The sequence below is a fragment of the Xyrauchen texanus genome, chromosome 44 (assembly GCF_025860055.1).
Source record: "Xyrauchen texanus isolate HMW12.3.18 chromosome 44, RBS_HiC_50CHRs, whole genome shotgun sequence".
NCBI classification, from domain to species: Eukaryota; Metazoa; Chordata; class Actinopteri; order Cypriniformes; family Catostomidae; genus Xyrauchen; species Xyrauchen texanus.
In genome coordinates, this window is record NC_068319.1 from 5,091,634 (window position 1) to 5,154,704 (window position 63,071).

The 63,071-nt window shown below is 37.4% G+C and overlaps 2 protein-coding genes across 5 annotated transcripts; both read right to left on the reverse strand.

Annotated features, from left to right (window-relative positions):
• Window positions 1-404: 404 nt before the first annotated feature.
• On the reverse strand, window positions 405-19,761 carry LOC127636756 (metal transporter CNNM3-like). 3 transcript variants are annotated; one of them, XM_052117466.1, is made up of 10 exons: window positions 18,365-19,761; window positions 17,815-17,958; window positions 17,569-17,727; window positions 15,659-15,828; window positions 13,643-13,739; window positions 12,847-12,977; window positions 9,626-9,752; window positions 9,265-9,329; window positions 9,033-9,051; window positions 5,330-5,362 (listed from the first exon to the last, which is right to left on the reverse strand). In XM_052117466.1, exons 1-8 carry the CDS (start codon window positions 19,746-19,748, stop codon window positions 9,280-9,282), a joined length of 2,262 nt encoding a protein of 753 aa, XP_051973426.1. In that variant the 5' UTR covers window positions 19,749-19,761; the 3' UTR covers window positions 5,330-5,362; window positions 9,033-9,051; window positions 9,265-9,279. The 3 variants fall into 3 exon arrangements, with proteins under 3 accessions (XP_051973428.1, XP_051973425.1, XP_051973426.1); XM_052117468.1 differs by lacking the exon at window positions 9,033-9,051 and having other exon boundaries at window positions 405-5,362; XM_052117465.1 differs by lacking the exons at window positions 9,033-9,051; window positions 9,265-9,329 and having other exon boundaries at window positions 405-5,362.
• Window positions 19,762-20,334: 573 nt separating this feature from the next.
• Window positions 20,335-55,602, reverse strand: LOC127637063 (metal transporter CNNM4-like). Of its 2 annotated transcripts, XM_052117920.1 has the most exons (8): window positions 54,106-55,602; window positions 48,523-48,666; window positions 47,379-47,513; window positions 47,068-47,237; window positions 38,014-38,110; window positions 35,937-36,026; window positions 27,202-27,377; window positions 20,335-25,947 (listed from the first exon to the last, which is right to left on the reverse strand). In XM_052117920.1, exons 1-8 carry the CDS (start codon window positions 55,541-55,543, stop codon window positions 25,540-25,542), a joined length of 2,658 nt encoding a protein of 885 aa, XP_051973880.1. In that variant the 5' UTR covers window positions 55,544-55,602; the 3' UTR covers window positions 20,335-25,539. The 2 variants fall into 2 exon arrangements, with proteins under 2 accessions (XP_051973880.1, XP_051973881.1); XM_052117921.1 differs by lacking the exon at window positions 35,937-36,026.
• Window positions 55,603-63,071: the final 7,469 nt, after the last annotated feature.

Below are 63,071 nucleotides of genomic sequence, written 5' to 3' on the forward strand. Positions count from 1 at the left end.
CCAACATCTTTTGGAGTTTTGTGTTCCTTGCCACAGTCACCTTCGGCTTGCTCACTGGGGTTATAAATACAATTATTATTTAATTACTAATTTTTAAACTCAATTCACATTCCTATTTGATCAAACTACACAATGATGACTCTTAAGACATTTTAGATATTACGGTTTCATTTTCTGTTAATGCCTGATCTTCTGAAAAGCTGCTGTAAAACAATGTGTGTTGTTAAAGGCGCTATACAAATAAAAATGAATTGACAAAAAATGTCTGTCATTGTACTACTATATAACATATTATGAAACCAAGTGAAGTGGCATTTACAAACAACTGATGCTAGAGCTTTTCTCATTACATTTAACCAACAAGCAGGGTAAATAACAAACAAAACAATCATTTTAGTACTGGTTTGTGTTTATTTCTTATGAAACAGTTGATATCTAGAGCGTTCAATGGCTCGTGTACAATACAGAGAAGATTTGAATCTTAACTATCACAAATGGCTGGTCAGAAGTAAAGTCTATATGAATCCCTGGTAACATCTATGTTTGTACCTGAAGAACTGAAATCTGCCAGCAACTGAGTTTATTCAGAAATTACATATTAATTTAGTGTAATCGCTAACCTATCCAAAAATGTCAATATTTTGTATGATAAATAGAGTAAAACAAGAAAAGGATTTTTTTTTTTAATATACATTGATTAATTTGTTCCATATAAATTGTCTTTTACAACAGAATAAACAGTACAACTTATTTCAACAACAGAAACATATATTTACACAGTGGAGGAGTACTCTTGGAGTAAATTTTAATGTAAGCTAATAGGTTATAATAACAGCAACAGAAATGAGAACTAACTTAAATGTATGCAACAGCTTAAAGGAATATTCTGGGTTAAACTCAATCGACAGTGTTTTTTTTGGCATAATGTGGATTACCCCAAAAGAAAAAAAAAGAAATATACTCGTCCCTCTTTTTAAAAAAGTAAAAAAAAAAAGGTTACAGTGAGACACTTACAATGGAAGTGAATGGGGCCAATTTTTGGAGGGAATAACCCTTTAAGCTCAGATGGGCCTGCTGACGAGAAAAAAAATATTAATATAAAATATTAACTGTCTTGACCAAAATAGGTATCGTTTGAAAGCTTAGAAGCTCCCAATGCATGCAGGCATTATGACCAAAACTGAAAAAGTGCTTTGAAATTTCAAGACAAATGAGAAGTGATACATTTTGATAATTTATTAAAACATTTACACTGTACATATTTTGCAGTCAGTAAAAATATTCAACTCATCTAATAGCCATGTGTCATATGTTGTTGGAAAGCTCTCAAAGAGTAGAATACAGCCAGCATATTTGTTCGCTAGACAAAAATCGAACGAGTAATAGCTAAGCATATCCCTTTGACATTTATGTTTCATGTGAGCAGTTGTTGCTTATATGCCACATTTTCGCTTTTAACTTCACGAAAAATAAACGGAACATAAAATATCACATATAATTTTATATAGGTGTTTATCTTTCACAAGAACACACACACACAATGTAATCAGATGCACAGATCATTAGATAATCCACATGAAGCACAAAATTACAAACGGCCACCAGGAGATGGCGCCACGACTCGATGCAGACTCGTTGAGTCAAAAGACACTGATTCTGTGAAATCTCATTACTAAACTCATGTGTGCATGCTATGCAAACCTTCAGTCATTGTTGTGTTTGCATGTGTAATTAGTTCTTATGTACAGTTATAATGTTTTATTTGTTTGGAGAGGCTTTTGGACACACCGAGACGTTTTTGGAGACTATGATAAATAAGTTTTGTAATGCTATAACTTTTGATTGCTTTGTATCATTCCATTTTTTTTTCTCAGTTAAAGTTGACATGATTGGGAACAAAATAAATATTTTTTGCAGCCAGATTATTTACACCCAGAGATATTTAATGTCAAATAAGAAAAATAAAAAGAGTACATTTTTGGCTCAAGTTTGTTTGTGAACTTTCAGCAGTTACTTAGAATGAGGGAATATTTAACTTTTCTTTACAATGATACAAGACACTTGACCTTTTTATAGATTTATAAGCCTTTAATTTTGGGTATGCCATTGAAACAGGAAATCTTTAAAAACACCTTCAGAGCTTAAAGGGTTTAAAAGCAGAAATGTGAAGCTTATCATTTTATAAAAGCACTTATATTAATTTGTCTGTTAAAATTTTGTTTAAATAATTGTTTTACTGTCATTTCAGCAGTTACACCTTCATTGATACTGGATCTTATGTAAATTAATAAAAAACAAAAATAAAATGTAAGCTGTTAACACGCACATCGTTTACATCTTGTTTGGCTATACTTTTCAAATGGTGAGTATTTTAATGTTAACGGATTGGCCACATTCACTTCCATTAAAAGTGCCTCAATGTAACCCAGATTTGTATATTTGATTAATTAAAAGGAGGGATGAGTCAATATTTATTTTTGCCACAAATGCTGTCAGTTGAGCTTAACTTGTATCGAGCCCATAACATTCATTTAAAAACAACTCAGGCAACGATCGAACAGAAAAGGGAATTTCTAGATTAGAAACAGTAACTTACAAATATCACACCTTTCTTCGCACCAAGAAACCCAAAGTAGGCTGGAATGTCATTTAAAAACTCAAATAAGCTACTAAGAATTTTTAAACTCAGAACTGCCAAGCATTCTTGCATCTCGGATAAGCAAATGGAACGGCTAGAGGATATGTTTTAACAAAATACCCAGTAATGGCAAAATAAAAGCTGTAGAGTCTCTTCTAGGCTCTTCAAGAAATAGGTTAGAGATTAATTACCCATCTAGGCAATCTTAAAAATATGATACAACCTTAAATAGAGGGATTTTCAATATTGCTCAAATGTATTTTCCAGTCTATATCAATGGTATGGAAAAAGTTTGCGATGTTTTTTACGCTTATACTGTTAGCTAGATTGCTACAGTCATGCAAGGTATCTAGTCACCTAATATTATTGACATGTTTCTCAAATAGTGAATCAAAATGCATGCATGCTGTAAATATTGTGACATGGAAGCATTGTTGTTTTGGACGTACCGCACGGCATAGAGAATTACGAATGGTGGTGTACATATCAAGTGTGCAAGTGTCTCGCAAAACTGGACGGGTTTGGGTTGCACTCAGAAATCTATAGAGTTTTAAATCAACAAAGCCTATGTCCCTACACTAATCCTGAAACCTAAACCTAACCGCTAATATCATAAAAGCAAATGTGAGATGAAAAAGAATTGCTGAAGCAACGTCGTGATTTGGTGCTGCTTCTATGACACTTTCGGCTCAAGTGCTCTAAGGGACTCGTACCTCTGTCCTTTACATTGCAAGTGCAATGCTCAATCAGTTAAGCTAACGTGCTGTTTTACTCGTAATCTGAGTGAAAGTGAACAGAAGTTGTTGTTTTAGTGCCTCGTGTTAACTTCACCAGAAGACTGGCACAATATACAACGAGCCACGGAAAAACTCCTTTTTGCAAAAATGTAGGTATAGTAAGATTTATATAGTAATGAAAGATTCTACGAGACCAGGTGGCAGCAATAAGCATGAAGTCACTTTCAAAATTATGCTTTTGGGAGTTTTGAGATTTGACGCAGGCACTAAACATTAAGGCATGGGTCTTTAAAAAGTAATGATTACCTATGGGACCATTGTAGACATTCCCAAAAGTAAGGGGGACATGTCCAATCCCGAGTAAATGAATGCTACGCCCCTGCATCTAAAACATATGTGATAACACTGCAAGACGTCCCTAGATTATATATATATATATATATATATATATATATATATATATATATAAAGAGGTTTCGATCAAAGACATTTACAATGGAAGTGAATGGGGCCAGTCCATAAACAGACTGATCTCCCTCCATAAATACTCTAAAATGCTAAAATACTCACCGTTTCTAAAGTAAAGCCACAAGACGTAAACATTATAAATGTTGACAGGATTTTAGTGGGATAAAATCTCTGTTCTACACTATTTATTGTGATGAAATCCCTTACAGGGTTTACCGGCATTATGTCATCATGGCAAAGAAGTTGTAATATTGGATATAACCTTACACTGATGAGGTTAGTGAGCGAATTATCATACTAAAATCATGTTAACATGCACAATGTTTACGTCTTGTTAATATACTTTTAATATAGTGTGTATTTTAGCGTTTATGGATTGGCCCCATTCACTCCATTGTTAAGGTAACAAAGATTTTTAATTTAATTTTAAATAAATGAGGGATGAGATGAAATTATTATTGCTGATAATCAACACTATGCCACAAATGCTGCCAATTGAGCTTAACTTGTATTGAACTTGTCATTATTTTAAGACATTTTGGTCTGTTCCTCACACAAATGCTGTCCTATGGCTTTAAGACTTGGAATACAGCGCATATATGTTGTTTGGACTCATTTTATGATACTTTAACTGTGTTTTTGACTTGGAATTGGACAACCGGAGTCCCAAAGAACTGCTGTTACATAAAAGCAAAATCAATAACAAAAGATAAAAAAAAATCATGTAAAAATTAAAATCATATTAACTATTTCTAGAAGTATTTTCAGGATGCTCTCTTCTCCTGCTATATCTCTTTCACTCTGAATTTTGGCACATTAGGGCTTTACAAATATGGACACATTGGAGACAATTCCAGCCTGTAACACTGGAAGCATTAAGACTGCCTCTATAATACAGCACGGATTGGCACACCATCATTACATTTAGAGGACAATTGCAAAGTACACAACTTAAAGAAATATCTGAATTTAAAAGAAATGCTTAGAGGAAGTGACATCTGAGGGAATTACTAATTAAGTACAATAGTAAGAAAAGTTCCCATGTGACCAGCATTACATGTTCTGAACATAATTTCCCCCCATCTGGCTCAATCACTGCAATACAGGAGTAAAATAATAATTTAAAGCGATTAGTTCACTCAAAAATAACAATTCTGTCATTATGTACTCAACATGCTGTTCCAAACCCATATGACTTTCTATCTTAAGTGGAACTCAAAAGGAGATGTTCTCAGTCACCATTCACTTTCATTGCATTTTTTTCTCTCTTTACAATAAAGTGAATGGTGACTAAAGCCCTAAAATGTCTTTCTGTGTCCCTGGACTGTAACAACACGAAGTGAGTAAATGATATAATTTTTATTTTTGGGTGAACTATCCCTTTAAGACGACAAAAACAAATTAGTTGTCATAATAAAATCCTTGTGAGTTCTGGAGAAAGTTCAGCTAGAAGGTCAAAAAGCTCCTCTCTGGCTGTGAGGCTCCTCGTCTGACCTAGATTCCTGGCTCTTGCTCGCACCTGCAGATCCCAAAAATGAAACGATCCATAAGAAATTAATTTAATTAAAATGAATACATTTTTCTGTGTTAACATATTCTGACATCATTCAGTGGACTATGCCCAAAAGTAATGGACAGTCTGAAGTGAAATATTTTTATGAATATTATGAATTTATATTGTAATGATTCACTATCAGTAGAGGCACAATCAAAAGTCACATAAAGTTTAGAAACACAAGTCAGAAGGGAGGGGGGTGTCACATAATGATTTAAAAAAAGTCTGATAAAAATAGGGATGCAGCAATTTTATTGTGGCTTATGTCGATAATTCTTTATTTTTAGTTTATGGACAATAATGCGTGAACAATATTTTACCTGCTTATTTGAGAACAATGCAAACAATCGTAACAGAATGTCCCAGGTTCAATATAAGATAAGCTTAACTGGCAGCATTTGTGGCATAATGTTGATCACTAAAAAAAATTATAATTTCAACTCGTCCCTTGTTTATTTAAAAAACAAAGCTACAATTACAGGAAGGCAATTACAATGGAAGTGAATGGGACCAGATCCTAAAAATTGAAATACACACTGTTTCAAAAGTATAGCCACAAGATGTAAATGTTATATGTGTTAACATGACTTTAGTGTGTTGAAATCAGGGATTTAATAGTTTTATTGCATTTACAAGATTAAAGGGTTTACTGCTGTTATGTCGTGATGGCAAAAAGTTATAATAACGGATATCACTTCACACAGAAATGTTAGTAAGCGATTTTATCAATACATATATGTTTACATCTTGTGGCAATACTTCGAAAACAGTGATATTTTAATGTTTATGGACTGGCCGCATTCACTTCCATTGTAAGTGCCTCACTGTGTTTTTTTCTTTTAATAAACTTAATAAAACTTCAATTTTTTGTATTAATCAACATCATGCCACAAATGCTGTCAATTGAGCTTAACTTGTATTGGGCCCAGAATATTCCTTTAACTGTCCAAAAAATATGCTTTATTTTGTAGGTGCAATATATACAGTAGACATACAGTGCATCTGTAAATTATTCACAGCGCTTCACTTTTTCCACATTTTGTTATGTTACAGCCTTATTACAAAATTGATTAAATTAATTATTTTCCTCTAAATTCTACAAACGATACCCCATAATGACAACGTGAAAGAAGTTTGTTTGAAATCTTTGCAAATTTATTAAAAATGAAAAATTCACATGTACATGAGTACTCACAGACTTTGCCATGACACTCAAAATTGAGCTCAGGTGCTTCCTGTTTCCACTGATCATCCTTGAGATGTTTCTAAAACTTCATTGGAGTCCACCTGTGGTAAATCCAGTTGATTGGACATGATTTGGAAAGACACACACCTCTCTATATAAGGTCCCACAGTTAACAGTGCATGTCAGAGTACAAACCAAGCCATGAAGTCCAATGAATTGTCTGTAGACCTCCAAGACAGGTTTGTATCGAGGCACAGATCTGGGGAACGGTACAGAAAAATGTCTGCAGCATTAAAGGTCCCAATGAGCACAGTGGCCTCCATCATCCATAAATGGAAGAAGTTTGGAACCACCAGGACTCTTCCAAGAGCTGCCCGCCCAGCCAAACTGAGCGATCGGGGGAGAAGGACCTTAGTCAGGGAGGTGACCAATAACCTGATGGTCACTCTGACAGAGCTCCAGCATTTCTCGGTGGAGAGAGGAGAACCTTCCAGAAGAACAACCATCTCTGCAGCACTCCACCAATCGGACCTGTATGGAAGAGTGGCCAGTCGGAAGCCACTCCTCAGTAAAGGGCACATGACAGCCCGCCTGGAGTTTGCCAAAAGGCACCTGAAGGACTCTCAGACCATGAGAAACTAAATTCTCTGGTCTGATGAAACAATGATTGAACTCTTTGGCCTGAATGGCAAGCGTCATGTCTGGAGGAAACCAGGCCGATACCATCCCTACAGTGAAGCATGGTGGTGGCAGCATCATGCTGTGGGGATGTTTTTCAGCGGCAGGAGCTGGGAGACTAGTCAGGATTGAGGGAAAGATGAATGCAGCAATGAGACATCCTTGATGAAAACCTGCTCCAGAGCACTCTGGACCTCAGACTGGGGTGAAGGTTCATCTTCCAACAGGACAACGACCCTAAGCACACAGCCAAGATAACAAAGGAGTGGCTACGGGACAACTCTGTGAATGTCCTTGAGTGGCCCAGCCAGATCCCAGACTTGAACCCGATTGAACATCTCTGGAGAGATCTGAAGCTTGAGAGGTCCTCCAAGAAGAATGGGAGAAACTGCCCAAAAATAGGTGTGCCAAGCTTTTAGCATCATACACAAAACCGACTTGAGGCTGTAATTGGTGCCAAAGGTGCTTCAACAAAGTATTGAGCCAAGGCTGTGAATACTTATGTGTATGTGATTTTTTAGTTTTTTTGGAATAAGGCTGTAACATAACAAAATGTGGAAAAAAATGAAGCGCTGTGAATACTTTCCGGATGCACTGTATATACACCTCTTAATGCTATTTGTATGTACAAAGCAAGACTTGTTACAGAAGGCAAGTACTTTGCAGCCTCTGTAAAGCACGCTTTAATTACAGAATGAAAAATCGCAGAATGAGACGTTGTCTGCAACGCTTTTCAAGTTGGCATTGACACCCTGACGTGAATCATAAATGCAGCTTTGACGATTGCTATAAAAATGTGAACAGCCACAGTCTACCGGCAGATTAATATTGTGGAGGATGAGATTTTAAGAGATATAATGCCCAATGCAATGAAAATGCCACCTGTGGGGAGACTAGTTCTTTCAATTAGTCAAACTCCCACTTAGAATTTTGGAAATGTTTAATGTTACTTGAATTGGTGCTATTTTAGTGAATTTCTATCTTTATTCTGTGGGAGGCTTTGTTTGGATAATGTTAATAAATGATTATATTGTCACAAATTTTGTTTTGTTTTGTTTTCTAAAAAGGGAAATAAATACGTTTTGATAAGAAGTGCATATAGACTGAAATTGCAGCACTTTCATAATCTGCGGTTAATCACGATTAACTATGAATAAATTATGCGATTAAATTGCAAATTTTTGTTTTAGGTTACATTTGACCCATACATGTTCTTGAAGGGTTTTGTGAGATTCACCCACATCCTGTTCGAATTGTGCCGAGTATTATTGTCTTAAAAAAAAAATCTTTTTTTATAAATACAAACATGGTCGTAAATATTGTGCATCTCTAAAGAAAATTGGGACCCACTTTATATTAGTTGTATTTAGCTACTATGTACATAAACATTTGATCAAATGTACTTATTATGTACATGTGTTGTCACATTATATTTACATTACATTAAAAAACCTGCATTTATAGTTACACTGTTTAACTTACCTCCAACCCATACACTAATATAAACCCTAAACCTACCGTACCTCAACCTCAGTAGCAGCAAATGTGAATTCTACAGAACAACATGTAGTTACACAATAAATACATTGTTTTGTATTGTATATAAAGACACCTATTATAAAGTGGGACCGAACATTTTACTCTATTAATATTAAAGGACATCCTAAAGTGTCTTTAGATTTACTGTTTATATATTGGCCATTTTATTAGTTACCAAACATTTTCTACCAGATTGGTACAGTAAAGTGTTTACTTAAGAAATGTACTTACCTGCACATTTAAATCCTGTCTGAGAGTTTAATGTGGAGGTGCCAAAAGATAGCATTAATACAGAACAGGGTTACTTTACAAAATGGTGGCAGTAAAAAGTAAATAACAAGCTGATGACAGTAATGCATTCGTAACCACTTTCCCATCCTGTGATGTCTCAACATGCCGGTGGAGTTTTTATGCATGTTATTCAAGCTTAACATATCATGCGCAGAACTGCTCTTGCATTTACCTCATGCAAAGAACACTAACAGTAGTTGTCAATTGCGTCAAAGAATGAAAAGTGTAGCTGAAACTCTAATGGAGATAAAAAGAGGGGGAAAATAAAGGGAGGGAGAGAAAAGACAAAGAGAAAACAGTCTTAGTTCAGCGTCAGACAGGGATGAATACAGAAGCCGGACACATTTCCTGCTCTCGCTTACGGAACACATAATTTCACAGATGTTCCCACTTGACCTGTTCTTGCATGTTTCGATTTCACAACATTCCATAGCTAGTCCATTAAATGAAAACATGAAAAGAAAAACATACAGACACACTTTATGTACTCGCTTACATGTGCATTTACTGGAACGTTCATGCTACGTTTGTACCTTGTGTAGTGTTTTTTTCGTTCAGGAGTTTTGTTTGACTGTTGGGTAGGATCTTTATTTCAGGGGGCTCGGGACTCTGTGCCACCCGGGAGGCCATCAAGGCATTTATGTACTGCAAACGGGTCACCTGAGGGACACGGTAAAGACATTTTAACAGAAAAGCAAAGACGAACTTTACTAAAGGTCACAAACTTAAGACTGTGTCCTGGCCAAGGTCAAGTGTTTTTTCTTAACTTAACTGAAATCGAAATGTTGCACTAAGTTAAATAAATCACAGCCAATCAAAACATATTAGATGTTTAATATACAACTGCATGGAGCAGGATTTTAGACCAATGGGATTTCACTGCCAGCTCTGTTTGTGGCTGTTTACGACTAGGTCTGCAATAAAAATCAATATTAAAAAGTCTAAACTTCATGGTCTATTATCTGGGTCTGTGCAAAATACAAAAAGTAACAATATACAATATTTTGTTTCCTTAAAAACTCCAAAATCTATGAGCAATTTATATTGCAACACTGAACATAATGTATAGGATACAACCCTACACACACACGTGTTTTTATGGCTTTCAATTTGCACACTGAAGGTGAGCATAGGGGTAATATGTGGAATATACAATAATATATATTATATAAAATTGCCATTTTGTATCAAATGAATCATAGAATGGAGAAATAATGGACAGATTACTTGATTATCACAATAGTTGTTGGTCTCAGCTGTAATTAGGACAAAAATATTAATTTTGTCAATATACAATAGTGCTAATGTAGAGGTGGCAAGAAAAAGTATGTGAACCCTTTGGAATTATCTGGTTTTCTGCAATAATTACTCATAAAATCTCATCTTCACTAAATTCACAAGTGTAGACAAACACAATGTGCTTAAGCTAACAACATACAAACAATTATAATCTTTCATGTCTTTATTGAACACATCCCATTAAACATTCTAGCATCTTTATTGTGTTAATGTCTGGGTCACTCACACAAAAGGTAGACTTTCTTTTTTGAAGCAGTTCAGTAGTGGATTAATTCAATGTTTAGGGTCATTGTCCTGCTGCATCATCACCGAACTTATACTGAGCTTCAGCTGGCGCACAGCCACCCTGATATTATCCTGTAGGATTGTAAAGGGGTTTAATGGAAAGGAGGAGGTGAGAACCGGCTTGACAATATAAATCTTGTTTTAATAATAAACTGAACCAAGAAGACAAACACACAAAGGTGTCGGACAGCTGTCGTAAATCTCTCTCCGTATTCGGTTGGCCGAGGGATAATTAGTCTGATTAGGGGCCGGGTGTGTGGAATCACGACCCGGCCCCGCCCTCCACCCTGCCACAAGGATATCTTGATAAACTTGGGAATTCATTTTTCCCTTGATGATGGCGGTCCAGGCCCCGAAGCAGCAAAGCAGCCCCAAATCATGATTCTCCTTCCACTGTACTTCACCGTTGGGATGATGTATTCATGTTGTTATGTTGTACCCTTTTTACGCCATATGGAGTGCTGTGTGTTCTTTCCAAACAATTCAACCTTAGTTAAATCAGTCCACAAAATATTTTCCCAGTAGTGTTGTGCAGTGTCTAGGTGGCCTTTGGCAAACTTCAGGTGCGCAAGAATGCTTTTGCTGGAAAGCAGCCGCTTCCTTCGTTATGTCCTGCCATGGACACCATACCTATTTAATGTTTTCCATATAGTAGACTCATGAACAGACATGTTACCCAGTTCCAATGATACCTTCATTGTTTCTTTTTTTACATCATAATGCATTCTGTGGTGTGCCCTTGGAGTCATCTTGGCTGAACGGCCACTTTTGGCAAGAGTACCCACAGTACTAAATCGTGTCCATTGATGGACAATTTGTCTAACTGTGGACAGATGAATATCTAAGCTCTTCAAGAAAACTTTGTAATCCTTTCCAGCTTCATGCAAAGCAAATATTCTCGATCGTAGGTCTTCTGAGATCTCTTTTTGTGTGAGGCACGGTCCACGTCAGCAGATGCTTCTTGTGAATAGCAAGAGTGCAAAGTCAAATTAGCTCTAACCCACACCTCCAATCTCGTTTCAGTACTTAAATGCCATGTTTGCCAACTCCCGACTCTAATTAGCTTTTGTTGATGTCATTAGCCTAGGGGTTCACATACTATTTCAAACTAGCCACATACATGTCAACGTTTGGGTACCACAATCCAGGACACCTCTGAGCCCCACGAGGGGGTGTTGAGTAATGTAAATTTTCCCACAGTGTCACAATGCGACACATTTGGCAAAAGGTGTATGGATATGTTTCATACAAGATCTGGCAACTTGACAACCTTGGAATAATATATAGATGTGATTATTCATATAACGAGGTTTGGGCCATACAAATTACAGGAGTTTCCTGGGAGAAATAACAAAACGGGAGGGGAGGGGGAGATGGGTGTGAAATACGGGAGACTTCCGGGAATAACGGGAGTGTTGACAGGTATGACTACACTACAATGTTTGAATGATGTAATCAATATGTACAAGAACAATACAATAATTGGTGTGTTATTAGTTAAAACAGATTGTGTTTTTTTTTTCATTATTGTAACTTCAAACCAGACTTTAAGACAAATTTATACATAAATGCAGGTAATTCCAAAGGGCTGACACCATAATTTGTTTTATCATACTTTTTTCTATGAAAAATACTACTGGGTGTGTTCAAATGGGCAGGTGTTCCAGGGGGATATTTTCACTGATTTGTTTGATGTATTTAAAGCTTTTATAAGTGTTTAAGCTTAAAGTACCCAATTCAAGTGATTTTATTAGGTAAGCATGCAAGTAAAAAACATTTTTAAAATTACTAAATAAACTATTTAACTTAAAAAGGTTACTTTAGCCAAAAGGGTATTAGTTGCATCCCAAATGAGTCAATAATGTCACCCGTTTTTTTTTTTTTTTGACCGGATCTATTGAAAAATGCAATTCAGAGAAAACAATAGTAACCATTCTGTTCTCATGTGACATAAAACATAGAGGGACCAATACAGACACTCATGAGTTCCCTGTGTGTGAAGTTTAAAGAAATATCAGATCAAGATGACTCAAAAACTCATAATATTTGTCAAGGACCCAAATCTGGATGTGTATGTATTTCAATAGTCAGACTGTGGAGAAAACCAAGAATATCCACAAACTAACAATGTGGGAATAAGATGAAAGCACTTCCTGTTGGGTTCGTTTACCTTGATGAACTGTAGGTCCGTGAGGGCTCTTACTGTGTAGTCGGGACAGTAGCTGGACGGGCTGGTGGCGTCTGCCATTTCAAAGGGGTCTCTGGGGGACTGACGCTGTGTTGAGACTGGAGACTGGTGGACTGATCATACAAATAAAACATTACAGTCAATATAAGGATATAGACTGCAAAGCTTAATTGCAGCAATGACACCTGTGCTTTAATCAGGTGTGATGCACTAAAACAACAAACGATAAATCTTATCTCTTCCACAGATGTTTATCTGAGTTGTTTGCCTAACCAGCCGCTACCACGCCAAGCGACCCACAGAAAGACATTCTGTGGGTCGCTTGGTGTCTTACAACGATCTGGATCCATCCAGTCATGCTAGGATGGACTTCAAAGACTGACATGTAATTGTAAATAGCTGTATATTATACATCAGGTATGTTCTGATCGGTTTAATGCAGTATTGTAATTTGTAAGTTAAGTGAAACACAATTTCTTAACTCTCAAAAGTTGTCCCATCATGCCTAGTTTGGTCATGCTGTAACACAAGACTTTAAACAGTTCCAATAGTCCCATATATCCTTTATGCTTTCAAAACACAAGGATACAAATTCAGCAGATTCTGATGGTTGCTCTACAGCTATACAAACAAATCTACCCCGTTCAGGAATGCAGTCTTCAACACATGCATTTTCCGAGTCAGCTCTCACAGTTTATGGCTTTGTTATGGATGATCTGATTATTGAATATAGAGTTGATCTGTGATTCTCATAAAGTCACGTATTGCCACGACAAACCTGAGGAGGGAGCTGTGAGTGCTGATACGCCGTAATAGGTGAAAGCACCGTTCTCAAACTTTAAACCCTCTTTCCCGATCTCCACCTCCACACGGCCCTACACACCCACACACACACACACACACACACACACACACACAAACATTTCACCTCACGAAAACTTTCAAGAAATGCCATGGTCATATTTCCCCCAAAATAAAAAATAAGAAATTTATTTTAATTATAAATATTTTTTTATTTCAAAACATATATCATCAAAATATATTTATTATTATTTATAATATTTTATATATTCATGCAAAATATTGATAAATAAATATATATATAATTAAAATATATTTTTATATGCAAAATATTGATAAATAAATATACATATAATCAATATATATATTTTTATATAAAAATTATAATAGTAATGATTACATTTTGAACATGTGTATACATTACATTTAATATTTATACGTTATAATATATATTTTAATATAATATTATACCATCTATATTTTTTTATATAATTTTAAACAATTTATTATTGTTTATATGTATATTCGTGCAAAATATTGGTAATATTTGTATATTATATAAACAGACATAACTTATAAATAAATAAACAATTCCATATGTATACATAATAATATATATATATAATAATTATTTTAAATTAAATATATTATAATATATTATACTGTACTATTATATATACTATTATAAAAATGTTTGTGTATTAATATATAAATATACATATGTAACATAACATTTGTATAATATTAATACAATATATCATAATATTATACTATTATGTATATTTATATATTCGTGCAAAACATTGGTAATATTTGCATATTATATAAACATACATAACTAATAAATAGCGTGATTTGAAGTGTGGCATGATTGTTGGTGCCAGATGGGCTGGTTTGAAAACAGTATTATTATATTTTATTTTTTATTTTGATTTTGGGATTTCTTTTTTATAATCCTCTGACAGAATAATCTAGATTACAGTAATGCATTACTGGCAGGTTCTATAAATAAACTTCAGTTAGTTCAAAAAGCAGCAGCATATGGGAGCCATGCTGACTAGAACCAAGAAATATGATCATATCAGCCCAATCTTAGCCTGTGCCACCCAGATATAACTTCAGTCTACTACGATGGACTTCACAGAAGATGAACTGATGCCAGCACCAACCGTCAGACATGGGATACTTCACTGGACACTGCCTGAAACTTCAATTTAAGATGGACTCCACCGAAAATTAATCTGCCACAAGCTTACAGCTGAACTGCAGTGCACCTTACTGACCTCTGCCTGCATCACCTTGGTCAAAGGATGAACTACACTCTTAAAATGGAATACATAGATAATAAACTAATTGTAGCCTTAATCAGCCAAATAACAAAAGACAATGCATCTTCCACAGTTAATAAGACATTAGTCATTAATCATACAGTTTATACAATACCTTTTGTTTAATTATTGGCCCCTAACACTTAATTACTTTAATCATTTAAACCATGACTTGCACTATACATAATTAAGTGATATTGGCATTATATTCGTGATGTTAGCCAGAGGGGAACTGACCCCCACAGTGAGTCTGGTTTCTCCCAAAGTTATTTTTGTCCCATTAACCAACATCTTCTGGAGTTTTGTGTTCCTTGCTACAGTGGCCTTAGACTTCCTCACAGGGGGTCTAAATATAAATATAATTATTTTCTATTATTTATTTTAAGGCACAATTTAAAATCATGTCTTTCTTTTCTTTAAACTGCACTATTATGACTCAAAGGCATTACTATATTACAGGTTTTTCTGTTGAAGCATAATTTTCAGTAAAGTTGCTTTGAAACGATGTGTGTTGTGAAGAGCGCTATACAAATAAAAATGACTTGACTTAATCATCACCATCATAATCATCATTAAACTTTTAGTTATATAGTACCTTTAAAACCCAGTGCTTAAAAGGAAGCATATATGTCCATGAATACATTTACAGACACATGTTCTTGTACCTGGAGCAGAAGAATGAAATAGTCCACAGGGTGGTTCCGTGTGTAGAGGTAGTGATCAGGACTAAGTCGGTTCCCTGGGTCAAACCTCACATCTTGGTTGACACTCGGGTGCCGCAGCAAATGAAATAAAACTCTCTCAGACACGCGCTGTGGGCAGAAATGTTCCACCTCTGCAATAAAGAGAAGAGGATTGTGGTACTTAATAGTGTATGAAACCAACTCCATTAAGCAGCACATAACAGACACTAATTGATCCCGAAATGTCCTTTATGAGTTGATGCTTGTTGCAGAGAAAAACGTTTTTCTTTACAGTTTGCTTTCTTCACGCAAACGTAAAAGTAGATGCAAAAAGTGAATTAGAAAATAGATAGTTCTGGCTGGAAAATCTGACAGGATGAGCCATGTTTGAAGCATAAGATTCACGTTCTGTATTAATACACAAATGTGTATTAATTCTATATTAATGTGACAAGTCAATTGGCAACCGTGAACAGCATACAGGTAAGCTAACTGATTACAATTATGTATTACAGTGTTTTTTTTATCATGGTTAAAGGGGTATTAGTGCCTAAAAATACTGCTCGGTGTTCCCACACCTTTTCCCCCATAACTTTTCCAGTGTGTCATGAAAACTAGATTGTGCATCCGGAAAGTATTCACAGCGCTTCACTTTTTCAACATTTTGTTATTTTACAGCCTTATTCCAAAATGGATTAAATTCATTATTTTCCTCAATATTCTACAAACGATACCCCATAATGAAAATGTGAAAGAAGTTTGTTTGAAATCTTTGCAAATTTTGGAAAAAAAAAAAAAAAATAAAATAAATCACATACTGTATACATAAGTATTCACAGAGTTGTCCCGTAGCCTCTCCTTTGTTATCTTAGCTGTGTGCTTAGGGTCGTTGTCCTGTTGGAAGATGAACCTTCGCCCCAGTATGAGGTCCAGAGTGCTCTGGAGCAGGTTTTCATCAAGGATGTCTCATTGCTGCATTCATCTTTCCCTCAATCCTGACTAGTCTCCCAGTTCCTGCCGCTGAAAAACATCCCCACAGCATGATGCTGCCACCACCATGCTTCACTGTAGGGATGGTATCGGCCTGGTTTCCTTTAGACCTTTCAGGCCAAAGAGTTCAATCATTGTTTCATCAGACCAGAGAATTTTGTTTCTCATGGTCTGAGAGTCCTTCAGGTGCCTTTTGGCAAACTCCAGGCGGGCTGTCATGTGCCTTTTACTGAGGAGTGGCTTCCGTCTGGCCACTCTTCCATACAGGTCCGATTGGTGGAGTGCTGCAAGATGGTTGTTCTTCTGGAAGGTTCTCCTCTCTCCACCGAGAAACGCTGGAGCTCTGTCAGAGTGACCATCAGGTTATTGGTCACCTCCCTGACTAAGGCCCTTCTCCCCCGATCACTCAGTTTGGCCGCGGGCAGCTCTTGGAAGAGTCCTGGTGGTTCCAAACTTCTTCCAGTTACGGATGATGGAGGCCACTGTGCTCATTGGGACCTTCAATGCTGCAGACATTTTTCTGTACCCTTCCCCCGATCTGTGCCTCGATACAAACCTGTCTCGGAGGACTACAGACAATTCCTTGGACTTCATGGCTCGGTTTGTACTCTGACATGCACTGTTAACTGTGGGACCTTATATAGACAGGTGTGTGCCTTTCCAAATCATGTCCAATCAACTGAATTTACCAAATATTTCCAAATACATTTGCGAAGATTTCAAACAAACTTCTTTCACGTTGTCATTATGGGGTATCATTTGTAGAATTTTGAGGAAAATAATGAATTTAATCCGTTTTGGAATAAGGCTGTAACATAACAAAATGTGGAAAAAGTGAAGCGCTGTGAATACTTTCCGGATGCACTGCAGATATCGGCTCAATGCTTTATTTTGAAGCAGACCTCTGGACAGGAAACGGTGGGTTGCCAGCAGCAGTTGAGGCGAGGTGCGTATCTTCGGCTCGCCCTCGGGCGTTTTAAATAGGGAGAACTCCTCATGCACACTGCGGGGCTCCAGGGGGATCTCCAGTGGGGCTGTTGGACGTTTCACCTTCATGTCCACTGTGGAATAAGACAAAAAAACATTTGAACTCAATTAAAAAAATTATGCAAAATCACATTTCCAAAACACATCATTCAGCTACTCACTGTAACCATCAGACTCGTCCAGGATCTCAGATTTGATGATCTCCTCAATAACGTCCTCCAGCGTGACAAGCCCGAGTACCTCATAAAACGGATCTCCTTCTCCTTCATTATTCACCTTCTGAACGATAGCCAGGTGGGAGTTTCCTAAGGAGAAACACAGTCAGAGAACACATGATGTAATATACAAACATGCATTTAGAAAACTTTTGAATATGGATTGGAGTTTGAGAAGAGGTCGAGGAGTGATATTTTATTTGTATAAACAAATATACAAATGGGAAAAAATTAATAGGAAAATTTAGAGAGTATTATATATAATTCAATGTAGAAATTACTTAATATTTTCTGCTATATTTACTTCACCACAAAATCTTTTTTCAGTGTATATATGAAAATGTATTATTCAAAAAATTAATAAAAATAAGCCCTGAGGTTATCTGCTTCCATTAGACCGGTACCGATAACTGGCAAATTATTGGCCGATATTGATATGGTCAACGATATATCATGAATTACTACATTGTAGGCATCTTTTTAGGCCTTTACGTGCCTTTTTTGAACTCCTCCAGCATTGCATCCAGCTTGGTGTCATTAAAAACAAAATGCAGTGGATGATTGTAAAACTTTGTGATGGTGGTCATGGGGGTGCGATCTTCTGGATCAACCAATGCCAGGTCTTTCACATAGAGGATTTCCACAATATTGGACCTTTCCTCATCATACACAGGAACCCGAGTATATCCGCTCTGCATGATCTCTGACATAGTGCTGAAGTCCAGCATGGCCGTGGAGGGTAGCATGAAACACTCTTTCAAGGGCGTCAAGATATCCTCCACAGTTTTGGTCCTGAGAGCCCCCTTGCTGAACTCCACCTTGACAAACTCATTATAAGGATCATTCACACTAGTCCGAATCATTTCCATGGTTTTTTCACGGATGCCACAGGTGCTCACATCACGGCGCAGGACCAAGTCCAAAATGAGCCCAAGAGGACAACTAAGCGGACACGTAAAAATGAGACAGATCTGGGCCAGCCATATCAAACCTGGTGCCATTTGGAAACCATAGCCAGAACATATTATATGGGGTACCAACTCTGCAAGAACAAATATTAGGAAGCCACTCGTGAACACTGCAGGTAAGATGGACCCATATAGGCGGTACAACAGCACACCAAGCACCGAATGACCCAGTGCACAAATGAACAACAGGGAACAAACCAGAACATTTCCTCGCCTCCTAATGGGCTTGAGGCGCTTGGCTGCCCGCTTTTCGTCTTCTGAACCACAGCTATGCAGAACATACAGCTCCAATGGATCCATCCACAGCAAACTCAGATTCAAGCATCTGACCACACTGCAAATCAAAACCAGCATCACAACAACCAAAACCAGACCCCAAATTGGAATGTAATCGGATGGCAAATCCGGGTCCTTTATAAGCAACTTGTCCAACCCAAACGTCACCCATGTCTGGCCCTTTAAGACACACACATGATGGAATACTGACGCTGCATCCTTATTCTCAGATTGGGATGATGCATTCTCGGTTCGGACCTCTATGAGCCCGTTATTCTCCCCGTCCGACTCAAACTGTCCAAACACCTTGAACGCAGCGGCCCTGCGGAGCTCCTCCTGCGCGCACGGGTCATTCGAACCACCTCCAGCGGCGGCGAACGCGACCCACGACCAGCTCTCATTGACCAGATTGGACCCAAATAATCTGAGTTTGAAAGTGGACCCGTGCGGAGCTATGATGACCCCTTCGCGCATGTACACCCGGTCGCTGGCGTCCTCCAGGCGCAGCCCGAAAACCTGCGTTTCTTCCTGGCTGCAGGTTCCGAAACCGCACAAGAGTGAGATGATCAACGGGAGACGCAGCTCCGCCAAGCTGACCACCATATTGGAACAGGGCAGCCTGGCTTTATGAATCATATGACGTTGATGTTGTGCTGTAGCTACCCTCCTACTTTTTCACTTGTTTTCATAGAAAACAGCGAAGAAAACTGGCTCGGTCTGGACGCCATTTTGGCTCCGAAATTATTAAGAAACATGCTCGTACGTGCCCTCTATCTCCAGAGCCGCAATGAAAGCAGTTTCGTGTTTATACGTACGCTTTGGCCTCTCAAATATAGACCAATGACAGGACAGCAGGCTTGTGTTTGACCAATCGAAAAACGGGCTGGTTCGTAAACCACGCCTACAACGGCGCTGATAAACATCTTCTCAAGGCTGTTTGGAAAACAAACGCCTTTATCTGACTACTAAAGACTGAATTGCAGTTTAATATATATATATATATATATATATATATATATATATATATATATATATTTTAAAACTAATCTGGAGGAGTGTAGTTTATATAGTTACAGAGAGCGAGTTTATTAGTTAAAAACTGGCCAACGTTTTAGACCTGGCAAAAGTTTTACCATTGTGAATAGTTTATAACGCGTTTATAAACGGGTTCCCATTGGAATAAAAGAATCAATCACAACACAGACTGAGCAAAACAGGCATTTTAATAGAGAAATATGTCTCTTCGAGTTACCATTTACCATCATCAGAATTCAGACAGCATAATTATAAAATACTATGTACACATTGCTTTAAATAGGACCAACAAAGTTAATGGAAGGTACAGTTCATTTGCATTTTCCCTTATAAGACGAGCGACTTAAAAAAAGAAAAGAAAAACATATTAAAAGAAACCACTCATCATACCGCATCCATTCACAAAACAAAATTTTCAGAGGAAGAAATTATCAGAGCATTCAAAAGCTACCATGCAAATCAATTGCACTAGCAAACATGACTATTTGTAACGGAAGACGAGTGCATTCCCATTCATTTTGTAGTGTAAAGCAAACAATTCAAATGGCTTAGTTTGCTATGCAAGAACCTAAACAGTTCAAAAGGTCAATTTAAAGGTCATGACCCCAAAAAGTAAATTTTGCACAGTGGAAAATGCAATAATTTCCTGAAAACACACATTCAGAATCTTTAACCTTCACCATGGTCTAATTATCCCATAGAGACACACAAGTCAAAATGTCTCTCCCATAGAGTTCCTCTGGTGAAACAACTATGAACATTAAAAGCAGATTACTGAACTGAATTCAAAAGCCCAGCATCAGGCTCAAAGGAATTTCATTAGTTACAAGCGACAAAAGCATCCCCCACCAAATAAACCAAACGCACAAACAGAATCCCTGCGCAAGAATGTGTCACAGAGGAATTAAATGGACAAATCAAAGTGCAAAATGCTTTGGCCGATGTGTTGACTGACAAATTTTATTATTTATTTATTTAATGTAGTGTGGCAACTTTGGTCATTATACATCCTACACTGTTGTACAGTGTTTGAGCTCATAACACCCATGTTTTGATTTTAGTTAAACTATAAACTAGTTAAATTTCACATACAAGAAATGACAATTGAGGTAAAATGCAACTCAAGTTCTCTCTCTGTGCAATAGTACATGTTAAAAAAAGAAACAAAACCCCTATCTACTTATTGCATTATATAATATATCTCAAAGGCAACAAAACAGTTATAAATAACTCATAAATCACCATACAAACTTCGAACAAAGTCCATTTCTTTTCAAAAGCAAAACTGATAAATAACAATAACAACAATCCGATGTTGTTCTTCCAACCTACCATTGAGTAATCTGTTTAAATACTATATACTCTGTTACTTAGACATCTCATTGGGGTTTTAAATACAATTTCTGAAATAAAAGAACACTTTTAACACTGTACCCTCCATGCATGCACTTGCAGTGTGAATACCTTCTCTAATATCGGCTCATCATGAGAAATACAATGGGAAAAACAATCACAGCGTAACCTCTCTGAAACATGATCTTGGTAGAAAACCAGGTTTACGGTCAATGGAAGTCATTGCAGAAAATCTATCACACTGACACTGTATACCAAGGAACGAGGCTTTAGTTGAACTATCTCATGATTGGTTCATTTTTAAAGGTATAGTTCACCCAAAAAATAACTTTCTGTCATTATTTATTCATCCTCACGTTGTTCTAAACCCGTATGACTTACTTTATTTTTTGGTACACAAAGAGAAATTTTCAAAATATGTTCTGCTCACTGATGTCATACAATGACAGGAGATGGTGACCACCTCTTCAAGTTTCAAAATGACCCAAAAGAAAAATTCAGAGGTCTAATAAATGATTAAATGTGACTCATGCCTTGCTCTGAAGGCATACGATAAGGTTTGTTGAGAGCCAAACCAAAATCAAATGTATTATTTGGTGAAAATATTCAGCAACCGTTGCTCTCCAGTGCACATGCGTTCATGAGAGTGCATGAGAGCAGCAGTTCATGCAGCCATTCAAGTGAGAAACCGCTTTGTTGTTGCTACAACCGCACCACTAGATATATTCACGATAGAGAACACAACACAAATGCACACAAACCATAGAACCGAACATACAAAACATGTCTGACCCATCAAAGCCTTTGAGAAAAACAAAGAAAAGGTGGAAAAATCACAAAACCTGTCAAGAACATTTCTGGGTCGTATTTTCCCCCAAATAAAAATACATAAAATAAATATAATAAAATAATAAATTATAATAACATAAACAATTGTTTGTAATATAATAATTGTAAAATAATAATAATTATTATAATTTTTTGGACCATTACAGTTTGTGTTACAGAATTTGTTTTCATAATTATATTTTATCCTTTTTAATTTTCATATTATATCATATTTAAATTGTAAAGAATTTGTGCATCATGGCAGAATGTTGTGCTGCCTTACAACATTTTTTAAATTAAAATCAGCATAAATTATTTTGTTTATTTATTTTTATTGCAGTACACTAAAAGTGTTGTATTAAAATGATGATAATATAATGGGAATCGTCGCTGTCAATGGGAATTTCAAACCAACTCAAAAGTAAAATGTCCAAACATATTGTGGGATGGAAGAATTATAATTATGAAAAAAGAGAATAAATAAAGTATAAGCATACAAAACATTGTCTGTAGATATAGATCCAATACATATTTAGACAAAAATAAAATACGTTAAATCTTTCGAATATTTATTTAAATAATTTATATATTATATTTAGCATTTCATATCAAAAAGGTCTGTTGTTTGGTATTTTGCAATGGTCAAAGCTCAATAATTTTTTGCTACAAATAGCTCACATTTTTTTTTTGTATATATCCTGACCACAAAGTTCTCCAAACCTTTTCTGCGACTTTCCGTAAATTTACAAAAAGTGTCCCTTCACGTTCGTCATGTAGAGCAACAATTTCATCACATAAAGCTACATCCTGTAGCGCAGTTCACCAAATAAACTTGGCTTGATGCTTTCGTCTTCAAAAGAAAGCTTTCATATAATCATATAGAACTACAATATACAGCAGGCAATCTAGATCAGAACTTTCTCTTTGAAAGGAATATAGTTTGTGCTAAAAGGTTAGTTCCACACAAACGTTACCAAGTCCATGGCGTTCCCATGGTAATAATAGCTTATGAACTGAGACTCAAGAGTTCTCAAAGACCCCAAACGAAACACAACAGCATACAACATATGCCTCGGGGTCAGAGACATTATAAAAGGTGCATATCTTACAATAATTGTGTTATATACTGATTAAATGTTGTATAATGCCATTAAAATGCCCCGGTTTTGCAAAGGGCGCTGCTATTTGTCGCATACCAAGTACACACTTCACCAAAAGTTTTGGGAGAGGAGTGTCTACGAGAATATATGTCTAAATGACTATCATGCAATAGCAGACAAACAGGCCTGGATGAAAACATTCACCACAACTTATCATGAACACCTTGACCTCCGGCTGAACCCGCAGCCCCTAAAACCGAAAACATCGTACCTCTTGAACAGTTAGAACAAAAATGAAAATCTGTAATTATTTACTCACCCTCATGTCCTTCCAAAATGATTTTTTCTTCAGTGGAACACTAATGGGGAATTTTTGAAGAGTATTATGGCCACATTTTTTCCATATAATGAAAGTGCATGGGAACTAAGGTTGCCAAGCTCCTAAATGACAAAAAAGAAGCCACTGACCATTAAAAGTAGTCCATATGACATGTGCACTATATTCCAAGCCTCTTGAAGCCATAAGACAGCTTTGTATGATAAAAGGACATCATTATTCACTGAAAATCTCACCCTTTTGCACTCAAATCAAATATGAAACCATGACATCAATGTTTGGTCACAAGCACAGTTGGATAAGTTACTTAAAAATAGTAACCCACTACAAATGACTAATTATGTATTAGCGGGTTGTCCACTAATCGCAGGGTTGGTGGTTTGATTCCTGGCCCACACGACTCCACATGCCGATGTGTCCTTGGGCAAGATACCGAACCCCAAGTTGCTCTCAATGGCATGCTAGTGCCTTGCATCTCTGCCATCATGTGTGTGTGAATGGGTGAATGAGACGCAGTGTAAAGCGATCTGAATACCGCTAAGATTAAAAAGGCACTATATAAGTGTAGACCATTTACCATTTACACACAAGTCATACACTCTGCACCTCACATATTTCCTTTTAAGGGGTGTGGCTTGGGGACGTGGTCATGTGTTGGTCTGCGGGAGAGGGAGAGAGCGGTAAGGCTTGTCACCTGGTTTGTAATTAACACCTGTGTCTTGTTATAGTGATGCGGAGCGAGACAGGGGGGTTTGGAGGGGCAGACAAAGGAAAGGGTCCTCTAGACCGGGGTCGGGGTCTGGGCGGGCCTCCCCACCTTCGAGGAGCCAGAATTGGGCGGGAGTGAGGGGAACGGGGGGGAGGGAACACAAGACACAGGGGGTGGGGTTAATTACAAACCAGGTGACAAGCCTTACCGCTCTCTCTCTCTCTCCCGCAGACCGACACATGACCACGTCCCCACGCCACAAGGGGCCATAATTAATGTATTCTACATAAATAATATATCAGAAATAAGCATAACCCTACTGTACTTAAAAGTAATTAAATTAATTTAAAGTCAGTAACTGTAATCTAATTACAAGAATTTAAAATGTAATACATTACACTACTTTTTCTTACTAAAAGCAATTAATTACAGTAACTAATTACTTTGTAATTGGATTACACCAAACACTGGTCACAAGAGACACAAAAAAAGACGTTTGATGTCATTGATGACAAACCTGATGCGATGAATCTAACAGCACCATATCTGATTTAAAAGCTACAGCAGAGGGCAAGATTTCAGTTCAATTTTGATCTGTTCATCACACAATGCTATCGTGTGGCTTCAGAAGACTTTGAATATAGCGGACACGTCACATGGACTACTATTATGGTGCCTTTGGAGCTTGATGGGGTCAGTCCCCATTCACTCTCAATATATGGAAAAGAGTTTCCAAGATATTCTTGAAAAAAAAAAAAAGTATTTTTTTGGTGTTTCACAGACACATGAGGGTGAATAAATTATGTCAGAATTTTCATTTTTTCACTTGGGGGAACCGGAAGCACAGTACACATCCTGTTGGGTGTTTTGGAGTTCTTGAACACATTTAACATGATTAAATTTTTTTTTTTCCTAGTTTAGTTTCTAGCTGGAACTGACATGAAGGAAGGGTCCCTGCCAGCAATTCAACAAGTTAAATTTTATCCGTGTTTGTGCATTGGTGTGTATGTGATTGCATTTGGTCAACTCTGGAGCGCTGTGTCACAGGGCTCCAGATTAGTTTCGTCATATGGTGCTCTCGGTGTGCGAGATCGTGTGGAGGTGAGCGATTGGATGCACATGAGCGTTGGGGAGTGACGTTGGGCTGCTGTTGCCATGGGGATAAAGAGGTTTGGGGTGATTTTGAGGGTTCGGGCTGGAGTTAGAGTTGACGTTGGTGTTCAGGTGCGACTGATGGTGGGTGTGGCGGCGTTTGGGGAGGCTGTTCTTGTCGTTGAGCAGTGAGGTGGTCTCATCGGGGCCGTTCTCTTTAAGTGCCGGTGGCGCTGTGGTGTGGTTTGTGATGGTGGTGTTGGGTGGAGTCAGAGGTGGTAGGGGGACGGGATCCAGACGCATATGGCTGCTGTCAGGGGACTGGGTGGTGCTGTCCAGCTTGGACGCCAGAAGTCCGTTTTGGTACTGTGAGCGAGTGACCTAAAAAAAAAAAGAGAGAAATACATACAGATAACACATGGACACCTGTACAAGCTGAAGGCACAAAAGACGGGGATACTTTGTTTTTCTGGGTGCCCATCTGTCACATGGTTGAGCACTTTAGCCTTTCAAAGTATACTCTTTTCGACAGAGGTGCACTACGATACTTAGTATAGTGAACTAGAAGTAGACCTATAGATCCGTTTCACAGATTAATCGGTGCTGATAGTTGCTGATATTACGATAGTTGCCGATAGTTTTATTTTATATCTCCATGTTCCTTAATCTTTCATCATTGACCATACTCATCCATATTTTCATCCTCACTTTGAAGCATTTTGTGTTATTTTGATTAGATAATCAAGTACCTAAATTGAAGCAAGGACATGGAATATAAAATGTGACTATATGGAAACGTGTCCCGTCAGCACAAATATCTGGTCTCGAACTTCATATCTTGTTTTTCCTGGTATCTGGTAAAGTATATACAAACAAAACATACACCTTCCTCCGGTGAATATATAGGCTATAAAATGCTTAATATTAAATATAGAGCCAAATTACAAAATAAGAGTCCCCGCTGTGTTTCAGGCTTTTTTATAGTAAAACATTCCACATTATGCACAGAATCTTAATTTCTTCTGATAATTATTGGGATTTTGGTTGAACAATAAACAACATCTGGGATTTCATTTTCTGGGACTCTTGTTGCCTGTGTGATTGTGCCTGTCATAGTAAGGAACTACAAATATTTTTATTTTTTTTCTATAAATCTATTGGCCAATTAATCGGTTATAGGCCTTTTCACCACCTTAGTTATCTTTATAGGCAAAATCCACTCTTGGTCGACCTCTAAAGTGAACAACAAGCACATGTGCAGACGATTTCCACGTGTCTAGAACACGTACTCAGCTGAAAACTACATTTGCGTCACATGCATTTTATAAATATATGATATAATACAATTTAATGATAGCAAATGAGATCTACTCAAGATAGCTGAAATTAAATGAGAAATTTAGACAGTATTTATTCAAAAATATTTAAAAACACAAAATGTTCATTGAAAAGGCTGTCTGTATATTTTTGTACTGACACAAGGGGGAGTTACCACTTCATTTCGGCCATGCCGTCACGGTTGTATGCCAGTAGATTTTAAATTGCAAATACAGGCCAAACAATGGGTCTGTTTGAGATTTTTGACTATTAGCAATGTTGATATGGAGATTTATTTGAACAGTTTTTTTAACTTACCTTCACAAACTGTAGGTCAGTGAGGGCCCGCACATTAAAATCAGGGACGTACTGTGCAGATGGGCTGTTATTGAGCTGACTGTTACTTCCGCTGATAGATACAGACTCAACTCTCTCAGTACAGCTCAGAGACACTGAGCGATTCAATCCGCTCACATGTGACAGCGAGCGAAACTCTGGAATGCACAGTAAAACTATGTCAGTTCATGCCATGACACGCCTGCTTACACACACTTACACAAACAGTTACTCCTCTATCTAAATAGGGTCATACACTAGCCTTATTTTGTTTGAAAATGAAGCAAATTATAATTACTATAGACTTACCCAGGGGTTTTCAAACTTTACAAAATGCAAGGGCCCCATAATATGATCTCCTTGCGAGGACCCCCAGCTATTTATTTTAACTGGAAGCAGGAAAAATGGCCAAGCGTACGGATCTGAGTGACTTTGACAAGTGCCAAATTGTGATGGCTAAAGGACTGGGTCAGAGCATCTCTAAAACTGCAGGTCTTGTGGGGTGTTCCCGGTATGCAGTTTTATCCGGAAAAACAACCGGTGAACCGGCGACAGGGTCATGGGTGCCCAAGGCTCATAAATGCACGTGGGGAGCGAAGGCTAGCCTTTCTTGTCTGATCTCACAGAAGAGGTACTGTAGCACAAATTGCTGGAAAATGTAATGCTGGCCATTATAGAAAGGTGTCAGAACACACAGTGCATCACAGCTTGCTGTGTATGGGGCTGCGTAGCCGCAGACCGGCAAAAATGGTTCAGGAATGGTTTGAGGAACATGATGAAGAGTTCAAGGTGTTGCCCTGGCCTCCAAATTCCCCAAATCTCAATCCGATTGCGCATCAATGGGATGTGCTGGACCAACAAGTCCGATCCATGGAGGCCTCATCTCACAACTTACAGGACTAAAAGGATCTGCTGCTAACATCTTGGTGCCAGATACCACAGGACAACTTCAGAGGTCTTATGGAGTCCATGTCTCAATGCGTCAAAGCCATTTTGGCAGCACAATATTAGGCAGGTGGTTTTAATGTTGTGGCTGATTTGTGTGTATATACACTCACCTAAAGGATTATTAGGAACACCATACTAATACTGTGTTTGACCCCCTTTCGCCTTCAGAACTGCCTTAATTCTACGTGGCATTGATTCAACAAGGTGCTGAAAGCATTCTTTAGAAATGTTGGCCCATATTGATAGGATAGCATCTTGCAGTTGATGGAGATTTGTGGGATGCACATCCAGGGCACGAAGCTCCCGTTCCACCACATCCCAAATATGCTCTATTGGGTTGAGATCTGGTGACTGTGGGGGCCATTTTAGTACAGTGAACTCATTGTCATGTTCAAGAAACCAATTTGAAATGATTTGAGCTTTGTGACATGGTGCATTATCCTGCTGGAAGTAGCATCAGAGGATGGGTACATGGTGGCCATAAAGGGATGGACATGGTCAGAAACAATGCTCAGGTAGGCCGTGGCATTTAAACGATGCCCAATTGGCACTAAGGGGCCTAAAGTGTGCCAAGAAAACATCCCCCACACCATTACACCACCACCACCAGCCTGCACAGTGGTAACAAGGCATGATGGATCCATGTTCTCATTCTGTTTACGCCAAATTCTGACTCTACCATCTGAATGTCTCAACAGAAATCGAGACTCATCAGACCAGGCAACATTTCAATGTCCAACTGTCCAATTTTGGTGAGCTCTTGCAAATTGTAGCCTCTTTTTCCTATTTGTAGTGGAGATGAGTGGTACCCGGTGGGGTCTTCTGCTGTTGTAGCCCATCCGCCTCAAGTTTGTGCGTGTTGTGGCTTCACAAATGCTTTGCTGCATACCTCGGTTGTAACGAGTGGTTATTTCAGGCAAAGTTGCTCTTCTATCAGCTTGAATCAGTCGGCCCATTCTCCTCTGACCTCTAGCATCAACAAGGCATTTTCGCCCACAGGACTGCCGCATACTGGATGTTTTTCCCTTTTCACACCATTCTTTGTAAACCCTAGAAATGGTTGTGCGTGAAAATCCCAGTAACTGAGCAGATTGTGAAATACTCAGACCGGCCCGTTTGGCACCAACAACCATGCCACGCTCAAAATTGCTCAAATCACCTTTCTTTCCCATTCTGACGTTCAGTTTGGAGTTCAGGAGATTGTCTTGACCAGGACCACACCCCTAAATGCATTGAAGCAACTGCCATGTGATTGATTGATTAGATAATTGCATTAATGAGAAATTGAACAGGTGTTCCTAATAATCCTTTAGGTGGGTGGTGGTGGTGTAGTGGTCTAAGCACATAACTGGTAATCAGAAGGTCGCTGGTTCAAGCCCCACAGCCACCACCATTGTGTCCTTGAGTAAGGCACTTAACTCCAGGTTGCTCCACGGGGATTGTCCCTGTTATAATTGCACTGTAAGTCGCTTTGGATAAAAGCGTCTGCCAAATGCATAAATGTAAATATAAATGTAAATGAGTGTATATATATATATAAAATATAATTACTGTTCCAATTTAAATTATGGCTGTTAATATAATAAAATAAATAAGAATAAGCATAAAATAAATCAACCTCCAACCTCATGACGACCAGTCTTTAGAAAGCAGAATGAAACCGTAATGATGTCACATTTGGACCTTTGAACATTTGTAAAACAATTTAAGCGCTTTTTTTCTCTGAAATGTATCACTGACCCCCTAGCAACCCCTTGCGGCCCCCTGGGGGTCCCTGTACACCAGTTTGAAAACCCCAGGACAAACCTAAACCATAATAGAACATTTTACATGTTAGAATTATAAAAAAAATCTTTTTATAAATTTATATTTTATAAAATCAAGGGTGTTCCAAAATTCCACATTTTGCACACACACACACACACACACACACACACACACAAAACATCAATGAAATGCATTCACACACACAATATACAAATGTTGAAATAAAAACCAACACTCATCTGGGAAAATAATTCATACTCACACCATCCACAACATTGAAATAAAACCAATGAAACAGGGAAAGAAACAACGATAAACAAAACAATCACATTTGAATGGAAAGATGATTGCAAATGATTGGATGGTCATTATGGACTGTAAGATTTCAAATTAGTTGCAGAGATAGAAAACAGTATAGTATCCTACTGTATTAGTATGTAACAAAAACTTAAATATCTTCACGTACCTATGGACATGAAACCTCTAAATAAAAGGTCACCAAATTCATGGGATCAGTGTTCTGAATGGAAGTTTAGTACTCTAGCGCCATCTAGAGGTGTAGTTACAATCTACCTGCAGTACTGTCAGAGATGTCTAACACATTTTACAGTAATGACAACAGATAAAAATGAATGCTGACTGATACAAATAAATGGAGCACAAACATTTCACTTGATCCCATTGAAAAACATCAGAAGCACATGGTAACTGATTCAAGAATGGGCAATGTCATCCCAGATGTGTATGACTTACTTTCTTCTGCTGAACACAAACAAATATTTTAAGAAAATCTCAGCTCTGTTGGTCCACACAATGCAAGTAAATGGTGGCCAGAAATCTGAAGCTCCAAAAAGAACATACAGAAAGCATAAAGTAATCCATACGACTCCAGTGGTTTAATCAATATCTTCTGAAGAGATATGATAGGTGTGGGTGAGAAACAGATCAATATTTAAGTCCTTTTGTACTATAATTCTCCACTTTCTCTTCCACTTCCTTCTTTTGCAGATTTTCATTATTTTTGTGCATATCACCACCTACTGGGCAGGGAGGAGAATTTATAGTAAAAAAGTACTTAAATATTGATCCGTTTCTTAACCACACCTATCATATCACTTCTGAAGACATGGATTAAACCACTGGAGTCGTATAGATTACTTTTATGCTGCCTTTATGTGCTTTTTGGAGCTTCAAAGTTCTGGCCACCATTTACTTGCATTGTAATGGATCTACAGAGCTGAGATATTTTTTTTTAAATCTTAGTTTGTGTTGAGCAGTAGAAAGTCACGCATCTGGGATGGTGTGAGTATGAATAAGCGATGAGAGAATTAACATTTTTGGTTGGACTATTTCATTAAGTTGAATGTTCATGGCAAACAGCGCTCTATAACATGTTCCTTTTATAATAAACAGGTTTTCCATACTGCAAACATCAACAGCTTTGTTGATTACAATGGGATCATTCTAGTTGTCACATTGTTTCATTCACTCGTAACATGTAGATGGATGCAACTCTCTTAAAAATGTTCCTGGAATTGTCAGTTCTGAAAGAACATAGGAGAGGTTTTGCTGACTAAACCAATCATCACAGCAATATCACAGAATTTGGATGATATCAAAAGATTGCCTTAGTATCCGACTATATTATACTACATTCCACTCCTACCAAGAGAGTCAGACTGCTCACATTTAAAGTGCTGCAAGCTATTATTTTGGAACACAGCGCATAAATGTCCACACCTGACAGAAATCACTGAAATAGGTGTCCTGAGAAATCACCCCTGTTCTGCAATTCTTGCAATTCTGTTTGTTGTAGCTAATAGCACAGAAATCAATTACATTAAAGTAAAATCAAGTTTTATTTAAATGTGACCTTGGACACATTGGTTGACAGGTCTCCTACAGAGATACATACGAACTGCGATTAGTCCCCTATGGCATTCAGTCATCCGACGAATCATCATGACATCACAAACAGATTTTAATGAAGCAGACAGATACTCCAAGTAGAAGCAGAGCACATTGGCTGGTACAGTCCAATACTAAGGCAACTCAGAAGATTTCAGGGTCATGTGAATGTTATGTTCAGTTGCATTAGGTCAGGTGTGATGGAAAGGTCATGATGCGGGAAGCAGGGGTGTGCTAGTGGTTAAAGAGGAGGAGCTAGCTGAAGATTGAGCTCATGAAGTCAATGCCAAAGCCACATAGTCCAGGAAGCTTTCATTTTAATCCATTATATCGTTATCATGCTGGTGCTAAAGGTAAAGGTGTATGTATTACTCAAATTCAGTGATCAAAATCTACATATGTACTTGTACATATAGAGGTACAAGCATCTGGACAAGATATACAGTTGAAGTTTACATACACCTTAGCCAAATAAATTTAAACTCATTTTTTCACAACTCCTGACATTTAATCATAGAAATCTTTCCATTTCAGCTTTTATTTCTTTCATCACATTCCCAGTGGGTCAGAAGTTTACACACACTTTGTTAGTATTTGGTGGAATTGCCTTTAAATTGTTTAACTTTGATCAAATATTTTGGGTAGCCTTCCACAAGCTTCTCACAATAAGTTGCTGGGATTTTGGCCCATTCCTCCAGACAGAACTGGTGTAACTGAGTCAGGTTTGTAGGGTTTTTTGGAGGGTTTAAAGGCAGAAATGTGAATTTTATAATGTTTTGGAGCTGTAAAGTCATAACGATTGGCCTCCTTGCTCGCACACACTTTTTCAGTTCTGCCCACACATTTTTTATCGGACTGAGGTCAGAGCTTTGTGATGGCCACTCCAATACCTTGACTTTGTTGTCTTTAAGCCATTTTGCCACAACTTTGGAGATATGCTTCAGGTAGTTGTCCATTTGGAAGACCCATTTATGACCGAGCTTTAACTTCCTGGCTGATATCTTGAGATGTTGATTCAATATATGCACATAATGTTCCTTCCTCATGATGCCATCTATTTTGTGAAGTGCACCAGTCCCCCCTGCAGCAAAACACCCCCATAACATGATGCTGACACCCCCATGCTTCACAGTTGGGATGGTGTCTTTGGCTTGCATGCCTCACTCTTTTTCTCCAAACATAACGATGGTCATTATAGCCAAACAGTTAAATATTTGTTTCATTAGACGAGGGCATTTCTCCAAAAAGTAAGATCTTTGTCCCCATGTGCACTTGCAAACTGTAGTTTGGCTTTTTTATGGCAGTTTTGGAGCAGTGGTTTCTTCCTTGTTGAGCAGCCTTTCAGGTTATCTCAATATAGGACTTGTTTTACTGTGGATATAGATACTTGTCTAACGGTTTCCTCCAGCATCTTCACAAGGTCCTTTGCTGTTGTTCTGGGATTGATTTGCACTTTTCACACCAAACTACGTTTATCTCTAGGAGACAGAATGAGTCTCCTTTCTGAGCGGTATGATGGCTGGGTGGTCCCATGGTGTTTATACTTGCGTATCATTACAGATGAACGTGGTACCTTCAGGGGTTTGGAAATTGCTCCCAAGGATGAACCAGACTTGTGGAGGTCCACAATTTATTTTCGGAGGTCTTGGCTGATTTCTTTTGATTTTCCCATGATGTCAAGCAAAGAGGCACTGAGTTTTAAGGTAAGCCTTAAAATACATCCACAGGTACACCTCCAATTCAGTACACCTCCTATTGACTCCAATTCGCCTATCAGAAGCAAATTGGTTAATCGCCTAAAAGGCTTGACATAATTTTCTGGATTGTTCTAAGCCGCGTAAAGGCACAGTTAACTAAGTGTATGTAAACTTCTGACCCACTGGAATTGTGATATAATCAACTAAAAGTGAAACAATCTGTCTGTAAACAGTTTATTGTAATATTACTTGTGTCATGCACAAAGTAGATGTCCTAAACGACTTTCCAAAACTATAGTTTGCTCATATGAAATCTGTGGAGTGGTTAAAAAATTTGTTTTAATGACTTAAACCTAAGTGTATGTAAACTTCTGACTTCAGCTGTATACGTGTTCATATTAGCAATGGTGTATGGGTGATATGCAGATATAAACACACCTTCTAGCTGTTTTTAACACCTTTAGGCAGCATAATTATCATGTCTGAAGGATCCATAACACCAAAAATTGCTGTCTAGATAGTAGGGTGTGGTATCGATACAGATTTCCCGATTTGATTTCAAATCACAAACTCTTGATTCAATTCTGATTCATTTGGGTATATTTCAGCTATAATGTCCATTTTGCTTACATATAAAAGACAATCTGTCTAAGCTAATGCTGTAAATTATACAGGGAACCTTCTAACTTGGTAATAGGGATGCATGATATATCGGCGGCCATATCGATATCTGTCCGATATATTAAAGCAGGTAAATTCTGTTTTTTTTCAGGCACACACCATGAGCGGTTTTATTGGTGTCTTCTACATGATGCGACGCCTCAAGACAATACTGGATCTGAATAAACACATTTTACTTATCCGTGCCACACAAGCATTTTGTTTCCTTCATCTTTTTGTATGTTAAAGCATTTTATCATGTTGATAGTAAGTTTGAGACTTGTTTGCATTCCTTATTGTGGTCTTTTGACAAGTTTGAATTAAGTGCAATGCACTGTATTTATAAAAGAAGCTCACTCATCAAATGAATTACAAATTGCAGAGTCAATATACTTTAAATAAAAAAGGTTGGCCATAGGAATGCAAAATGTCTATATTTAACTGGTTCAAAGAAAGACACATAGGGTAAGTGATTATGGGAATGAAAGATTTAAATGTTTCCTTGCAGGTTCCTTGTTTTCTGCCTTTGAAGTTGTTTTTAAATTAAAGCAATTATCCACTTTACATGGCTGATTTACATTCAGGCACGCAGAATGTTGATTTATATCCAGATTTATATTTATCGACAGATATATCGGCTGTCGGCCTCTAAATATAATGAACTGTCATTTATCGTATCGGCCAAAATTTCCATTTTCGTGCATCCCTACTTGGTACATTACAAAAATATTAATAAAAAACATTTAACAACTGGGCCCAAATTATGTAGGTCAATTACTAATTATTTAACAGATATAATAATCAACACAATCAAAACTGAGGTAAATTTTAACGTAAAAGATCGATCTTGGGATTTTAAAAATCTGAATCAGGATTGCTCAAATTTAGGTTGCGATTAAAGGAATATTCTGGGTTGTGGCATAATGTTGATAACCAAAAAAGATGATTTCAACTCGTCCCCAAATGCCTCAAAATTAAAATGAGGCACCTACAATGGAAGTGAATGGGGCCAATTTTTGGAGCTTTTAAAAGGCAGAAATATGAAGCTTATAATTGTATAAAAGCACTTACATTAATTCTTCTGTTAAATCTCATGTATTTTTGAGCTGTTAAGTTGTTTAAATAGTCATTTTTACGGTAGTTTGAGGGTCTCAGAGTATATGCCATTACACTGTCATGGCAACAAAGTTGCAAAATTGGACAACTTTGCTCAGAAAAGGTTAGCAAGCGATGCCATCACAGTAAAGTCATGTTAACACATATATTGTTTATCAATTGTGGCTGTACTTTTGAAACAGTGAGTATTTTAACCTTTACGGATTGGCCCCATTCACTTCCATTGTAAGTGTCTCACTGTAACCCAGATTAAGAGGAATGAGTCGAAATTAAAAATGTTTTTGGTAATCAACATAATGCCACAAATGCTGAAGATTGAGCTTAACTTGTATTGAACCCGGAATATTTCTTTAAACAGAAAATCGATATTTTACCCAGCCCTACTAGATCGGCAGCTCAGGGGTTAAAAGCTTTTAAATCAGCTAAACACTTCTCAATAATTACTAAATGATAACTAAATTTGCATATTCAAAATGTGAACTTGCTGGACTGTGGTTTATGGCATGTTAAAGGGTCAACTTTTGCTTAAATTAGTTCCTGACCCACACCACCCCCATGTTAGTGCCACCCGGGCTCCCCCTACGGCCCCCGGGGTTAGCATCCAACATGCAGGGACTTTACCTGGAAAACGAGAGAACAGAGAAAACCTCTTAAGCGAAAGGCGGCGTGGACGAGGTGACACCATGTTAGGAGAGAGAGGGGGGGTGACAGCTGAGAGAGGGGTGGGGGAGCCAGAGCAGAGAGAGACAGACAAGCTCTTTAAACACGTCACACATCAACATCCTGCTGAGACAGTTAAAAATCATTTGTCGTTCAGACACCACGGTAAAGTATTTTTCTTAAAGGGGGAGGGTTGTGTTGCTTGTAGGGCTGCCAAAGTTGTCGTGACAACTTTTGAGGTCAATTAAAGGAGTAGTGCTCCCCAAAATTAAATTCTGTAATTATTTGCTCACCCTCATGTCGTTCCAAACCCATACGGTTTTTTTTCTACCCGTGAAATACAAGTCACATTTTTAAAAAGCTCATGATAATACAATGACAGTTCATAGTGTCAAGCTCCAAAAAAAGCTAGAAAAAACACTGAATAATAATCCATACAACGTACGTTATATTTCAAGTCCTGTGAAAGCCATTCGATAGCTTTATGTGTGAGGAAAAGGCTGAATTATGGTCGATATTTATTAAAAATCTCTGTGAAATCTTTTCCTCACACGAAGTTATCAAATGACTTTATTTATTGTTTTTTTCTTTGCACTTTTTACGCTTTTTACTTGTTTTTATTAACCTTCTTGGAGCTGTGTGACGATTCTTAAATTCCTGTTCAATAAATTAAAAGTTCATATGGATTTTGAACGACATGAGGGTGTGTAAATGATTATAGAACTTTAATTTGTGGGTGAACTATCCTTTATGACCTTTGTCTTGTATGCAGTGTTTCATAAAGCACACAAAGGCACATTTAGACACATGCTAAAGCACATAATGGTGATGTTTGACACACTGACAGACTGCGGCACAGCTGGAGGTGATGGCACACAATCAGACAGCATCATGACACAATCTGACACTCGGCCCGCAGATGTCCTTGCAGTCAAACGTGTCCTATTCATTCCTTTATTACATAACAGCACAGTCTTAACTTACAATGACAGATCATGACAAAGAGCTCGAGTCTTTGCGCGGACAAACTCTAAAAAGGTGCAGCAAATACATCAACAGATATACAAATCATCTTCCCCATAAATCAACCTTAAATAGCGTTTATTACAGAAACTGACGTATTTATTCATAATTAATGAACAGTTCAGTTTATAGAGGGACATTTACACTGCAAAAATATTTATAATAATATCCAAACATCTAAAATCTAAACATCCGTAATACAAAACACATATACTTGAGAAACAGAATAGTGCAAGATAACCATTTCAGAGAATATATCTTGATGTTTGTTTTTCTTACACCAGTGGACTTTTTGTATTAATTGTTTTAAGCATAGACATTACAAAATGTTGTTAGATGCATGCGTAAAACAAGAAATGTACTTAATTAGCTTAATTTAAAAGAGATATATTCTCCACAAACAAGTCTTCATATCTTTTTCAATTTTGCTTCTCAAGTAGATTTATCTTGTATTTAGGATGTTAAGAAACTTTCACTGGTAAACAAGAAATAAATACAGATTAAGAAAATAATAATAATAATAATATTAAAGGTCACACAACTACAGCAAATCACATTATACTGACTTTTGTGTTGTGAGTATGTTTCACACTTTTTAAAGGAATAGTTTAATGCATAAAGTGCAAGTCAACGGGGTCCAAAAATGTAAAGCTCCAAAAAGGACATAAATGCAGCATAAAGGTAAAGCGCAAGGAAGTGTAATCGAGCAATTTATGATTGTGCCAAGGAGGAAAAAGGAGTTACATTTGAGTCTGATCACATCGCTTCAGAAGACATGGATTAAACCACTTGAGTCGTATGGATTATCTTTATGCTGCATTTATGTCCTTTTTGAAGCCCATTGATTTGCATTGTATGGATACAAACATCCATGAAAATATCATAGAAAGTCATACAAATTTGCAATGACATGAGGGTGAGTAAATGATGATAGAATTATAATTTTAGGGTGAACTGTTCCTTTAAATCAATTGGAGAAAGCAAGGGTGAAAGTGAGGTATGGTAAAATACTTACCCAGGGATGATGCAGTCAGAGCCATGACTCCATAATAAGAAAAAGGGCCTGTTTCAAACTTCATATTCTCATTTCCTGCCTCCACTTCCACTCGACCCTAAAGGGACAAGGGAGAGTTTGTTAGTTTGTACTTGACCGTTGTGAAAATCTAGAACTTCGAGTTGTGTCAATATTGCGTTGATGCCATTTAATTTGTTCATTAGATGGAAGCTCATCATTGTAAACCAACCAGCACACGACCGGTGTGCACACTATCGGAGGGACACTCCCATAGGATTTCCCCATAGGAAGTCAAAACAAGCACATACTAAACAGCTTTTTTCTTTTTTTTGCCAATTTGGAATGCCCAATTCCCAATGCAATCTAGGTCCTCATGGTTGTGTAGTGACTCGCCTCAATCCGGGTGGCGGAGGACGAATCTCAGTTGCCTCCGCGCCTGAGACCGTCAATCTGCGCATCTAAACATGTGGCTTGTTGAGTGCATTACCGCAGAGACGTAGCATGTGTGGAGGCTTCACGCTATTCTCCGAGGCATCCACGCACAACTCACCACACGCCCCACCGAGAGCAACCCACATTATAGCGATCACGAGGAGGTTACCCCATGTGACTCTACCCTCCCAAGCAACCGGGCCAATTTGGTTGCTTAGGAGACCTGACTGGAGTCACTCAACACACCCTGGATTTGAACATGCGACTCCAGGGGTGGTAGTCAGCGTCTTTACACGCTGAGCTATCCAGTTCCCTCCAAATAGCTTTAATTTTTCATATCACATTAGGAACATTGTAACAGCGCTTTCAAATAATGTATCAGTGACCTTAAAAGTGTACAGACAAAAGAGGTAACCATAGCAACAAAAGACTGCTGGAGCACTTTCCTTCAGAATTGACAAAATAAGCATAAGGGAATAGTTCACCCAAAAATGTAAATTCTCTCATCATTTTCTCACCCTCATGGCATCCCAGATGTGTATGACTTTCTTTCTTCTGCTGAACACAAATTAAGATTTTTAGAAGAATATTCCAGCTCTGTAGGTCCATCACAATGCAAGTGAATGGTGACCAGAACTTTGAATTCTCATAAAGCTCATAAAGGCAGCATACAAGTTATCCATAAGACTCCAGTGGTAAAATCCATGTCTTCAGATGCGATATGACCAGAAGGTGGCAAAATGCATGAGGACTGCAAATTGCCAAAAAAACGACATAAGAAGAATGTGAAAGTGAAAGTGGAGATTTATGGTTAAAAAAAGGACTTAAATATTGATCTGGTTCTCACCCACACCTGGAATATCCATTATGAAGATATGGATTTAACCACTGGAGTATGGATTATATTTATGCTGCCTTTATATGCATTTATGTCAAAGTTCTGTTCACCATCACTTGCATTGTATGGACCTACAGAGCTGAAATATTCTTTTAAAAATCTTTAAAGTCATACACATCTGGAATGTCAAGAGGGTGAGTAAATAACGCGATAATTTTCAGTTTTGAGGGAACTAACCCTTTGATATTATTCATCACTTTATTATATATTTACATATCACATAAAATTTAGAGGTTTGTTTAAAGGTCTTTAAAATGCCATTGAACGAACCACAACAGATTGTGATTCGAAAATCCTTTTAAAAACTTTGACTCCCCTTCAACGTCATCATATAATTTGTACACAGTATATTACATTTTGTTATTCATGTATGTCAAAAAGAATTTGGAGACAATGGTTAATAATGAGTCCAGAGCTAATCAAATAATTAAGTCTGTAAACAGACACTTCTAGCTACGAAAGCTTGATTTTGAGCATTGTTGCATTCATAATGTTGCCACAAGGGGCGCAATAGCGAACATTAGAGACGGTAACTCTATCGAAGATATTTTTACCGCCACAGTAACGCTAATCGCACGTTATCTTTGCACAGTTTGTTTAACCGAACTATGCATTGGCAATGAGCGTGTGTGTGTACTTGCGTAAAGTATGTTTGTGATCTTAGTCCACGTAAAGATAGGACCACACATGTTAGCTAAGAGGAAACTGCTAATATTAATGTAAAATATTTTGGCGATTAAACAAAGCTGTTTCTTTTGTAGCTTTCATAGGATCTTTTTGTTTCTTTCTGTGCTGTCCTTTCAGATATTGAAACCCAAAGCCCCGCATGAGTCCACAGCAATGAGCAGTTCTTAAATAATGAAAGAGTCTTTTATAAAACAGTCTAACAAACTGTTTAAGTCAAATACTCCTTTTTTTAAAGGTCTCAACTGTTGTTCTTGAAAAAGAACCAAATGTCTGTCCATAATTAAAGACAGAATGGCACAAATCCAACCAAAATTCCCACAAGGAGGGCGAGCTCTTTACTTTTAGCATGGTAAAATCAAAGCGGTGCATGAGCAGTATGTCAAGGTGCTTCTGTGAGCGCACACACATCATTTCCAATGTCTCTGGCGTCATATTTACATAATTTTCCGCCCCCAACGGTGATTCACCTTTTCCTCTCATTCTCAAAAACCGTTGCCAGATCTGTGTAGATCGGATAGCATGACACAGATCCTGTCACTCGATCTGGCTCTCATCTGCTCTGCTATCTATATTCAGGTAGCCACCACAAACACAACTAATATAACCAACAATTTACTGCCTTCAGCTGTGTGACAGCAAATCAGAGCCGAAACAAATTCAACTGTATGTTTGTAGGACATAGCAAAACATTACTGAAAGGACTTGACACTGCTAACCAAATCTCAGAAATGTGAACTGTAGTATATTTGAAAATAAAAGTCAATTAAAGTTTGTATAAAATACAATTCAATTAGAGATGCTTGATATATCACGGACCATACTGATAACAGTGATTATTAATATGTACCTTTTTTAAATAAAACAATTCTGATATTGACAGGAGATAATAATAGACCTTATTAGTACTTAACTATTTTCCTGCCAGATTTCAAAGTACTAAATATTATCCATCTTTTCTACTTCTCATTATACAGTTTGATGTCGGAGTAATATCGGCTGTATTTCTGTACATTTTCCCCACTAACTTGTATTATTTAGATTTTTACAAACTGAGGGATGAGTTGAAATGATCGGAAACATTTTACAATAAGGTTTCATTTGTTAACATTAGCTAATGCATTAGATATTATAAACTGACAATGAAGAATACATTTGTAGAGCATTAAGAAATATTTTTTATGTTAATTTATGAAAACTCAATTGTTCATTGTTAGTTCATGTGAGTTCAAAATGCATTAACTAATGTTAACGTGCAACTTTTCATTTGAAAATGTATATGTTGCAATTAACATTAACCAACCTTACTGTAAAGTCTAACAAAATTATTTTCTTGGTGTCTGCTCAGTGGTTATGGCTCTGGGTTACTGACCAGAAGGTCAGGGGTTCAAGCCCCAGCACCACCAAGATACCACTGTTGGGCCCTTGACCCTATCTGCTCCAGTGGCACCTTATCATGTCTGACCCTGCACTCTGAAATGTTAAAACAAATACATTTCACTCATATATATATATATATATATATATATACATATATATACACTATTAAATTCTATATTAGATATCATATTCATTATCAGCCATAACATCCAATTAATTACTGGTCAAAATGTCTATATTGTTGCATACCTACTTATTATGATTTAGCTTTGAGCACTCAGTAATAATATGTTTTGTTACCTGATTTCAAAGCACAATGTGATTTTTCTTTGTGTGGCCAGTATTATTTTGTTTAAAAACAGTGAAAACAGCATAAATTTATAGTCATCTACATATCAGCAATAACAAGCAATGATCTGCTATCGGTATCAGCTAACATTTCTATAATCGCTCCTTCCCTAAATTAAATAAATTATTAAGTAACCCAATATGCCCTTATTTAATATCACCGAGTCTTTTTATACAATGTTCTGCAAACCAAACCAGCACATTTGATAAATGTTGTTTAATGAATGTATTTGTACAAACAACCTTTTAACTCAATTAGAGACAGTTTTACAAATTAATAATAATAATAATAATAATAATAATAATAATAATACAAATAAAATAAACAGTACACCCTAATTTTGTCACCTAGTCTTCATATACAGTTAACTGCATGCAAAGTAAGCACATATTTTACATTTGTTTTATAAATGTATTTGTACAAACATCTAATTTTGGGATCTTATTTTGACTCTTTATAATAAGCTAATTAGGGACAGATTCACTCATGTTAAAAGGTGTTCTCGAATGAGCTGAAGGCGTTTTGGTTTACGGCCAGTGTGATGTAATGCTCTTACACATGGCGTTTGCGCTTCGTATAACATTGTGCTAGGGGATGATAAACACACACAGAGAGACTCTGAATGGGTTAACCTTGTCCTGGCTGACACCTCGCAGAGCAGCGTGCAAATCCAGGATGTGATTTACTGATCTCCTGTGGCCCGCGCGTAACATCGCCCTGTGACCCGTCACAGCTCATTCCACCTTTGCCATCTTCAATCTAAAAGGGATAGATCATCCAAAAATGGACATTCTGTCATTATGAACTCACCCTTGTGTTGTTCAGAATCCACGACTTTCTTCCGTTGAAAACAAAATGATATGTTAGGCAGAATGTTAGCCTCAGTCACCATTCACTTTTATTGCATCTTTTTTTCATACAATGAAAGTGAATGTGAGGCATTCTTCCTAACATATAATTTTTTGTTCAAAAGGAAAACTTCATACGCGTTTGGAACAATATGGCTAAATAACGGTTAACTATCCCCCTTTAAAGGGTCATGAAACCCCAAAACACATTTTTTTCTTCTTCTCCCCTTTTCTCCCCAATTTGGAATGCCCAATTCTCAATGCGCTCTAAGTCCTCGTGGAGGCGTAGTGACTCGCTTCAATCCGGGTGGCAGAGGATGAATCTCAGTTGCCTCAGCGTCTGAGATGGTCAATCTGCGCATCTTTTCACATGGCTTTTTATCACGTGCATTACCGCGTAGACCTAGTGCATGTGGATGCTTCACTCTATTCTCCGCTGCATCCAGCACAACTCATCACGAGCCCCACCGAGAGCGAGGTCCACATTATAGCGACCACGGGAGGTTAACCCAACGTGACTCAACCCACCCTAGCAATTGGTTGCTTAGGAAGCCTGATTGGAATCACTCAGCACACCCTGGATGCGAACATGCGACACCAGGTGTGGTAGTCAGCGTCTATACTTGCTGAGCTACCCAGGCCCCCCTAGGGTAAAGTGATTATTTAAAAGGAAAATTGTATCCATTTCGTTCTTCAGAGTATATGCAGTATACATGTAAATTCCGAGTTGTGGTTGGTAGAAAAGTGCGCTAATACGTCCTTCAATTCAGTGTTTATCCACATTATTCATGAGAAGGAAAGCTTCCATCCAATCACAGTGCTGCCTCATGCATGAGCTTGCATTACAGTGAGAATTCAAATTCATTCACAGACGTAATTCACGGAACAGAAATGAGAGCCTTTTACACTAGAATGGGCCTCAGTCGATGTTCGAAGTTCTGTTACTCACGCTCCAAACATGAAGCATCTTAAAGACCATTGCGTCTTCTCAAGAAAAGGATAACACAACAGCTTGTTTAAAAACAAATCACAATTATGAAAACCGAAATCTCAAAGTCATGTCAATTCTCTTTTTGGTTTCCTTTACATTGTGTGAAAGTTAACAGGATTTAGGCCTACAGGGTTTATCGGCACACTGTCATCAAGTTCTCCAATACTGAATAACTTTACACAGACAAAGATAGTAAGTGATCACACAAGAGTAGGGATGCACCATTCTGAACATTTTTGAGAGATACTGATTTTAACAAAAACCTTTAGATATTTTGCCACTAACCTAATTTATTCATCAGAACACTGTTTTACTTAAGGATTGTGCTTTAATGTTGTACAAAGAGGTGCAAAAGCCTTTTCACTGTTCTAACAATAAATCATTTCCATTGAACATTGTATTGGATCTGTTGAATAAGCCAAAATTATAAAGAGAGCCACAATAAATTATGAAAAGATAAAAAGACAAAAACTATATAAAAAATAACTAAATATAATAACATGATGATTGATCTGAAAAAAAAATATTTTGTACTTTTGTACAGTAAGGTGCACTTCTGTTTTTGCATGTATGTTCTGTATATGATGGAACATTATAAATTCATACTATGCATATGTTGGGCAATTCAACGGAAATGTCAACAGCATCATGGAAAAATGTTAAGTTATAGGAACAAAGCCGGGTGACGATGTTTTGAGAGAGAGAGAATTACGGACATACCCGTAATTCTCTCTCTCTCTAACCAGCGTCACCGGCCGCCTTTATCCCTCGCGCACCTCATCAGGCCGATTGGGGACCGGGCGCGCGATATTCCGACCTGGCCCAGCCCCCCTCTGCTCCAATCCCCCTTTTAAATTCTGTATTATAGTGGTATAATATGCTGCCCATACCGCTAGAGGGCGCCGCTTGCTCACACGGTGCTGACTGAAGGGCTGAATGCAAAACGCAGCCTTTTAAGTTTTCGTAATCGGCCATATTGAGATTTAAATCTTAATTCAATCAATTGTGCAACATTAATGAATATCGTACTGATGTTTCAGAAGTCAAATTCTGCTGTTTCCAAAACATTTTGGATGATTTCCCTCATCATGCAGCCTATAGGCAAGTACCGCTTTCACAACTGTCACTGTAGAAGTCAACTCTTCTTTGTGTCTATTACTATTTCAGGATTGTTCATTTGAATTCACAGAGCTTTTAAAAAGTGTGTTACTAATTGTTTAAATCAACCATCGGTTCTTCATATCGGCATTTTCATGCTTATAACCAATATGCCTATGGTAATTGACCAATAAATAATGGCAGCCCCTACATTACTACAGTCATGTTATAACATATTATGTTTAAGTATTGCAACTGTACTTTTGAAACAGTGTTTTGTTTCTTTACAAAAAGAGGGATGATTCAAAATTGTTTTCTGTGATAATCAACATTATGCCACAAATACAGTCAATGAATAGAGTTTAACGTGAATTAAACCCAAAATTTTAATTCTAATTAAATTCCTTGTAAGAATAAATACAGTATCTATGAATTTATATTAGGTCTCTAGGTACTCCTGGATTAGTTGGCAAAGCCTGCATTCACTTCATTCTCAAAAGTTTAAACAAATTATAAAAAATCTTGGATTTGCAATACTGTTCATATTCAGCATACAGACATACAGCAAAGTGAGCCAAAACTCTGCTTTTGATTTGAGGCACTTTGGTGTATATAAATCATGGGTCAAAAGTATGAACGTGAGAACAGTAAAGACGACAGAACAGCTTTTGTTTCCTCTCACATTTTGAGCTTCACCCACTCCTGTCCTCCCCACCCACATTTTAACATATTTTCACTCCCCTTTCATCTCTGATGTGTGAACGACTGGTGCTGAACAAGGGGGGTTTCATGACACTTTAAGCCACAGTTTTAGCAAAACTAAGATGTGGTGTATATATTCATCAGGATGAATGGAATGTATACAGAGGTCAAAAGGTCATTCTACTGTGTTGATCCCTACTGTACTGTTTGAGTTCACATGAGTCAATATCTATATATATATAAAGTCAAGACTGTTTCCATCAATCTCCCTTCTGATTGGACGGTTTATAGAATGAGGGCATGGATGGCGCGTGGCTTTGATTGGTTGTGCATATGATTATGTGTGCGTTTGTGTCGCGAGCTGGCAGAAATGGGGCGGGATTAGAGCTGTAATGCACAGGATCCAGTTCTTACGTAAGAGGGATCAATTAATGAAGGGCAGGCCCTCTCCGATGCAGCTGGGCCTCTCTAACTAAACCTTACAGTGAGGTCACAGATGCTCCATCCAGCCCTGTCTGTCTCTGTGCAATTCTACACTAGCTTCAGTTATGACGATTTCTATGACATTTCCATGACCTTTCCAGTTGTTAGGGATTACTGGGTAAGGATTTTTAAAAATCCTTTTGATTTAGAACAACTCATTCTTGATGAATCATAATCAATCATTCAAGGAATGTTCTGGGTTATTTACAAGTAAAGCTCAATCGACAGCATTGGTTGCAAAATTTGCATTACCAAAATAAGTTATTTTGTCTGGTCCCTTGTTTATTTGTTAAAATAAAAAAAAAAAAGCATTTAGTGAATGGGGCCAATCAGTAAACATAAAAATACACACTGTTTCAAACGTATAGCCACAAGATGTAAACATTGTTTGTAAAAATTATTTTAGTCTGATAAAACTCTTTTCTAAATGCTTTTAGTGATAAAATATAGTTTTTGTACCGGCATTACATCATCATGGCAACAAAGTTGAGATATTGGATATTAGTGAGCAATTTTATCACACTAAAATCATGTAAACATGCATAATGGTTATGTCATGTGGCTATACTTTTGAAACAGTGTTTATTTTAGCATTTATGGACTGGCCCCATTCATTTTCATTGTAAGTGCCTCACTGTAACTGCAATTTTTGCGTTGTCTTGTATTGAACCCCAGAATATTCCTTTCAGATCAACTTGTGAACCAATTTAACTGATGCATTAAAAATAATAGATTTAAAAGAAGTTAAAAGAAGCAAGCAAGTTTTATTCTAGATAAGGACAATGTGGTCTAGATAAGAGCCGAGCGGCATCTGGGCAGAGCGAAGCGTGCCACACCGGCCTCGTGTTCCAGCGAGGGGAGGTGGGAGTATTTAAGGAGAAGATGTGGGGACAGCGGGGGCAGATGGGAGAGAGATGCACGAAGCTTGTCTGCGTTCTTGTGTGTATTTTATGATTTGACGCAGCTGGCTGATATCTAACAGATTAAATATTTTTGTGAAACTAGAAAATTGTATATTCATGACAGACATTTCTGTGAGTTTTCTTAAAAATTACCTTAATATTTGCAAGTTTTCCATAACTATGGGAACCCATAGTTTTATTTTGTCCAGTTGTTCTATTTTTGCTAGCACCTAAATGCTAATAAAGCACAAGGTAGAGATGTGAAATTCTGACCAAGTATCACCCACCTGAAGGATTAGGACGAAATAGTCGACAGGTTTACCACGCTGATATAAATAGTGCTGTTGAGCGCGCTTGTCGTCCTCATTGAACTTTACCTCCTGAATGACATCTGGATGTTTGAGGATTCGTAGTAACACCTTATCTGAAATCTGGAGTGGACTGTAGATAGTCACCTCTGAAGAGAAATGGGTAACAATAAATAACAAATCTGTGGCTGTGATTTGCAATAGACATTGCCGTTGACACGAACAGAGGTGGAAGTTTAGAGAGTAAGGTGATAATTTGTCCGTTATGGACTCAAAAGATGTGAGCTCACCTGTGGCGAGGAATCGGTGTGCAGCTAGCATTAGCTGAGGGGAGATCTTCAGCTTGGATTCCCTCTCATGTTTAAAAGCAGAGAAGTCCCTTTTGTTCTTGTTGGGATCCACTTTCTTTCTGTTACGATTGTCAGCTAGAAAAAAAAAATACGTTCACACATACATAAATAATCATTGAATCAATTAACTTTGAATCCGAAAGGATTTAATTGAATGACAATAAAATTGAATGACATCTACTCTAATATTATTGTATTTGTTTCCCTGTCTCAACCTCGGGACTCCTATCCTGAGGTTACCAGAGCCGGCCAGATCCAGCTCCATTCCTGCTTAAGTGTCAGACTCCACTGCTACGTGTCTCTGAGAGATGACGACTAAATGCAGCCTGTGCCAGCCAATCATCACTTCAGTCTATTACGATGGACTTCAGAGGTTGAACTGATGCCAACTACAACTGTAAGACATTGGATACCTCATATGCCACTGCCTGAACCTTGGACTTAAGATGGACCCCACTCAACCTCAACAAAATGACCTGCCGGTTGAACTGTGATGCACCTCACTGATCTTGCCTGCATCACCTCGGTCTAATGATGGATTACACTCTTGAAATGGAATACATAGACTATCATTTAATCGCCAACAAAACCCTTCATCAGCCAAACTAACAAGGACAATTGCATCTATGTGAACTTCTGCAGTTACTCCAGGATGGACTACAAAGATATTAGTCAATAATCTGACAACTCATACAAAATCCTTTTTGTTTTTAAACACTGGACCTAAACACTTACTTAGTTTACTAATTTTAAACCATGATCTGCACTGCACACAAATAACACAGTTAGTCTGGTTTCTCCCAAAGTTATTTTTCTCCATTAACCAACATCTTATATCTTGTGTTCCTTGCCACAGTCATCTTTGGCTTGCCCACTTGGGTTTCTAAATACAATTATTATTTAATTATTTAATTTGTATACACAATTTACAATCATATTTCATCAAACTACACAATTGAGACTTTATAGATATTAATGGGTTTTTTTAATGCATGATTTTCTGTAAAGCTGCTTTGAAACGATGCGTGTTGTGAAAGTGCCATACAAATGAAAATGACTTGACGGAAAATGATCGTTAACATACTATATAGATCAGATTCGTCCAGGATCTCCGATTTGATGATCTCTTCAATAACGTCCTCCAGCGTGACAAGCCCAACAACCTCATAAAACGGATCTCCTTCTCCTTCATTATTCACCTTCTGAACGATAACCAGGTGAGATTTACCTGTGAACAGAAACAACTGAGTCACAAACCCAACAGAGCAGCTTGGTTTGCCAGAATACACGTTCAACTCAAAGAAAATGGAGGACAAAATGCACTACAGGAAATATTTTAATTACAAACGAATGGCTATTTAAAAGTGATTTAACAAAGATTTAGTTGAAACTTGGCAAAGACTCTCATTGAGTGGGTGCAACAGTTTAAAGCACATAGAAGCACTGCATGGCCATACATATTAATGAGCTCATTTATGAACGCAAAGGCTGAAAACCCCATGTTTTGAATTATTAATAATCAGGGTTGCCGGATCAATCACAATATTTTACGCAATACTGGACCATTAGCATTTCATGTTTGTTGCCAAGAGGGAAGAGTACAAGTGCTACTAAACTTAGAGTTAAGAGCTTAAGAAGGGGAAATGATGAAGATGTCTAGTGATAAGATTAGGAAAAGAAAGAAAAGCGAAGGATGTTACACAAAGACTTTCACAACTATTTAAAAAGTAGTTCTCTCTCAACATCATTAAACTAAAACTGAATAATATTGCTTCTGAGCAATAATGCTCAAACCTGAATCATAATAAGTTAAGATGATTTGCTGAAATCTCATTTTAAGACTATTCATTCTAAAACTATTTTAAACAAAAATATTTTCCTGTACAATAATTGTACAGGCAGTTTTACTAAATAATTTAAACTGAAAGATAACATTGAATGTTTGTACTGCCGCCGCAGCAGACACGTTTGAGCTCATAATGTTAAAGTGCTCGCATGTTTCATTCTCATCACTCTCTCTCCTCAAAAGTTCTTTGTAACTTTTAACTGTCTTGACAAATGATAAAAAGGCAAAGTCAGAAAGTCAGCTGCCTACGCTTTGTTCCGCAGGTGAGGAAAACGAGCTGGCGCATTGGTCTCCACTCTCTTCCTAACAAAACGGACAAACTTCATCTCCTTACCCATATAAACAAGGACTTTTCAACCTCTGCTACCTTGTGCTTCACAGAAACCTGGCTGAGTGAAGCCATTCCAGACAGCGCATTACATCTACTGGGCTTTCAGCTGTTCAGAGTGGATTGCATCGAGGCGGTGGAACATGCTTTTACATCATTGAAAGTTGGTGTACAGATGTAGCAATGTTAAAGAAGATGTGCTGTCCTAATTCGGAAGTGCTCTTTATTAACTGTAAGCCTTTCTACTCGCCACAGGAGTTTATATTCCGCAGCACGCACGTGCGTGAATGCAGCACTGCAACAGCTGGCTGATCAATTCACAGACACGGAACAACAATTCCCGGACTCAGTTATTATTATTATTCTTGGGGATTTTAACAAAGCAAACCTCACACGTGAACTGCCCAATTACACAGCACATGACATGCCCAACCAGAGACAGAAATATTCTGGATAATTGCTACACAACAATAAATTATGCATATCGCTCTGTCCCTAGAGCAGCTTTGGGACTCTCTGATCACTGTCTGATTAATCTTCTTCCAACCTACAGGCAGAAACTAAAATCAGCTAAACCTGTAGTAAAGACCAATAAAGCAGAGCTGGAACTACAAGCCTGCTTTGACTGCACTGATTGGAGTTTTTTGGGGGCTGTAGACACCAATCTGGACGAGCTCACAGATAATGTGACATCATATATCAGTTTCTGTGAGGATATATGCATTCCTACTAGGACTTATTTAACACACATCAAAAACAACCAATGGTATACAGCAGAATTCAGGCAGCTTCGTCAGGCCAAAGGGGATGCTTACAAAAGTGTAAGATTCTACTGTAGATTTGAACGGCCCAATCTCACACCCCACACCCGCTCTGAGCTACACCTCACACAAAACCAACACCTCCTGCAACCCCTCTCCTGCTACACAACCTCCACTTGGTGTGCCATGTCTTCCGAAAACAAAAGACAAGGAAAGCATAGGGCCCAGGTGGTTTCAACTGCTTGTCTAAAATCCTGTGCTAACAAGCTGGCCCCAATCTTCAGACAGATCTTCAATAGATCACTGGAGCAATACGAAGTCCCATGCTGCTTCATATGTTCAATCATCATTTCTGTCCCAAAGAAACCCAAAATCACAGGACTTAATGACTACAGACCCGACACTCTGACGTCTGTGTTCATGAAGACATTTGAGAGACTGGTGTTGGCCCACATGAAGGACATCACTGGACCCTTTCTATATCCCCTTCAATTTGCTTATCGATCAAACAGGTCTGTGGATGATGCAGTCAACATAGGATTGCATCATATCCTGCAACATCTGGACCGACCAGGGTCATATGCAAGCATCCTTTTTGTGGACTTCAGTTTGGCTTTCAACACCATCATCCCAGCTCTCCTCCAGAACAAATTACACCAGCTATCGGGTCCCATCTCTATCTGTCAGTGGATCACCAGCTTTCTAACAGACAGGCAGCAGCTAGTGAGACTTGGGGAAATTCACTTCCTGCACATGTACGATCAGCACTGGTGCCCCCCAGGGATGTGTGCTCTCCTCACTACTCTTCTCTCTGTATACAAATGGCTGCACCTCCAAGGATCCCTCTGTCAAGCTCCTGAAGTTTGAAGAAGACACTACTGTCATCGGCCTCATACAAGATGATGATGAGCTAGTATACAGAAGGGAGGTTGAACGGCTGGCTCACTGGTGTATTCAAAACAACCTGGAGCTGAACATGCTCAAAACGGTGGAGATGATTGTGGACATTAGGAGGAACACCCCAACATTGACCCCCCTCACCATTATAAACAGCACTGTGGCAGCAGTGGAGTCATTCCTGTTCCTGGACACTACCATCTCACAGGACCTGAAGTGGGAGACCCACATTGTCTCCATTGTGAAAAAGGCCCAGCAAAGGTTGTACTTCCTTCGCCAGTTGATGCAGCTCAATCTGTCACAGGCACTCCTACTCCAGTTCTACTCAAAAGTCATTGAGTCTGTCCTCTGCACTTCAGTAACTCTCTGGTTTGCTGCAGCAACGAAATTGGATATCAGAAAACTACAAAAGGACAGATCGGACTGCTGAGAGGATTACTGGATGCCCTCTGCCCACCCTTCATGAACTGTACAATTCCAGAGTGAGGAAAAGGGCAGTTAAAATCACTCTGGGCCCCACTCACCCAGCCCACTACCCTTTTGAACTGTTGCCTTCTGGCCGGCGCTACAGAGCTCTGAGCACCAGAACAGTCAGGCACAGGAACAGTTTTTTCCCTCAGGCTATCCATCTCATGAAGAGTAAAAAACTGCCACATTGAGCAATAATTAATATGCAATACACAGCTTAGTCTACTAATATTTATCCAACATACCACACCTATTCTACCATTACATTCCCTTGCTTCTGTACATAACAGATTGGATTTGTATATTGTACATACATGTATATATATATGTATATTGTCCTATTGTGTATTTCTATATATACTTTATTTTCTATTCTCTTTTTTACTTTATTTTTTCAATTTTTTTATTATTATCTCTGTCTTGTTTCTGTATTGTTTGTGCACTGGAAGCTTCTGTCACCAAAACAAATTCCTTGTATACGTGAGCATACTTGGCAGTAAAGCTGATTCTGATTCTGATTAATATCGGTCGACCACTAGTTTGGATGTATGGATTTATCATGTAATGAAGCCAAATTAATGTCCTGTGTAGAACTACATCACATCAGTTTTGCCCTTCTGTAGCATCTCTGCAGTGCTTGGTACAAAAAAAGGATTTTAGAGGGACTTAATGTCACTCATTTTAAAGCCCAACCTACAAAACTCATGTATAATCTAACAAATAAATATGTATTATATATAAATAATATGTCTGTTTCTACACACTTCTGGTTCAATTGATCTGACTTTTGTTAATAATTTGTTTCAACACATTTTGTAATAAACTGTAAAAGCACAATCATCAAGCCAATAAATAAATAATAATAATAATAATAAATAAAAAAGCTAAATATTTAAAAACAGTGGGGTCCAAATAGTCTGGGAGTGTTTTATTTTTTAATTTAAACCTGTAAATAAGCAGACATTATTCAAATTGTGATACATTTAAAGGGTTAGTTCACACCAAAATGTAAATGCTCTCATAATTTACTCACCCTTATGCCATCCCAGATGTGTGACTTTCTTTCTTCAAAAGATTACAAACTAAGTTTTTTTTAGAAGAATATCTCAACTCTTTAGGTCCATAAAACACATCAACATTTAAGTCCTTTTTTACTATAAATCTCCACTTTCACATTCTTATTGTATTTGGCAATTTGCATTATTCGTGCATATCGCAACCTAATGGGCAGGGAGGAGAATTTATAGTACAAAAGGACTTAAATATTGATCTGTTTTTCACCCACATTTATCATATCTCTTTTAAAGACTTGGATTAAACCATTGGAGTCATTTGGGTTAGGTTTATGCTGCCTTTATGTCCTTTTTGGAGCTTCAAAGTTCTGGCCACCATTCACTTTCATTGTATGAATCTACAGAGATGCAATATTCTTCTAAAAATCTTTGTATTCAACAGGAAAAAAAAGTGTCATACACATCTGGGACGGCATGAGGGTGAGTAATAGATAAGAGAATTTTCATTTTTGGTTAAATTATCCCTTTAACCCAAATAAACATTTTGACGTAAAATGAAGTAAAATTTGAGTATGTGAGCAAAAATTAAGATTCTTAACCATTTTGAAGGTCACTAGTCAAACGTAACATATTTGTATAAAGGGAGATTTCAAAATGTCCTTTTCACTCAAATTCTTATGCTAATATCATAATTTGCAATTAAACATTTTGTTTTAAATTAGAACATTGCAAAGTAGAAACCAATTAATTGGACCCTATTAAAATAAAAACATTTTTTAATAATATATGAACATTGCTTAAATGTTTTCAGTGAGTTTATGGTAAAAGTGTGTGGGAGTTTTGTGCTGTAAAACATAGTGAGAGGGCAAAATCTATGCCAACATTTGATTGGTGGACTGGATGACATTGTGTATTTTTTTTATGAGTGACAGGTGCCATTGGCAGCATGTGCTTCCTCTGCCATTTCAAGTGAAGAGCATCCAATTGATTGTAACTTGATACGGGGACCATATGGTTATTGATCCATCTCCCAGGGGGGGAGAATGTGCACCCATTATAATCAATGGTAGGACAAAAACAACTGTGCATGAAGCAAAACAAAAAACGGTACAAGTGTTGCAAGTTCTGTGCTATAACACCAGGGTCTGTGGACCCCTGGGGCACCATGATGTTAGTGCAGGGGGCCCGATATAAGATTTAGACATTTTCCAAACATTTCAAAATTAATTTCAAAAATTGGTAAATGTTTTTAACCACTTTTTATTCCTTCAAAGACACGTCTGCTTTAGTTAGGTTTGTTGCATCTTCTTAATTACACATCTAACACCACAATGGCGCATAAAGCATCACTAACCTTTCTTAAACTCCTCCAACATGGCATCCAACTTGGTGTCATGGAAGACAAAATTAGCTGGGTGGTTGTAGAACTTGGTGACTGTTTTGAGTGTCGTGCAATCGTCTGGGTCAACGAAGGCCAAGTCCTTGACATACAGTATGTCTACGATGTTGGAGCGTTCCGTGTCATACACGGGTATCCGTGTGTAGCCACTTTCCATGATCTCAGTCATGGTGTTGAAGTCCAGCACCGCATCAATGTGAATCATGAAGCAGTCACTTAGAGGAGTCATTATGTCCTCAACGGTTTTGGTTCTCAGTTCTAAAGCACCTTGTATGATGTTCATCTCTTCCTTGACCAGGTCGTTGTAGGGCTCAGTGACCTTCAGCATCTCAACCAATTTCTCACGGTTGTACACGGTGCCAATTTCCTGCCCAAGGATACAGTCCAGGAGCTTGCTGATTGGGAATGACAATGGAAAGGTGAGCATCATGAAGAACTTGGTTAATACAATGGTGTTGGCACCAACGGCCAAACCATGGCGAGAGCAAAGTGCTTGAGGCACAATTTCACCAAATATGACAATTCCAACCGTTGATGCCAGCACGGCACCCAAGCCAGACCCAATCAAATCGTCTATTAGGATTGTCAACGTAGTGTTCACCAAAACATTTCCAAGCAATAATGAGCAAAGCAAATAGTTGCCCTTGCTCCGGATGGGTTCAATTTTACGTGCATACTTCTTCTCCTTACTGGTGCCACAACTTTGCACGATGCGAAGCTCCATTGGGTCCAAAGCCATGAGCCCAAGGTTGAGTCCACTAAACATGCCTGACAGCATCAGCAAAAATGACACCAGTATCATCTGAAGCCAAAGAGGCAGAAGAGAAGCTTTTTCCTCCACAACTATCAATCTACCATCATTATCACCCAAAAGAACCCATTTATCATCCAAACCCTGCCTGACACAGAGGCTGTAGGTCTTTTCTCGTTCACTTTTACGCAGTGCCTTTATATACACACTCACCAACCCTGATGTGCCTCTGCTGCTCACATTCATATAACTGCTGATACTAAAGTCTTTGGTGAAATCATCACAAGTCCTGTTTGCTACGTCACTGTCACCCGTATCCAAGTCCTCCGTGAACCTGATGTCGGATGCTGCGTCCGGGCTCAGATGTACCCCATAAAGCCGGAGCGACACGCTGCTCTCCTCCGTTACCTGGATGAGCCCGTCCTCCGTGGTGCTCGCCGGCTTCTCGCTCCTCTCCAGCCGCATGCCCAGGATCTGACTGCTCGAGTCGGGGCTCGGTGTCTCCGTTCGCCCGCCGACAGAGCTCCAGAGGAACACGATGAAAGTTAGAAGACACCCCTGTCCGCTCCGCTCTGTTGCCATGTTTGTTGCGATCGCTCTCTCTCTCTCTCGCGCGCGGTGTGTCCGAAATCGTTCACTCATTCACTCATTTCGTATATAGTGAAATGCAGTTAGCGCACTACTATATCTCAGCAGTGAGATAACGAAATGAGTGAGTGAATTCGGACCCTGACGTGTACACCGAGCGTCGGAGCTCTGGGGCTGTCGCAGAAACAACGTCACATATGAAGTTTTAACTCTTGAGCGACCATCTGGACATTTTTGTGTTAATGCCAAAGGTGTGTCTTTTTTGGGGTATTTTTAATATTTCATCCTCAGTTCTTTTAATACATCTATAAAACACTGTGTACACAAATTAGTTACACTCAGGACCTTAAGGACAAAAATGTCCCCCATTTAAACTGCAATATTTGATCCCAGTGCCATTATAGCATGAAATCATGAATTCTATGATATTATGATTTCATTCCGGAGCCCTGACTTTTAATATTTTCCACCAGATGGCGCCATTTCCCCTCATGTTACACTATGGAGCAAATACATGCTTTTTTCCTATTTCCGTTTGCTGTATTATAGAGCACTGCAGGTCAATTTAATAAATGTTGGAGCTAAAATTGTGTGGGTGTGTTGGTATGATATCAGAGTGTGTTTTTTACGTGTGTATTGAGACATTTGTGTGTGTGTGTGTGTGTGTGTGTGTGTGTGTGTGTGTGTGTGTGTGTGTGTGTGTGTGTGTGTAAAACAACAGTGGCATTATGTAAATAAAAGGGCATTTAAAGGGTTAAAATTCTGAAAATGAATGAATATTTGGTAGTTATAATCAGGTCTGATATTGGCAAAAAAATTAACTAATTGAAAGTTGAAAATAATATATAGTATTTTATGACAGTTTTTTGACGCAGATATTTTGTCCTTTAAAGTCCTGAGAGTGCGGTTTTTATTTTATTTTTTAAATCTGACACGGCACAAATTTGTTTTTTATAATGCATCAATATCAATGATGTTGCCAATCATTGTCATATCTCAGAGAGTGATAATCAAAATAATATACAAATTTCCCCTTAGCATTTAGTATATGTCAAATTACTTTTTGTTTTTGTTTTGATTTTTTCATAAAAAACAACAGTGGCATTATAGAAACAAACTGGCATTTAAAGTGTTAAAAAACGGAAAATGAATGAATATTTGGTAGTTATAGGACTGATGTTTTTTTTTGTTTTTTTTTTAATGTACTCATTGAAAGTGGTTAATATATATTATTATGGCAGATTTAAGGAGCCCTGAGTAACTTTTTTAAATTGACACAAAAGGGTTAAAATATTTGGCCCTTACTTGATATTCTTATTAAATCATGTATTAATACAATAATGTCATTCTTTATATATGTTAATATAAAGAGTAAACACATGTGATCAAATGTTCATTATTGTATTTATTTGTTATACTTTATTATCTTTAAACTGTAATACAAGCTGCTATAGCGTTCCTCATCCAACCATATACAGCAATAAAGCTATCATAACCCAATATTTAAATCATCCACAGAATTATAATTTCCATGGTGTGCTGTCTCATGAGTTAAAATAATATCACCTCAATAAAAAAACAATAAAAACAATGTTCAGCTAAATGGCAAAATTCTGTATAAAATATAAAAGAAGAGTACATTTTAAAACGTGTATATCTGTATGTTTTGCCTTACTACATTTTATTATGTTATTTTAATCAAGTAATGATTTGTCAAAAAGTAATTTCAGCATAAAGGTCGTAAACATGTCTTGAACATTGGGGGGGCCAAACCATTTTGGAGGTGGGTGGGCACGGGTATTAAGGTCACAAAAGGCTCTGAATGCACTAATTTGCCTTTTAAACTTTTAAAATTTTTGGTTTAAATTATTATTTTATTTTTTTTCACATAGAAGTTCACACAATACAAGATTACCACTGTGTCTACACTGCTAGCAGTTTGCCTGTTTTAGTCATCTTTTCTTTCTTTTTTTGTGCTGTCTCAAAGAAAAATGAATATAATTGGAATTTATTTTCATCATTGATGTATCTATAAAATGACGTCATCAGCTGGATAGCAAAAAGAAAATACGCAATAATTACTTGCTTGTTTTGATTATTGAGGGGGTTAGATCCTTAAAAATTCAGGATCTACACACTTGAATTTGAGTCCCAAATGATATTGACGAGTGGTGTGACTACTGTGTATTGCTAAAAATGTAACTTTTTTAAACCATTATGTTATTTCTGCAACTACTTAATGACAATTAGACAGCGGTACATAATGGACTGCAGCAGAACAGCAACAAGGATATCAATTATTTGGGGGTACAATCTGGCCAAATCTGATCATTGGGGCACTTGTCGAATGTACACTCGAAATTTGAGTGCTTTGTGGGTAGGAACGAGTGGCTCACTCTTCAGAAACTCACACAAAATGGCGGACACCCGAAATAGTGCACTATATAGTGTATAAGGGGGCTGTTTCAGACAGCGTCGCTCTCTTCGCAAGGCTGGGCCTGACGTCACGGATACATGCGGGCACCGCCCCCTCATTTGCATATTGAAAATTCCGCAACGCCCACCGCGGGACTGTCAGGCGCAGCGCAGTTGCATTTGGCGACAAAAGCGCTTAAATAAAAAGTACAAACAAAAGTAACACAATAACTGCTCTAAAATGTTCTTATTGACAATATATCACGTTTGATTACATGTATATACACGTACCAAGAAATAACGAGGTAGTAAATAATTAACAGTTATTGTAGCAGGAACTCAGACATATAGACTACATCTAACAGGTTAATAATGTTTTAAACGTCTTGATTTATTCTTGCTCGAGGCAGTGCTGTGGCATTAGACCGCGTGGTGTTATGTAAACGCACATGGCGCGAGCTCTGTGTCTCTACTTACAGGTTGAATCGCATAAAACATGTTTGGGTAACTTTTAACCCCCAAAACAAAAGCAAAATAATAATAATAAAAAAGATAATATTTTAGCATAAACAAAAATTAAGCAACTTTTTTATTTATTACTTTGTTTTTGCACCGTGACCTTGTTTTCGTGACAGTTAAGCACATTTATTCCATTTCAATACAGTAATGTTTTTTTTGTAATTCTCATTATTCTCAATGACCATTTTCAGCCCCAATACTGTGATTCATTTTCACTAATACATTAATTTTTATTAAAATAAGCAAAAATTAAAGACCATGATGTCAAAATACAAAATACCGTTTTAATAATATTAATTTTTTCTCACTTTACCGCAGGCTAATTAATGGGGTTCTTTATTGACATGATAATCTAACAATGCAAACAAACTTAATTATTATAATAAAAACAAATTTAAACTTTATTTTCTATATGTACTATATATATATATATATATATATATATATATATATATATATATATATATATATATATATATATATATATTTTTTTTTTTTTTTTTTTCACCTTTGACTTTGGGATGAAATATTATTATTATAATATTATTGCAGATTTTATGTTAAAAGTGCAGATCTATTAGCAGCTACATTATTTCGTTAAAACAATTGAATACATTAAAACATGACGTAATAAATAAGAGGATTTGTTATTTTTGAAAGGATGAGGGTGTGATTCTAGGTGAATCTTGGTAGAATATAATACAAATGCTCCCTCTAGTGTTGCAAAAATACATCAACACTGACATGTTTGCTTGAAATTATTTTATTGTTAGATTAGTGCATAATTACATCCATTACATTGGAGTAAAATTTACGCATTCAAAGGTGTTTACTTGTTTTCCATACTGGAATTACTATTATCCAATGATATATTCATTTAAAGATATTCTCAATGGGCATAAGCACGAGTATTTCACATGGCTGACCAAATAATGCATAGGCCTACTCATATCAGGAGTCACCCATATTTCCATTTTTATCTTCTCTCCAGAAGTATCTATTACGTCGAATCAACTGAGTGACCTGAACACTTCACACTAAAAATTTTGAATACATTGCATAAATCCTTTTTTTGGAACTGCCAAAGTATAGAGGTCCGATCACATGTCATAATTATTCTAATTGTGAATAAATAAAAAAAACTGAAACTATTCCTTTGGATTCATGTGGATCAAACATACTGTGCTCAAAGTCAATGTTTCAGCTATGACAGTAATCTTATCTAGTGCTGGATAAATGAGCTATAAGGTCTGATATCAGCCAGGCCTCACACCTGCTTTTCTGACACGGTATGTTATTCAGGTAGAAGAACATCATCTGTGAAGCTTATCTTCTGTGAATGAATCACACTGTAAGTGTTATCAAATCTGACCACATCTGCAGAGGAAAAGAGAATAACATCTCAACATGAAATTAAAATAAAATGTAAAGCAGCTGAAATGACAGCAGTCATATATTGTTTTATTTATGGATCTGAGAAAGAACATCACATTTTTACACTTCTGGGGCTTTCTAAATCTTCCAATTTATTTGCTTCATTTCATTTTGTCTTCAGGAATAGTTTGGTTACATTCAGAATGGAATACTTGCACACTACTGCGCACTATATGCTACTATTTTTCAAATAATATGAGAAACATACTGTATGCATCAATAAACATTTCTACCTTATTGCACTGCATGTTTTAATTCAGCCAGTGATATCCAGTTATCTTGGAAATAAATATAACTATTTTGGATTTTTACTAACATTTTGTGTGAATAAGGCTCATGTTTTGGCAGTCCGATCAAATAATGAGTCATTAAAGAGGTTTTAAAAATCATGCTTGATATTGTGTCCAGTCCTACGCATGCAAAACTTTTGCATACTATAAATATACACAGCATACATACTAGTTTGATTAGTAATAATAATAATAATAATAATAATAACTTTGTTCTAAATTGCTAAAAGGTGCTATATAAATAAAGTGCTTCACCAAATATAAAATCAAAACACACTCAGTAAAACACAAGATAAAAACTTACAAAGTAGTAAAAGCAAGTTTATACAAATTAGTTTTTATACAAGACTTAAAAACAGACACAGATTCAGCGGATCTAATAGGGCAGGCTATTCCATAATCGTGGGGCTTTCACTACAAACACTTTCACCTTTAGTTTTGCATCTGGATTTTGGAACAGTTCATGACAAGAAGATCTAAGAGGTCAATCTGTTCATAAGATCTTAAAAGTAGCTGCTAAATAATCTGACGCCAACCCATGACGTAATGCTTTATATGTAATTAATACAATCTTAAAATCAATACTAAAATGAATTGGTTACCTATGCAAAGGAGTTAAAACTGGAGTAATGTGATTAAAAGACCTAGCTTGTGTTAAAAGTATAGCTGCAGCATTTTGTACTGATTGTAACTGTGTTAAAATATGTTGATTTAAAGTTGAAAACAGGGCATTGCAATAATCTAGGCGAGACAAAATAAAAGCATGAATAAGCTTCTCTGTGTCCCTAATACGCAAGACATTTCTCACCTTGGAAATGTCCCATAACTGATAAAAACTAGACTGAACTAACTTCCTGACATGATATTCAAAATTTTAATTTGTATCAAAATAGACACCCAAATGTCTCATCACCTGCTGAATGTACTGGACAACCTGATTAAGTGCTGACTCAATCTGATTTGTTTTTAAACCATGACCGATTATAACATCCTCTGTTTTATCAGTATTGAACAGAAGGAAATTACATCCAATTTCTTTTATATCTGCTGTACACCCTTGAAGAACATTTATACTAGACAGATCATTGGGATTCAATGATAAATATAACTGTAGGGCATCTGGATAGCAATGAAAATATTTAAAATATTATTTTCAAATCACGAACCAAGCAGTAGCATATATAGTGAAAACCATATTGGCCCTAACAGGGATCCTTGCGGGACACCACAATTTATTTGTGAAGAGGAGGACATCTTATCTCCAATAGACACTACATATTTCCTATTCGTCAAGTAGGAAATAAACCAATCTAAATCCACCCCAGATATTTCCACCAATCTCTTTAATGTATCAATTAAAACTGAATTACCAACTGGATCAAATGCTGTAGTTAAATCAAGCAACACTAAAATGGCACACTCTCCAGCATCCTCCGCCATCAATAAATCATTGGTCTCCCAAAGAAGAGCAGTTTCTGTGTGATTTTCTCTAAAATCTGACTGAAATTTCTCAAAAATATTGTTATCCTTCACTACCTCCAACATTTGTTTGGTTTTAGATGAAAGATCATTTTGAAATTGATCTATAGTTATTAGCAACCGAAGGGTGAGGTCTTCTACAGAAGTGATTGAACTATTGCAGTCTTTAACTCCTCTGGAACACATCCTAACACAAGCAAGCTATTTACTATAGACAACAAAAACAGGCCCAGTGTCCCTTGATAAGTCTTAAAGGAACAACATCTGTTCGACAACTAGATGGTTTCAAATGTTGTACAGTTTCATGAAGATCCTGCTCTGAAATAGGATAGTAGTATGCAATTCTGAACATACCTATTGTCTTACAGAGATGCTGACAGACGTCACTTACCGTAATAAGCACTTGGGAAAGAATACTTCAAACTCTAACTGGTAGGAGGAGCCACGGTTAATTGTAACGCTGTGTCATTCTGCACTTTGATAGAGTCCCGTACGTACTAAGACTTTGGGACTTCACCACCATAATTTAACTGGGGGGAAGATTTGTCAATCTCTAACTAGTAAACTAGTTAACTAGTAAACTCACCATGGTCTTGCAAAGAGGGTCCCCATCAGGATCAGTCATGGAGCTGCCGTAAACAACTGATCAGCATCAATATAGTTCCTTAACACCTCTTTCCAGTTGCCTGTAGAGTGTTACATGATTTGAGGATAGGGGTTTCTTCAGATCCGTAACCCTAAAAATGAGCAATAGAAATAGTTCTTGACTTCACATACACACACTAATTAGACAACTTACCACCCAGTACTACAATCTTCTGGATTTGACGTGTTTGATCAAGTTGTATGCGATAGGAAAGAGTTTAGGGGCTGTAGAAAGCAGAGATTAAAAACATTTTAAGTACTGTTTTTATTATTAAACGATATAACCCTCAATGACAATATATTATAGTGACATCTTGACATTGGTGCCAATATCACTTACCTTTGATTAAAAACACCTTTTTTAAACTTTCTGGATAGATCTCTTCCAACATGGTCAGAATCTGATTAAATTAAAGTAAATTGCATGAAATAGCGAGTTCGAATCCAGGGCGTGCTGAGTGACTCCAGCCAGGTCTCCTAAGCAAACAAATTGGCCCTGTTACTAGGGAGGGTAGAGTCAGTAAGAGAAGAAAATATAATCTAACATTTATTTTCTTGATAAAAAAATATGACGTGCTGTGTAACAAGTGGATTTAAAATGGCTAGAAAGGGCATTTTAGCTTAGCATAAAGATACATTTTCACATGACAATTTACAAAAGGTTTATTTCTACTGCTCCAAACTTACTTCATATTTACTTGTCCGTCTGCTCAAACAGTCTTTGTATCACTACATTTATATGGATAAATGTTTTCTAGCTGAATAGACTAAATGAAACAAATGACAATAAAATGCAAAGT

Bases quoted from the DNA above. Each gene is read 5' to 3' on its own strand.
- LOC127637063 (XM_052117920.1), bottom strand. From the start codon at position 55,543: ATGAGTGAACGATTTCGGACACACCGCGCGCGAGAGAGAGAGAGAGCG. The intron at 47,238-47,378 runs GTGAGCTCACAT...ATTTCTCTTCAG, and splicing joins ACACCGATTCCTCGCCACAG to AGGTGACTATCTACAGTCCA. The intron at 38,111-47,067 runs GTGGGTGATACT...TTGTCCCTTTAG, and splicing joins ATTTCGTCCTAATCCTTCAG to GGTCGAGTGGAAGTGGAGGC.
- LOC127636756 (XM_052117465.1), bottom strand. From the start codon at position 19,748: ATGATTCATAAAGCCAGGCTGCCCTGTTCCAATATGGTGGTCAGCTTG. The intron at 17,959-18,364 runs GCACGTAAAGGC...GTTTCTCCTTAG, and splicing joins GCTGGAGGAGTTCAAAAAAG to GAAACTCCCACCTGGCTATC. The intron at 13,740-15,658 runs GTACAAGAACAT...GTGGGTGTGTAG, and splicing joins ATTTCATTCTTCTGCTCCAG to GGCCGTGTGGAGGTGGAGAT.